The sequence below is a fragment of the Pinus tabuliformis genome, chromosome 5_1 (genome assembly GCF_031772625.1).
Source record: "Pinus tabuliformis cultivar Carrire ecotype Pingquan chromosome 5_1, CPIR1, whole genome shotgun sequence".
NCBI lineage: Eukaryota > Viridiplantae > Streptophyta > Pinopsida > Pinales > Pinaceae > Pinus > Pinus tabuliformis.
The window spans coordinates 262,514,876-262,586,964 of NC_142305.1; positions in this window are offsets into that span (position 1 = coordinate 262,514,876).

Consider the following 72,089-nt stretch of genomic DNA (forward strand, 5'->3'; position numbering starts at 1 on the left):
GGGCTACTATATTTCACAATTTTAGGACTTAAAGATTTGAAAGTACAGAGTTACAGTCATTTCAAGGTCGAGCTCCTAAAATCAAGAAAAAGCAAGATGAGGAAGTTTGATGGCAAGGATCCAGTAAATTGGATACTTCAGATGGAGCAATATTTTGATCTACATGGTGTAAAACTGTTACAAAAGGTATGTATTGCATCTTCATATTTAGAACCAGATCAATTTTTATGGTATGAAGGGCTTTGTTCTCGTAAAATACTTGTTACGTGGTAAATTTTCACGGAGGAAATGATAGCACATTATGAGGATACAAAGAGCAACACCTTCTTTAGAGCAACAACACCACAACTGGAAAGAGTAAAAGGGCTTTGTGACATAATGGAAAGCAAAATTATGGAAACTAGGAAGCATACCCCTCACAACTATAAAGATGGAAGTGTTGTTTCTCCCAGCCTTCCACAACCTACAAGGGTTACACCACAACAATTGGAAGAAAAAAAAGAAAAAGGGCTTTGTTACAATTGTGATAGCAAATGAACTAAAGGTCATAAGTGTGCTGAAAAGAAATTATTTTACATAGAATATGAAGAGGAGGAGGAAAAGGATCAAGAAACATCAAAAGAAGAGGATATATGCCAGGACACCACCCTAGAGAAAGAAGAAATGAATCAGACCATATCTTGTAAAGCATTGGCAAGAATTACCACTCCTCAAACTCTCAAGATATGAGGACATATCAAGAATAAAAAGGTGCAAGAAGTGAAATATCACATCGAGAAAGAAGAAACAAATCCAACCATATCTTGTAATTCAATGGACGAAATTACCACTCCTCAAACTATCAAGATAGAAGGACACATCAAGAAGAAAAATGTTCAAGAAGTGAAAGATCACATCGAGCATCAAGAAATGAATCCGACCATATCTTCTAAAGGACTGGAAGAAATTACCACTCTTCAGAATATAGAAGGACATATCAAGAAGAAAAAGGTTCAAGAAGAGAAATATCACATCGAGCATCAACAACAAGTTCTCCAACTTTTAAAGGATAACGCCACTTCGGTGCAAAATCAAACGAAACAACAGGTAGATCAACATCGTAGTGAAAAATGTTTTGATGTAGGTGATTGGGTATTTTTACTACTACATATCAAGCAAGCTATTTATCAGAAGGAAACGTTGGCAATACTACATACACTTAAAAAATGGCGACCTTACCGAATGGGAAAACTCTTCAAGGATGACGATGTGGAAGCATTGTTTTGTGCTATTTATATTATCCAACCATATTGGATAAACAAAGCAAGGGATGAATGGAAGAAGGACGAAGAAGTATGGCCATTTATTAAAAGTTGCAAAAGATCCCAATTCAAACAATATTGCCAGAAATTGAAGAAGAAGGAAAAATCATATTGGAACTTGGAGCAGTCATAGAAACAAGAACCCAACAACTACGAAATTGATCAATTTCAGAGTATCTCATCAAGTGGAAGAACTTACCCGCTGAAGATTCCACATGGGAGGACAAGAATTTTATACAGAAGCATCAAGAACTACTCAAGCGTTGAGGACAACGCTTTTTGAAGGAGAGGGGCATGTTAGGCCCCTATACTACTAGTGTAAACCCTTATTGTTATTAGTACAACGAACTTATTATATTGATGTACCCATGTAGTGCCCATATTGTTACTATTGTGCCACATAGAAGCCCGCTATTGTTATTGTTGTGCCCTATAATATTATTATTATGTAGGCTTTGATTGTATTGGGACCACTTAGACTCCTATATATAGAAAGGAGGTATTTTCATTTTTATCATCCAAGAATTGTTCATTTATGTAATGTAAAGGAGGTTGCCCCCTCGAAGAGGCTGAATTCTAAGGCGTGTATCTCTCTTTTCTATCTTTTTGTGAGCTGGTTTCATAACACCGCCTAAAACCACCTACTCGACCTCTGTTCAGCTCGTTTACCTTCCAACTCTTCCATTGTCCACGTAGCTCCATTTTCTTGACCTTTCGTTGCTTCCATCCTTCTATCCACCAACCAACTTCATGCACTCTTTCTCCATCTTATTTCTCTACCCCTGAGCCATCACAACTCCATCTCCATCTTACCTATCCACCCATACCACTCCATCACTTCAACATCACCCAAAACTCCCACGATAGAACATCCTGTAGAAGTTAGCAGACTTCCTCTAGAATTCCTGAGTTTCCTGTAGGATCCCCTGCAGACATCCTGTAGAAGCCTGTAAACTCGGTTGCCGAGCACCTGAACGTTATGGACTTCTGTGGACTGATGCTAGGGATCCCCTGGGACCTCTCCTAGCCCCCCTGACCTTTCCCAAGCTTTCCTTCCCTTCGCACCACCTCTGCACAGCCAAACCCTAATAAGAAACAAAATCATAATCACTCCAACCATTTAAGCAAAAATACAAAAACATGTTCTTTTCAATAGAAGTAGTTTAAGTTCATGCATTTCACATCATTAGAAGTAATGGCATCATTTCCAGACACTTGCACTCCCACCATTGCATCATAGAGGTTAAGCTAGTCAGATTAGGGTTTACTAGGGTTTCCATGTTTTGGTTGGCTTTCAGTTCATTTTTGCAAAGTAGATTAATTTCCCTTGAGATAGCCTTCGTCCATCATTTAGCAAGCTTCTTCTGAGAGCATATAGAACTTGGCTTGAGCCCTAGCGGACTTGTGCCAGCTAACCAAGTGACAACTGCGACAAGAGCTAGTACCTGTGCATACAACACCGTCGCTTCCAAGTTTGTACGAACTACCGGGTTGATAAAATTAGAGATAGGAAGCCTCAGGAGTTGTAGCATTATTGCTACAATACTGGAGCCCACCATCTTTTTGGCGCCGTTGCCGGGGAAGCGTCAGAGTATTAGTGATTGTTTCTTTTCTTCTATTTTCTTACTCTTACCTTTTGCTAAGTAGTTTACTTCATTTCCATTCTGCAAAAGTAGCATAGACATTTCCTGCTTTCATAGATTAGCATTTCCTGCTTTCATAGATTAGTATTTCCTGCTTTCATAGATTAGCATTTCCTGCTTTCATAGATTAGCATTTCCTGCTTTCATAGATTAGCATTTCCTACTTTCCTAGAATAGCCTTTCAATTCCGCAATTTCAATTCTGCAAGCGTAGATTAGCATTTCCATTCCTGCGATTTCATTTGAGCAAAGTAGACTAGTTCTTTCCTGCTTTCAATTCAATTCTGCATCTTTATTTCAGTAAGATAGTTAGTTGTAGATCAATCTGTTTCAGTTTTGCAGGTACCAAGAAAAGGAAAAAGCAATCAAAAAGAAGTTTTTTCCATTTCATGCCTCGTAGGAACCGAGATAAATCAGGCAAATTCCTACCCAACACCCCCACCACATCACTGAGTCACCCTTCTCTCTTCTTTGGTGACAGTGACCTAGAAGAACCTATAGGTGAACATCCTGAGATATACAAAGATCCTATAGAAGAAGAAGAGTTAGAGACCACTCCATCTGAAGCTATGGCTGACAATAGAGGAGAAGATGAGAGAATAGAGGGTGCCTTCCCCATCCGAGAGACCAATGGAGAGATGAAAATGAAGAACATTAGCCCCTCTGCTTTACCTCACTTCCATGGACTGACAACTGAAGATCCTGATACCTTCCTGTTTGAGTTTGCTGTCCTTTGTAGAACCTATGACTATACTGAAGATGAGCAAAAGCTGAAACTCTTCCCTTAAACTCTTAAGGATGCAGCATTACGCTGGTTCATGGGCTTACCTGGGAATAGTATCACTACTTGGGCTCAGATGCAGCAAGCTTTCAATACCAAGTACCGGGATTATTGTAGGTCCAAGGAAACCAAGGGAGAAATCTTTCGGATGACCATGGGTAATGATGAGTCCTTAGAGGATTATGAGGAGAGGTTCCAACTTAGCTATAAGCAGGCCAGGTGCACACTTGACCCTGAATCCCTCAAGTTGGTTCTGCTCCGAGGAGTCCCTGAAGACCTCTTAGATACCCTTCACATGTTAGCTGGGGGGGACATTTACCAACTGCCTTATGAGGACATCAAGACTGTGTTTAGAAACCACTCTAGGGAAGCATGGAAACGAGGTAGAGGAAACCTCCTCTCAACTGGTGTCCCTTTCTCCAAACATGAGCTTGCAAATCAATTAGAAGATCTTAAGAGTGAGGTGAGACAGACCATTGCCATGCAGCTGGACACATTCAGGATCCAGCAGAAGAAAGAAGAAGTTGAGCGAGCCTTGGCTGTCTTCTGCCCTAGGTGCACAAGGAGACACCCTAAGAACGAATGCCCATTGCATTCGGTTGAAGTGTGTTTCATTTGTGAGGAGGACCATCCCACAAATCAGTGTCCAACCTTACCTGGGTTTAAAGCCAGGTAGCAAGGGACAGAAGCCCCCACTGAACCTCTCTATTTCATCAACCAAAGGAGGCCACAAGGATCTAGACCTTATCAACAGGGAATGCAAGGGGCACCTCAAGCTTATTACAACCCCAACCAATCAACTCCTATGCCTTCCTGGGGTCCCCCTGCTCATCCTTCCTGGTCCATGCCTCCTCCATGGTCTTATCCACCTCAGTACCCTACTTAACCTACTTCTCATTCATATCATTCACATGCCCAGCCACAGCCTCAGTGGAATGCACCTCAGTCGGGGTGGAGGCCCCAATACAACACTCCTCCTGCCATTTTGCCTCCACCACCTGTTCAACCTCAGCCTTTACCTCCTGCTCCTCTAAGGCAACCTCAAATGCCTGCTCAACCGAACCCGAACCCCAACAATAGACAGGCTCAGCAGGTATACACTGGGGAAACATCATACCCTACTTATGCTGTGGAGATCCAGGAGATCAATCTTCGATCTGGAAAGACTCTTCCAGATCGCCAACCTCCTCCCCCAGAGCATGCGGAAGATAAACAGGAAAGTGAACCAAAGGCTATTCCACCCTTTCTTGAGAGACTAACATCCACCACACAACCCAACCCAGAGGAGGATGAGCTTCTGGGTGAGCTCAAGCAGTTGTGTGTGAAAATACCACTTCTCCAAGCCATCAAGGATGTGCCAATATACAACAAACTGGTTAAGGAAAAGTGCTTCAAACACCCAGGCAGGCGGAAGAAAGATGCTTCAACCATCAATGTCATAGGACAACTGTCTGACCTTATGTTAGGAAAAGTCATCTGCCCAAAGTACCTAGATCCTGGAAGTCCTGTAGTAGATGTCCACATCAATGGCACCATCATACCTCACACCTTGATTGATCTGGGGGCTGCCATTAATGTGATGACCAGGGATACCATGCTCAAACTCAATCTTCAGGGTTCCTTGAGGAAGACCTCGACAGTACTGCAACTAGCAGATCGCTCCACCGTGACTCCCGAAGGGATTGTGGAGGATGTCTTGGTCTCTATTGACTCTTGGGAATACCCTGCAGACTTCCTGGTTCTGCAACCAAAGGCAAAGCTTACTGGATATCCTCTCATTTTGGGAAGGCCTTGGTTAGCTACTGCAGATGCTTATATAAGTTGTCGTGCAGGAAACATGACCATCAAAAATGGTCCCATGTCCAAGCAGCTAGTCCTATACCCTCCTGCCCAACCCTCCTTAGAGCATGACTTACCACTCTGGTTGGAGGAAGGAGAGGAAGACGAGGTGTACTCAACACCTCTGTGCACCCTAGATACCACTAGAAGAGACCCCCCAACCGAGGATGACTTGATCGAGACCTTGATCCAGAATCCACCTTCCAGTGCACTATCCTTAGAGAAATTGGTGGAGGATGCCCAAGCTAGCACCTTAGTGGATCTTTGTGCAACCAACCCTGTTACTCCCAGAGTCAAGAATGTGGAGTTCGGCCCTGAGAGAGCGTTAAAGATCAGCTCCTCCCTATCTCCTTCCCACGAAAAGGAGCTGTGTAGCCTGTTGGCCAGCCACCTAGATGCTTTTGCTTGGAGCTATAAGGAGATGAAAGGAGTCCATCCTTCGGTCTGTACCCATCATATATACATCAAAGAGGGTTGTAAACCGGTTAGGCAACCTCAGAGGAGAATGAATCCAGCCCTTAAGGACATTGTCAAGGAAGAATTGCAAAAACTGTTGGATGCCGGATTCATTTACCCCATCTCAGATAGTGAATGGGTGTCCCCTCTGGTGTTGGTTCCCAAGAAAAATGGGAAATGGAGAATCTGTGTGGACTACCGAGAACTGAACAAAGCTACCAAGAAATACCATTTCCCTCTACCTTCCATAGATCAAGTGTTGGATGGACTGGCAGGAAAGAAGTTCTTCTCTTTCCTGGATGGGTTTAGCGGGTACAACCAGATCCAAATCAGCCCGGAAGACCAAGATAAGACCACCTTCACTTGTCCTTGGGGTACCTTTGCCTACCGAGTTCTTCCCTTTGGGCTATGCAATGCTCCTGCTACCTTCCAGAGAGCTGTCTTGAGCATCTTCTCGGAGCTGGTCCATGATGCAGTAGAAATCTATATGGATGACTTTACTCCTTATGGGGCCAACTTCCAGGAAGCATTGTCCAATCTGGGAAAAGTCCTAACCAAATGAATTGAGATGAACTTGTCCCTCAGTCCTGAAAAATGTGAATTCCTAATGACTGAAGGGACCGTGCTAGGCCATACCATTTCTTGCCAAGGGTTACAGGTGGATCCTAACAAAATTGCTCTCATCAAGAAGGTTCCACCTCCTCAAAAGGTAAGGGATGTTCGGAGTTTCTTGGGATTAGCAGGATATTACCGGAGATTCATTAAAGACTTCAGCAAGCTAGCCTCGCCATTGTTTGGCCTGTTGGCAAAAGATGTGGAGTTTAAATGGACTGATGATTGTCAGAAGAGTTTGAATGAATTAAAAGACAAGTTGGTGTCAGCCCCAATCCTGAGAGGTCCAAACTGGGCCCTACCTTTCCACATCCACACTGATGCCTCGAACAAAGCCATAGGTGCAGCTTTAGGACAAGTTGAGCAAAAACTTCCATATGTCATTTACTTTGTTAGCAAAAACTTGTCCAAAGCTGAGCTGAATTACACTGTAACCGAGAAAGAATTATTGGCTGTGGTCCATGCACTGAACAAGTTCCGACATTATATCACTGGCTATCAAACATTTGTACATACTGACCATGCTGCAATTAGATATTTAATGAATAAACCAGATGTGAATGCTCGTATTATTAGATGGTTACTTTTGTTGCAGCAGTTTGATTTGACCATTGTTGACAAACCAAGTAGAGAAAATGTTGTTGCTGACTTTTTATCTAGATTGGATTTGTCTGCAGATGAGGATGGAACAGTGGATGACTAGATGCCCGATGAACATATGTTTGCTATTTCAGTACTCTCTCCATGGTTTGCTGATATAGCAAACTACCTTGTCTCAGCACAGTTCCCTCCGCACCTATCTGCAAGAGAGAAGAGCAGAATCATCAGAAAAAGTGCCTCATTTACTTGGATCGGGGGCAATCTGTTCAAGCTTGGCCCCGATCAGATCTTAAGGCATTGTGTAATGGAGGAGGAAGTCTTTGATATCCTCCTCACCTTTCATGATGGGCCTTGTGGAGGACATTTTGTAGCAAAGAGAACTGCTTTCAAAATCCTGCAGGCAGGCTACTATTGGCCCACACTTCATCAAGATGTCAGAAGATATGTCAGCCAGTGTGACCAATGCCAAAGAATGGGGAAACCGACCCAAAGGGATGAGATGCCTCTCCAACCTCAGGTGACTCTTGAGCCATTTGAGAAGTGGGGTATGGACATTGTGGGCCCAATCAACTCTCCTTCGAGGCAAAGGTCTTACATAATTGTGTGTACTGACTACTTGACAAAGTGGGCAGAGACTAAAGCAATCAAAGCAGCAATAGAAGAAAAGGTGGCCGAGTTCCTAAGAGAAAACATCTTCTATAACTTTGGCTATCCAAGAGAGCTGGTCACCGATCAAGGGAGTCAGTTCACATCCAACCTGGTTGAAGATCTACTAGCTCATCACAAGATCAAGCATAGGACTTCCACCCCCTATCACCCTGGAGCAAATGGGCAGGTGGAAGTCACCAATCGAGCATTAGAAGGGATCTTGACTAAGGTGGTGAGCAGCAGTAGAAAAGACTGGGCAGATCACCTGGTTGAAGCCACATGGGCTTACAACACCACTTGGAAGACCAAAACCGGCTTCACACCTTATGAGCTGGTCTATGGGAAGAAAGCTTTGTTGTCCATTGAATTTGAATACAACACTTTGAGGATGGCAGCTCAGCTGGACCTAGATCTCAGCCATGCACAACAAGAGAGGTTATTGCAGCTGAATGGACTGGATGAGCACCAGATGCAGGCCCTCCTTCACTCGGAAGTGGTTCAACTTCAGAGAAAGGTGTGGCATGACCAACACCTCCATGACAAGCAATTCCAGCCGGGAGATTGGGCCTTGTTGTATGACTCCAGATATAAAGATTTCAAGGGGAAGCTGAGAACCAGATGGCTAGGGCCATATGCAGTGGAAAAATGTCATGACAATGGATCTGTTCTTATTCAGACCATTGATGAGGAAGCCATCCCCATGCTTGTCAATGGGCATCGATTGAAGATCTACAGGAAGCCTCTCTCAAGACAAGAGTTCATCAAAACTATGGAGAAGTCAGTGTTGGTCATAGAGAATGGTTCTGCCTCTGCTTTGGGCATACCCTGAAGAATCTAAAAAAAAAAAAAAAAAAAGAATACTAATAAATAATAAATATCCTTGGGTGAAAACCTTTCTGAGGCGCCCAAGGCAGGTGGTAGGGGTGAAAACCTCATTGAGGCGCCCCTATTGTCTTTCAAAAAAAAAAAAAAGGAGATAAAGATTTGAAATGATCCTTGAGTGAAAACCTCTCTGAGGCGCTCAGGGCAGATGGCAAGGGTGAAAACCTCATTGAGGCGCCCCTGTTATCTTTCAAAAAAAAAAAAAAAAAAAGAAGAAAAAAAAAGAAAAAGAAAAAGAGAAAAGAAGAAAAAACAAGGTTAGCAAGTTCATATTGTAAAATTGCATGCAGGTTGCAGGTGTCTATGGAGGAGAGGAAGCCTCTCAACTCAAAGCCAAAGGTCCTCATCATGCTGTCAAGACACCTCACCAGCACCTCCTCCAGGAATACTCATTTTCTCCAAGGTATGTGCAATTTTATTATAGCTTGAGTCTTCTACAGGAAGATGCAGATTTTCTACAGGAAGATGCAGATTTTCTACAGGAAGGTGCAGACTCTCTACAGGAAACGCAACCTTTCTACAGGAAGCTCTATATTTCTATAGGAAACTTCCTGTAGAAGCTCAGAACGGCCCAGAATCCATTTTATGAGGAGATCAAACGACTAAGGATCGGTTTGGACGCATGCAAGCTATTGTTATCTCCCTTGCACATTGTTGTCACCTCGTCCTGCCATCCTTGTCGACATGCAAACGAAGTTACCTGCACCAGCAAAGCAGATCGATGAGTTCTCAATAAAAAGCAAGTTTTAAATGAAAAAATGCTGGAGATCTCATACCATATCCATCTCAGTCATCCAGAAGCCCTGAGAGCGTGATCGGGAGGCCAGATCCTTCATCGTGCAGCATGCACCCAAGGAGGAAGAACTGTTACCAGACATCCCGCGGGAGTCCTGTAACAGTTGAGCCCGCTAGAGTGTATACTCTTCACAGCGCTGGCCATATGCAGTGAACGCGGACGCATGCAGCCAAGCATCAAATCCATCGTCGGCAGCCTGTAACCGTGAACCTCCGGGCCTGTGTAAGTTCGCCAGCAGCAGGTAGATCCACTCATCATCGTCCAAAAACCGAAACATCGTGTGCAGCCGCGCAGGTAAGTGTCTCGACCCTTCCTTCCATCAGATCGCATGAATTTTACTTTGAATTGATTGCAAAGTGTAAAGGTGAATGGGTTGAGCGGCTGTATGGCTAGTTGACTAGCCACGTTGACCGGTTAATGGTCCAATCAGATGTTTGGGTGGCGGCCGTGACAAAAGGAATGATCAGCACACACGTGAGAACAATCCCCGTCGGAAAAAACGGATTTAGCAGAAGAAACGGCGGCGGATCTGCTGAAGGGATGATGCGGTAGTAAGTGAACTTGCAGACAAATGATGGGACGACGTCATCCAACAGTCCGGCGGGGACATCTCACCTCCGCGCCATGGATTTTGCTGGTTCAAATCTAATCTGCTAGATTGACCGCATGCATTTATCATTCGCCGTTTGAACCTCGAGTGAACATTCAGATCCCTCTGCAGTTCGAAACTCCGAGCCTTTGGCTATCAGAACGGCTGAGAAGCACCACCGAGAGCGCAGACCAACTGCAGTCTTCCCCAGGAATCACGCGCTGCTTCTACAGGAAAGCTGCTCCTACAGGAACGCAGTTTCTACAGGAAGGTGGGTGCCTCACGTAAAAAGGTGTCAAATTAAAAGGTAACCCTGAACTCCTCATGCAATTGGTTTTTAAAAGGTGGCAGAATCGTCGTCCACAGTCTGGTCATAGAAAATTGGTGAAATTATTGTCTGTTATGTCTATACTGTCATTCTACAGGATGTCAGGGTAATTAAACCGTGTTAAGTTCCTCAGGGATAAGTTTTGTGGATTATGTGCATGACAGAAGCGTAATTCTACGCTCTGCCTCAGTAGACCAAATTTCTCCCACAATCACCACCTCTGGTTAAAGAAACTGTTTTATCATGCTGGGTGGGTTTATTAGATGAGAACCCACTGATTCAGCCAAGTTAAGGGAAAATCAGGAGGTGGTGGAGCTCTTCACACGAGCACAATGGATATCCTTTTGTGACAAGCTGCAGGGTTACGACGATGAAGTGGCAGAAGAATTCTTGCAGGCTCTAAGGCTGAAATCCAAGACACTGGCCACAGTAAACTTCAGGGGCCTAAGCCTCAAGCTCACCCCGCAATATATCAGTCGAATTACTGAACTCCCAATGGGTCTGCCATGGGATAAGGAAGAAAGGAAGTTGAGCCAGCAGGCCAAGAAAGAATTCTTTCCACCTGAGGAGGAATTCTCGGAGGACAAAAATGGGGTGCGAAGAACAAGTTTGTTGCCACCATGGAACGAAGTTAGCCTGCAAATCATGAAGTATATAACCTGTGAAGGCCGTTATAGCATCGTGTACGGATATCACTTTCGGTTGCTCACTGAATTGAGGCACCAGATGGATCTTCCTGTAGAAAAGAAACTGAGCATTCCTTATTTCCTGCTACAGTCTTTAATTGAGTGTGCCACAAAGCTAAAAGAAGGCATACCAGATCAGGTAGCCCACCATGGGTTGATCAAAATTCTTGTGGAGGATGCACTTCATTCATATAAGGTTCCCCTCTCATGGGAATCATTCAGGAATTTAACAAAAGATGGAGACATAAGGATGCTGACTGAAGAAAGTGGTTCCTCCAGCAGTGAGGAAAAGGAATCAGTGGCCGAGGGAAAGAGAGAAACAGGCCAGAAGACCCCGACCACAGTGCAGAAGAAAGAACAAAAGAAGAAGCATGAGAAAAAGGATGACCGAGAAAAAGGTGACACACCCATCTTGTCAGCAAGAGAGAAGAGGTTGCAGAGCAGAACGGACAAAGCTGAGATGGTCCACATCAGCCTAAGTACCTCATCAGCACCCGCAACCAAACCAAAAAGCAAAACCCAGGCAGCAAAGCAAGCCAAGGTGGCGACACCTGTGTCTACAGGAAAGCAAAAACAGGCTTCTATAGGAAGCCCGAAAACAGAGAAAGGGTCTCCTACAGGGAGCCCGAAATTGGACAAAACAGGGTGTTCTACAGGAAGCCCAGAATTGGTAAAGGAAGGGTCTTCTACAGGAGGCCCAAAAGTGGTTAAAGCAGGGTCTTCTACAGGAAGCCCGAAATCAGAAATAAAGGGGCCCTCTACAGGGAGCCCTCGGAAAGCAAAACGCAAGGAAGAGAAGGCTGGCATTCTCGAAAGGGAGGCAGCAGCTGCGCTGGCCACCCTCAGTACACCTCCAAAGCCAAAGGAGAAGAGAGAGAGGGAGAGCCCTCTACCTTTTGAAGCTAGGATAAGTAAGAGAATAAAAACGGGCAAGCCGCAACCTCCACCCAGCAGCCAAACCATCTTAGGGGGTGTTCCTACTTCACCCAGTGAGAGATCCCCCTCCAAAACATCGGCCACCCCCGAGAGGGGAAGCCCAAAAATAACCTCCTGGACACGAAGGATAGGCCAATCGGCTTCCGAAGCCCAGCTCAAGGAAATAGAAAAGAGGTAAGAAGCGCCACCCTCATCACCACCAGGAGCAGAAGAGGCAGGGCCACCAAAAACAGGAAAGGAAGAGCATGTTCCGGGCCCTAGTTCTCGGCCAAGGACAAGGAGTAGGAGCAAAGTTGCTCAAGGATGAGCAAATGTTTTAGCTGGGGGGTGATGATGAGCCCCAATTTTTGGTACAATTTGGGCTCATTGGGCCTACTTACCTTGCTCAACCATTCATCTTTTATCACTTATGCATTCATTTCTTAGTATATTTGTGTTATTTGTAGGAAGAAGGGCAGACATTATATCTATGTGGCTAATACATGATGATTTCAGGTTTTTGACATTAAAGAGAGCAAAAGACCATGCAGGAGGAGACAAGGAGACAACAAAGGTGGCATTGCAGGTTTATAGGGAGGTTGTCTACAGCCTTAAATGACTTCCCTCGTGATTTTCACCTTAACTCTGAGCTCCAACAGCTCTCCGCACCGAGCTTAAAGGCAGCCAACAGATTCTACAGGATCAGCAGTTTAACTTTCAGTTGGACAGCTAAGCTCCACGAATGGAGGAAGCCAACTTGATCTCCATTGTGTATAAATATGAAGGCCGTAGCCTTTGATGGGAGCTTTTTGAACTTTTGAATTACTATTGTAATTTCTGAGCACGAGTTACAACTCGGTGTTTGTTTTTTTGTAAGCCAGTTTCGGCATGACATTAGACTCTTGATTATGAATAAAGGTAAGCAGATTTGGATCTAATTCTGAGTTTTTAAGGGAGCTATAGCTCTCAGGTTAGGGCCCAACCTGAGAGCAATAGACCTCCTCTTCTTTGTAGTGTTATTTGCCTTTCTTTGCAGCACTTTATTTCCTTTGTTTGACATGCATTTAGAATTTACAGTCTGCTGATTTGGTTTCTTTAATGAGATTGAGTAGGATTAGCTTCTAGTTAAAACGCTTTTAGTTGCTTAGATTAGAATAGGAGGATTGTAATCCATTGGAGCTCCAAGAAAAGGTTGATAGTGCCTTCACTTCCATCTCTGTTTAGAGATTGGGGAGCAGTCTATACCAACCACCAAAAAAATTTAGTCTTTTTACTTTCATGCAAGCTGCAACACAGTCATTTTAATTATAGATCCATCCATGCACCTTGATCTTGAACCATACTTCTTCATTCCAACTCCATGCACAACTTCTCTTCACGATTTACATTGCTGTTCATTTGTTTAATAGCACAGGTAGCACAGGTTAATGAATTCTCGTTTTTGGTGCAAGACATAAGCAATTTGTTTTATTTACACTGCTCAGCATCATTCCATTTCCTTATTCTTCTTCTTAACCCCGCTTAAAGCCACCTACTCGACCTTTGTTCATCTCGTTTACCTTCCAACTCTTCCATTGTCCACGTAGCTCCATTTTCTTGACCTTTCGTTACTTCCATCCTTCTATCCACCAACCAACTTCATGCACTCTTTCTCCATCTTATTTCTCTGCCCCTGAGCTATCACAGCTCCATCTCCATCTTACCTATCCACCCATACCACTCCATCACTTCACCATCACCCAAAACTCCCACAGTAGAACATCCTGTAGAAGTTAGCAGACTTCCTGTCGAATTCCTGAGTTTCCTGTAGGATCCCCTGCAGACATCCTGTAGAAGCCTGCAAACTCGGTTTCCAAGCACCTGAACGTTATGGACTTCTGTGGACTGATGCTAGGGATCCCCTGGGACCTCTCCTAGCCCCCCTGACCTTTCCCAAGCTTTCCTTCCCTTCGCACCACCTCTGCACAGCCAAACCCTAATAAGAAACAAAATCATAATCACTCCAACCATTTAAGCAAAAATATAAAAACATGTTCTTTTCAATAGAAGTAGTTTAAGTTCATGCATTTCACATCATTAGAAGTAATGGCATCATTTCCAGACACTTGCACTCCCACCATTGCATCATAGAGGTTAAGCTAGTCAGATTAGGGTTTACTAGAGTTTCCATGTTTTGGTTGGCTTTCAGTTCATTTTTGCAAAGTAGATTAATTTCCCTTGAGATAGCCTTCGTCCATCATTTAGCAAGATTCTTCTAAGAGCATATAGAAGTTGGCTTGAGCCCTAGCGGACTTGTCCCAGCTGACCAAGTGACAGTTGCGACAAGAGCTAGTACTTGTGCATACAACATCGTCGTTTCCAAGTTTGTACGAACTACCGGGTTGATAAAATTAGAGATAGGAAGCCCCAGGAGTTGTAGCATTATTGCTACAATACTGGAGCCCACCACATAGTACCAATATTTTGCAACACCTTGTAAGGACCATAATACTTTGGTGATAATTTATTACCCTTCTTAGCTTCCTTGAGTGACATTTGTTTCTATGGTTGTATCCTTAAAATTACCTAGTCATCTAGATATAAAATTCTTTTGCTACGATGTTGATATGCTTATTGTTTCATTCTATTTTGCACCAAAGTGAGGTTATCCTTTAAGAGCTTGAGAAATTGTTGTTGAGGCTTGATGTGATCTTCCATTGTTTGAACCTTACAATGATTATCCAAGACCTTTTGGAGATCTGGAGAAATATATGATTTCAATGTTTGAACCTCTAGTGAACATAATTCTACAACTACACCCCATTATTATTTCTTTAGAAGATTTTTCATGCCATTAGAGATGATTGTATTTCCTGGTTTTCCTGCAATTCCATTTAATGCAACTACCTTTCCTTCCCAAAAAAATATCAAGAAATTTTTTTGAAAAGTAAAAGCTATCGTACCCAATGATTGTAACCATTTGACTCCTAGTACAACATCAACACCACCCATTGGAATGGAAAGTATTGCATTATTCAATACATATTCTCCCTTGGATAGCTTGATATTATGGCACTTTCCAGAGAAATTTATGGTCCCTCCATTTGCAACCATCACTTGACACTCTGGTGTTGGATATAGGAAGCAATTCAATTCCTTGGTTATATTACAATGAATAAAATTATCGGTACTACCCGAATCAATCAACGCTATTACCTTTTTCTTATTGATATGTCCTTCAACGTTGAGAATTTTAGGAGTGGTAATTCCTGTCAACGCATTAAAAGATATGGTTAGATTCATTTCTTCTTTCTCTAGGGTTTGTTCTTGGTGTAGATCTCTTCTTTTGATGTTTCTTGTTCATTTTCTTTCTCCTTTTCACAATCTATGTAAATTAATTTCTTCTCAACACACTTATGACCTCGAGTGTATTTTCTATTACAACTGTAACAAATCCATTTTGCTCTTTTTTCTTCCAATTGTTGTGGTGTCAACCTTGTAGGTTGTGGAAGTCTAGGAGTATCAACACTTCCATATTTATATTTGTGATTGGTAGGCTTCGTTGTTTCCATAATGCTTCTATAAATTTTTCTTTCCAACGTGAATGCCTTATCTAGTGAATTAGGTTCCCAAAGGTAAATGTCTTGCTGGATGCTATCCTTTAAAGTCCTTATGAAGACATTAATTAGATGCTCCTCTGGAATATCATTTACCCTTATATTCAAATTTTAGAAGTCCTCAATGTGCTCTACCATTGAACCCTTTTGTTTGAGATTTATCAATTGGCTAAAGAAAGTGTTTCTCTTTGTATCCTCATAATGTGCTATCATTTCCTCCATAAAAATTAACCAAATGACAAGTGGTTTATGAGAACAAAGCCATCGATGCCATACAAACTAATTGGGTTTTGAATATAAAGTTGCAATGCATACCTTTTATGTGTGTCACACATTATGAAGATCAAAATATTGCTCCATTTGTAGTATCCATATTACAGATTGTTGCCATTAAACTTCCCCATATTGATCTTTGGAATATGGTGGGTCTTCAATCCAAAGTTAGAGTCTATGAAATCATGATTAACATTTCTTTTGTTGTCATCATGAGTTTCATGTAATACATTTTTTCCATTAGGAAGCATTTATTGTAGAAACTTTGTCAAACCTTCCTTAAAACCTTCCACGTTTTCTTCTATACCATTCTTCAAATATTCCATGTCTAATTTTAAACTATTCTTCAAACCATCCATCTTAGCTTCCATTTCATTTTTGGTTACTCCTTGTGAGAGTGAAATTTGTTGCACTTGGTCTTGTAATTTTGATATATCATGTTACATTTCTTCCTCTTCTTCATGCATCATAGTAGGGATTTCTAGTTTCTTACTATGTGTTTCCATTTTATTGATTTGAGTCATCTTAAAATAAAAAAATCATATCTATGCTTAAATAATCCCTTTGAATAACTTCAAACTATTTTTTCAAACAAAATTTATGAATTTTTTAAAACAATACACACCTTTTTCTTGCTTTTAGGAGCTCAATATTGAAACGATTGTAACTTTGTAATTTAGATCTTGACGTTTAGAAATTTCTTCTTGTCGTAGACTTGTGATGTCTCTTTCCATCCCCACAATTCTGATTGATATTGGATTTTTCAAAAAAAAGATATGCCAATTATCCCACGATGACCTGATTATGGACTGGTTTAGTAGAGTGAAGTTGTATGAGACGCTGCGTGTTATTGTTTCCACTTGCAACCCTGAAATTTCTTCACGAAAAATAAAAATCCATTCACTTTCAGCCACATTTTATAGCATTCAAAGATGATTCCTAAAACTAAAGTTATGACGATTTCCCCTAGGTCACCTGTTTGAAACAGAATTTTGGAGCTCGCAAAAACCCTAACATCCTCAAAGCATATCTCCAAAAGTATAGTGAAGAAAGATCTGAAATTTTTACACGAGGCTCTATATGATTTTAGCTGTACATGATAAATGTTTTGGCTTTTGAGTAATCGCAGAAAAAAATTTATGATGATTTTCCCTAGCTCACTTGTTTCAGACAAAATTTTGAAGCCAACAAAAACCCTAACTTCCATAGATCATATCTCTGAAAATATAGTGAACCAAGATCTGAAAGTTTTACATGAAGAAGGAAAACCCTAGAATCCAAAGCTCTGATACCAAATTTTATTCAACCAACTCACAAAATAAAAGAAGAGATAGATCAAAAACTTCAAAATTAGCCTCTTTAAGGGGGAAACCTCCTTTACATTACACAAATGAACAATTCTTTGATGATTCAAAGGAGAAATATTTCTTTCTGTATATAGGAGTCTAAGGGGTCACAATATAATCAGAGCTAACATAACAATAATAATGTAGGGGCAGTCCAATAAAAATAGTGGGCTTCTATGGGGCACAATAATAACAATATGGGGACTACATGGGCACAACAATAGAAATAATGGGGCTACAATTACAGTAAAAATGAGGGAATACACTATTATTATAGGGACATAACAAGGATCCCTATGTTGTGGACTCATTTTATGGTCATGGATAGGGATGCCTTCAATGAGACACAAGAGAAAACCCTAAGATAACATGAGGACATAACAAAATTTAGTGTTGGAGGTAAGAAAAAAGAAGAAGAAGCAGCTGAAGAACAAGGAGAAGAAGTTTACCAAAAATAAGAAGAAAAAGAGGAAGAGGCTAAACAGAAGGAAGAAGAGATTGAAGGAGAAGTTTGGGGAAGAGGGGAAAGAAAGAAGAGGGAAACAAAAAGTACTAGAAGTGACCATTGGAGAGCCCTCTAAATCCAAGAAGAAGGGAAAACAAAGGCAGAAGGTAAGACTCTTAGAGGGAAATACAAAACAATAAGTGATTTCTACTCTGGCATTGCTTAGCACACCTATCAGTGCCAAGAGAAGGAAACCCCTCCAAGATCCTTTATACTTTAAAAGAAGAAACAACACTAAAATAAAACAAGGGAAGCCTCAACCTCCTTTAATAGTCCCACTCATAATTGGTGAATGCATTAGCCACCAAGAAGAATAATTGTGTTGGTTTGAGGGGGCTTGATCTAGGTTCAAAGTGTGCTGCATGCCAACAAAACCCTCAACCGTTGGCCCTTTCACAATCATATCGTAGTCTCACTTGAAGAAGTTATGGGAGGTTGCAAAACCATGTTTCCACAGCCATAGGGATATGTGTGCTATTGCATCAGTGTATTTACCTATATTTTCTACCTACCTACAATTTCGCATACATGAATCACTTCATGCTCATGATTAACTTTACAGGATTACTCTTATCGCATCATATAACAAAAAATAGTATAACATGTATTCTTTCATGCAATTGAGTAAAAAGCATGCATAACAATGATAGAAGCAACATAGAATGAACACAACAAGATACACAATATTTCGCCAAACTTTGTCTTATTTAATATAGATATTCAAATCATATACTTCTTCAACTTGCGGACCTAGCTGCAAGTGGTCTACGCACTCATCGGAAAACACTTCCAGGTCTCAACACACTTAGCTATAGAGCCTTACCCAAAAATACAGACTCAAACATAAAGGATTAAGTTCCTCATGATCTTATATAATTAAATAATTTTATTAAAAAGTATTACATCTCCTTATATACATTACATTATTCCAAAAACCATGGTCCAAATACCACGGATTCAACAAAACCATGACTAATACCCAAAACCCATTACAAAACAAGGGGCTCTTGACCTGCCCTAAAGCCCCTAAACACTGCATGATGAATAAACATTTTCTAGCTCTGTGCACTCCGCTCCTCAAAATGTGGACTCTTTGATCCAAATGTTGAACCAACTTCGGCTGCACCGAACAAATTGGGATGAGGAAAACGAAAAATTGAGGAGGCCACCTCCCTCAAAACCAAGGGAAAACAACCTTTGACACCCATGAGAAGGCTAACCACTAGGGTAGTCACAACCAAGCAACTCAAAGAACAAACTTACTTGCTATAGGAAAGAATAAAGATGCTACAAGAAAAGATATAGTTGCTACAGGAAGGAACAAAATTGTTATAGGCCCTTGGAAAAAGTGTTACAGGAAAGGTTACCAATGCCTCAAGAGGAGGGAAAAGGTGTATCAGGCTTCAAAGAGACTGATTGGAAACCTGATCATGGTTCCTATTACAATTTTGTTGAAGAAGAAATAATTATAGCTGAAAGTATTGTAATTCCTCCTCTATTTGAGTTAGAAAAAGAGAGGAGTCGAACTCACCAGTGGTTGCATATTGCAAAATCCAAGAAAGCAGAGAATGTGGGCTTCATGGAGGAGAATATGCAATAAATGGATAAGGAAATTACTGAATTGAGGTAAAAGGAATCATCCATGAAGGAGAATTTGTAGATAGAAAGCAAGAGGTTGAGAGAGTCTAGAGGAAAAGGAGACATAAGTTGCCACCATGGCAAGCTTGTACATGGAGGCCATCTCATGCAGACCACCATCCCAATGATATAACAGATATTTCATTAAACTTGGAAGTTTTTTATTACAAGGCCTTCAACAAAATTCATTCTTTTGTAAATCACCATATTAACTTGATTCAACATTAAAATAATTTTAGTAATCTCAAACCAAATAGAAATTGTGAATAGATCAAACATGGGGTTGTTATGTACAATAGTATCAATACACAATAGGAGTGTGAAATCAAAAATAAATTACATTTATAAACTTATATGAATACATATAACTAAATGAAATTCAATAAATAACTTCCCCTTCATGTCCAATATCTGCAGTGATTTTGTCTTCAAGTCATATTGGATTCTAATAATGAAATTATTTAAACCACAAATAAATGCTTTAAGAATTGAAAATGATAAAATGTTAACATGGATTGGAAAATCAATGTCCTATGTTGCAAAAAATTTAAATACAACCCTTTTTTACCCATCTCTTTAATGAGTTTAGACGGTCCACTTAGCACATAATTTGTTAATAAATTATTCCATGTTTTATTAAGAAGAGAATTTTGTTTTACATAGAGTTTTGTTTCAAAAAAATACAATATGAGATTAATATAGTCTTAATAAATTATGTGATAGACAAATAAAAGTCAATAAATGGATTCCTTATTAAATTAAATGAGATGAGATGATTGCATATACAAATAGTTGATTTAAGAATATATGAAAAAAAATTATGGGTTAAAAATTGAATGCCCTACAATTTAACCAGTAGTATTCACTTATGAGCCATAACCCATTACCCTAAATATCCCACTTAATACTTATTATCAGGAAATTAAAAGACTTATTTTTTCGAAAAAATGTGTCATAATATATCAATATTATAAATCACATTTATATTCTCATATTAATGGAAATAACTAAGTACAAGTCAATAATATAATTCTAGCTCAAGTGATGATTTCAGTTTATTTAAAATACAAATTTACAAATAATGACTTTAAACAGTGAAATTAGATGCCTTACAATTCAAAAAGGTCAATGACATAATTCATCCATGATTCTGTCTAATCAAACCTTGATAATCCACTTATCAATTATTATCATCATATATATGTCTTTTTAAGAAATGCAAAATTATTTAGAATACATTTTTATCTCAAAAATTACATATCACATTTATGCACTCATATTAGTGCATTTTATATGTAAACAATGAATAACTCACTTTGGACCTTGTTGATTTTCAATATAATATGATTGCAGTTACAACCATTAATTGATTCAAGCATATAAATTTATGAAAACTATCGATTGAGAGATCACATCTCTTAAGCTTCAAAAATATCAAATCATTTACTTATGACACATTTCTCATAGCCTTACTAGTGAATTATGCATTGTGAATAGTGAATAATGCACATAATGTTTATCAAGTAAATTATTATAATTTCTTTAGTAAGAGTAGCACCTTTGTTTGCAAGTATTTTATTACAAGGCCTTCAACAACATTCATTCTTTTGCAAGTCGTCATATTAACTTGATTAAACATTAAAATAATTTTAGTAATTTCAAACCAATTAGAGATCATGAATAGGTCAAACATGGGTTTGTTATGTACAATAGTATCAATACACAAAAGGAGTGTGAAATCAAACTCTTAGAAAGAATTGAATTAAGCTAAATCATATTAGTATGACAACTCTAACCCCCTTTCCCCCAACCTACGGGGGATTTGTTGATTGAATGATGGTGATGTGAAGATCTTATTGTAAATGACAACGATAAGTGTCCCTTGCATTTCTTTGAAACTAGTCTACTAAAACCTTAGTAAAATGTTCTTGTTATCAATTTCCTATGGTCCCTATGTGCCTTTATGAAGCACTAATGAGGGGGTCATCATTCATCTTCATAGCATGCAGACATCCACTATAAAAGTTATACATTGTTGATCTAGGTATTTCAATAAGGTTAGGCACCATTGATCTATCTCCACTCAAATCCAAGTACATCAAATGGGAGTTCTTAAATGGGTATTCAATTCATTCCATTATGATGGACAGTGTCACAAATTGAAGTAAACAAGAAACTTTAGTGGTGACTTCTTGTAAGTAGTGGAGGCAAGGGTTTTCAAATATTAGCACAATTGATGGTAGTGTGGATATTGATCTCTCCTTGTCCACATTGTCAAAACCAATAATAGTCTTGATGTAAATTTAGTGTCAACCAACTATATGGAAAACCATGATTGATCATTACTTTCACTAAGAAGAGAAAATGATAACCATTTTTAATGGGGAAGAAATAAGTGTGAAACATAACTCATGTATTTTAGTTGAAATTTATATAAGTCCCCGTGTTCTTTAATTATTAAGTACTTAATGTAAATACAAATAAATTATCATTAAGATATTGATTTTGAAGATTAAATATGTATTAAAAGGCATTCATCCATGACACTTGTTTTTCATGTAGTCTGAATAAACCACTTAAAGTTTATTATCAATTAATTCTAATTAGTTTTGTATAAGATATATCTTTACTTACATTAATAGATTTATTTCAAAAATAAATTCCAATTATAAACTTATTTGAATAAATATAACTAAATGAAATTCAATAAATAACTTCCGAGTCTTGTTCGATTCTATGAGATTATTTTAAGTACAAATAGTTTATTTAAGAATTGAAATCTACAAAATGTTAATATTGATGGGAAAAGCATGTCATATGGTGAAATTTTTTTAAAGGCATCCATTTATGGCCCATCTCTTGAATGATCTTAAATAGTCTACTTAATGCTCATGGTGAAGTCATTAATCCATGTTTTATTAGAAAATTCATTTTCTTTACATGGTTTTTTATTCTAGAAATAGCAATTTCACATTTATACATTCATATTAAACCACATGATAGCTAAATAAAAATCAATTAATGGTTTCTTGACTTATTGACATGATTGCATATAGGAATAATTGATTTAATAATGCATAGTTAGAAAAAGTTGTGAATTCAAAATAGAATAAACCAGTTAGAACTCATAAATAATTGATTTTAAATTATTAATTTTCTAAAATATATATATTTTGACTTACATTGAGATCTTTATTTCAAAAATAAATTCCATTTATACATACATACATACTAAATATAATTTAATACATACTCGTCTTGTTGGTTTCTATGAGATTATTTCAATTACAAATAATTTATTTAAGAATTGAAATTTACGAAATGTTAATAAAGGTGGGAAAATCGAATGCCATATGTTGCATAAAGTTTAAATGCATTTATTTATGACTTGTATATTGAAATAACTTTAAAAATCTACTTAACATTCATTACCAATTAATTATTCCATGTGTTGTTAGGAAAAACATTTCATATTACTTGAAGTTTTATTTAAAAAAAAGTGTCCCATTTACACACTTAGATATATGGATTTATATAGACCACTTAAAACTAATTATCAATTAATTATAATTTGTTTTGTAAAATATATGTATTTACTTACATTAAGAGTTACATTTAGAAAATGCATCACATTTATGAACTTCTATCAATGCATATAACAAAATAGAATTTTTCAACTCATATTGGATTCTGTGAAATTATTTAAACCACAAATAAAGTATTTAAGAAATGAAAATGAAAAAGTGCTAATATGGATGAGAAAATCAATGTCTTATGGTGCAAAAGGTTTGAATACAACAATTTTTTACCCATCTCTTTAATGAGTCTAGATGGTCCACTTAACACTGTTAATTAATTATTCAATGTTTTATTAAGAAGAGAATTTTGTTTTTCATGGAGTTTTGTTTCAAAACAATACAATATGAGATTAGCTCAATCTTAATAAATTCCGTGATAAAAAAATAAAAGTCAATAAATGGATTCCTTATTAAATTAAATGAGATGAGATGATTGCATATACAAATAGTTGATTTAAGAATATATGAAAAAAAAATATGGGTCAAAAATTGAATGCCCTACAATTTAACGAGTAGTATTCACTTATGAACCATCACCGATTAAGCCTAAATAGTACACTTAATACTTATTATCAAGAAATTAAAAGACATATTTTTCAAAAAAATACATCATAGTATGCTCATACTAATGGACATAACTAAGTACAAGTCAATAATATAATTCTAGCTCAAGTGATATGATTTCAATTTATTTAAAATACAAATTTACAAAAAAAATGACTTTAAATAATGAAATTAGATGCCTTACAGTTCAAAAAGTTCAATGACATAATTCATCCATGATAGTGTCTAATCAAACCTTGATAATCCACTTATCAATCATTATCATCATGTATATGTTTTTTAAGAAATGCAAAATTATTTAAAATATATTTTTTATCTCAAAAATTACATATCACATTTATGCACTTATATTAGTGCATTTTATATGTAAACAATGAGTAACTGACTTTGCGCCTTGTTTATTTTCAATATGATATGATTGTAGTTACAACTATTAGTTGATTTAAGCATATAAATTTATGAAAACTATCGATTGAGAAATCACATATCTTATGCTTCAAAAAGATCAAATCATTTACCTATGACACATTTATCATTAGCCTTAATAGTGAATTATGCATTATGAATAGTGAATAATGCACATAACATTTATCAAGTAAATTATTATAATCTCTTTAGTAAGAATAGAACCTTTGTTTGCAAAGGAGTTCTATTTCAAAACTTATATTTCACATTTATGTATGATTATTGATACATATAAGTAAAAATAAGTCATTAAAAATAGCATGCCTCAATGGTTCATGTAAGATAATTTGAGTGGAGAACAATTCATTTAAGAACACATGCGCGCGTGCACACACATATTAGAAAAAAAATCAATACAACAAAGTCATTGCAAAAACAAATATAAATAATAAAAAATATACATATTAATATAGTTGGCATCCCATATATTTCAAAAAATATAAAATCATACAAATTGATTCAACAAAAACTATATCCAAAATGTATTAAAAAATTGGAATGTACTTTTCAACAAATTTATAAAGGAAATTATCTCCATCAACTACAATGAAGTACATGTTCTATTGAACATTTGAATGTATTCATGTTTTTGTTTGATACAATTAAGTGTCTTAAGAAAGGGGAATAAAACTTGTAGAAGGCACATATCTTGCTCTTTTCCTGTATATGATTTTATCAAGATGTGGTTTTATCGATATCCGATGAATTAAGAAGTATGATTTTTTGTATCTATTAGCAATACATTTGATTCTTCATAACTATCTCCATATTGGGACCACACATCAATCAACTTTTTGTCATCAAATTGTCTTATTCTCCCTGCTTCCAATTTTGTTTGCAAATGACAATGAGACCTGTCCCATGCAAATTTAAATTCCTCTATATCAATATTTTATCTTTCAAGTACTTTTCGGATGTACATGTCAATGAAATTTAATGTCCATATTGTGACATCATAATTTCTTAAGCAATATTTTAATACTTCTGACTGAAAAGGCCTTAAAAAAAGGACCTATCACCAAACTGCCAATTTGGTTCTCTTTGAATATGAAAATTTTGTTCATCTTTGTGTATGATTGGAAGAATACTCCTTCCATTTCAAATATAAACAACATATTCTGACTTGTAGTAATGCCCATCTGCATCTGCATTGTAACCACATGTATGATATTAAGATATCTTCATTTCAACACTTCATTGCTTAAGGACACAAAAACCTATCATTTTAAAAATGATGTTAATATTTATTATGAATTATTTCCATTTGTATGCTAAGGTAATTTTACAATGAGTTCAGAGTATCACAAAATACAAATACAATTGCCCCATTAAAATGAACAAACAAATAATATGTTTACTTTATACATGCAACCTAATACCTTTATTTAATTTGTACGGAATAAAAGTCTTATAAGAATGCATTAACCCACCATTTAAATCAATGATTTTAAGACTTATAATGATTTATTTAATTGCAATTGAAAAATATAATTACAATGGTCTAGTGCAAGTAAAAAAACTAATTATATATTATTTTTCACATACAATATAATACAATTTTTAAATTTCAAACCTAATTAATTATACGTAAATTTATAAAGTTTCTACCTTAGTTTCTTTTGGTGCTTCTTTTAGTACAAATCGTATGTTCATTGTTGGTGCTACATACAACTTAGTATAGTTTTTCAACTTATATGGAATAAAAAATGTTATAAGAATGCAATGGGTCATCCTTCACATTACTAATTTATAAGAGGTGTAACAATAACTTAAACCACATTTAAAGCAAATAATTGTAACGATCTAATTAAAACAAATAGACCAGTTATCTATTAATTTTACATACAATGTAATCCATTGTATATATATATATATATATATATATATATATATATATATATATATATATATATATATATATATATATATATATATATATATCATGGGAAATTTTGATAAGAAAACATTAAATGACCATTCATCTCATCAAAAATAAAGAAAATTAAAATATTTTATTTTTGGTAATGAAAAACCAAATCAACAATTCTTTTATTAGTGTTGTGAAATAAAAGTAATAATTCATGATGTCATACATATAATTGCATGAAATAGACATCGGTAACCTTAAGGTACTTCTAAATGTAATTGAACATCCTTCGAAATAGCTCGCACATCCATAGCCTTGTTGAGTTTATGCAATATTCTCCATAGCTCATTGATCAACCACTTATCCCCTTGATTTGCTCCAATGAATGGAGGTGCAAGAATCACATTTTCTTATGGATTCTCTTTCACTCTCTCAATTAAACAATCAACTATAATAGTATTGGTTGTGTCATATTCGGTATGCATTTCCCACACTTTTTTCAATGATTTAGTGTGTATAAATTTTGTTGGATTGTCAATGACCTTATGTCCCTTTTGTGGTTTACTGTCTAAAGTAGTCCACTTAAACAAAAGTTTATCTTGTAATGTTTCTGAAACCAACTTTTTTAGAAATCTTGTTGTGCTTTGTTTCAAAGATGTTGTCCAAATTGCAATGTCAAGAGATTAATTTTTGAAACACATTTCAAAAAATGATTTTGCATGTGGATGAATCCAAAATAATTTTTTCTCTATTGTGTAATCAACATCAGCTCCCATTTTCTCAATATTCCCTTTGTTTGTTGCTTCATCATCGATGCTATGATAAAAAATGTCCTTTAGTTAAAAAATAACTAGTTTCTTTTCAGTTATTTTGGCTGCAACACAATGGAAAATAATATAGTCAAACAATTTTATTCATGTTACAAAAATTACTAAAACAATTGTTGAAACGATACACTTATCTTGAGAGGTTTTCACACTATTTATAGATGAAACAATAATTTCTTTTATCATATTGATAGAACCTGGAGTAAACATATTAAACGTTCATTTAAATACCAATTGTACTTCCTATTAAACCTTCAATCAAATACCAATACCAAGAAAAACATTAGTAATGCAACCTTTAAAAAGAAAAACACACACACACACCTTTAACATTATTTTGATTGTTAATTTTATCTTTTTTATTTGTTCCTATAATAAAAATATACAACATTATGGTAGTTACAAGAATTAGAGTTTGAAGAATAATAAGATAAACAACAAGACAAGTTACAAGTATCTGATATGACATTATCTTCATATTTGTAACATTGCACTTCATCATCATCTTTGTTACCTTTAGTTGTCTCCAAATTAAACATATAAAATATTTTGAATTCTTAAAATGAATAGAATCATTAAATAATAAGGAAAACAGGTGGACAAATTATAAGTACACGATGTTATATTTTGTTCTTGATTAAAGTTTTGTTTAACTTTCATTTGATCAATGTCTTGTTTCTCCTTGCTTGTTGCTATAATAAACATAAGAAAATGTTATAAATTGTGACAATGAATAAAATTCATTAAACAACTATACAAAAAAAGAATCACTATAATCATCCATAATAATATTTTGGTCTTGATTGTAGTTTTGTGGGACAGTCCCCTGGTCATTATATTCATTCTCTTTATTTCCAACTACAATCAACATATGAAATGATATGGATCCCGATAATAAAAATAATAATTCAGAATAATAATAAAATTAAAAAAAGAAGAAGAAAAAAGATAGAGTTATGTTGATTAATACCTATTTCTATCTCCATTGTTCCATGGTCACTGTCTTGATTAATTCCATTCAACTCATAATTCCTTGTAATAGTCATCCAAAAATGTTATGAATATGGAAATTAAATAAATTGAAAAATTTTCAAGAGCAAAAACAAAAAAAATTATGTACCTGGTATGATAACTTCTTCCTCTCCTCCTTCTCCTCCTATTTCCATCTCTATACCTTTCTCAACATCATGAGCACTATGTTGATTATTTTTTTGCTTCCCACTTTCATCATTCTTTGTTTTAGAATATCCATCATTAATTATTTTAGTAAACACTTTGACAATTAAGAAATATGAACAAAATATTATCCAAAGTATTATAAGAAAAAAAATGAATTGTAGTACCTGAATTTTCTAAGAAGTTAATGGATCCTAGATTTGATAGTTGAAAATATTTGTAATTATTTAGCATGATTGTCCTTTGTGTCTCTGTTTGCACAACACATGAAATTCTTCTTCCATATGTACAACAGGCCTTGATTAAATTTGTCCTTGCATAAAGACAAATAACCACTTTTGCATCACTACATTGTTGGTGTTTTTCGAATAAATCCATCTAGAAGTCATAATCTCTCTCATTTTCATCGAAGGTGTCTTCAAATGTGTGAGATTATTTGATAGCATCCAAAATTTTTAGTTATGAAGTATAGAAATGTATAGTAATAACTATATCATAGCTATAATTTTTTTGGGACTTATATTCATAAATGCCACTAGTCATTTTATAGTTGAACTTGGAGTTCTTTATGGAAATTTCCAAAGATTTGTGTACATCATTACAAAACCAAAGTTCTACTAAGATAACTGTAGTAAATTCATTCAACTCATTTTTTTAGATAAGAAATCGAAAAAATTCAATATAATATCCCTTGTGGAATTGTTCTTTTTTCAAAGCTAGTGTATCCAAAACAACAAGGTCAGTATGTAAAACTGGTTGCAACTTACATGGAAAAGAGTGCAAAAGTGTTGACATAAGATCGGGGCCCCCAAAATGACAACCAAATTCAAAATTGTTGTTAACCTATTGAACACTTGTTGATCCATTTATTATTTTGTTAAGGACTTCACATGCTTGCTGAGAAAGGGACTCTATCTTTGTATTACATGTTCCTTTGAGATAAGTAGACCCCTCCACCGTGTTGCAAAAATTGGTAAATATGATATCATTAATTTCATAATGCTTAAGAATGTTGAATGTGGTAAGAGTCATCTCATTCAAGTTCTGATCATGACTTTGACAATATGTAACCATTGCATCCAATATTTTTCTGTTGGTTTTCAATTTAGAACAATAATCTTTTAATTTTGTGGAATTTGATGGATGATTAAGTGGAATAGAAAACCAAATGGTTCCATCCAATAGCTTATCTACTACTGAAGCAATTTCCTCCATGGTTAATCCTTGAAGGGGCCGAAGAGTAGCTACTGTCAAACTATGTAGACTATTTCTCTTGTAGTTCTCAAAATCGGGTTGGCTTGGAGAACACTTTAATGTGCCTAGTTGGTAACAGTTAAAAAAGTGTCCCATTTATCCCAAATAGGTTCCTCAATATATAAGATAATATTTTTATCAAGAAAATTTGTAATTGGACAGTTGAAGAATGAGCACAACATTTCATCATCAACCTAATAAAATAATAAATATAAACTAATAAGAATTCAGTGTAAAAATGAAACTAAATAAGGTGTTATAAACTAATGAGAATTCATTATAAATACGAGAAAATATGACTTATATTATCAACTTTAGTCATTTATCTACAATAAAAATAGATACAATAATAAAAAGTTAAATGTAAAAATAATTAAAATTACATACCTTGTCTTCAGCCATCTTAGAACATCCAATCCTTCTTTTCTTTAATTTGTCATTGGCAATTAAGAAATGCCTTGCCGAGCACACACAATCAATAAATAGATTTTTGAGGAATACCTTATTTGCAAAATTTAATTGACAACAAATGTGGATCACCTCAGTGGGTTCAACTGATAGATGCAAGAATCGAGCATTACGTTTTTTATATATTTTTTTTTCTTCTGTAGATACATTATATTTATGATTTGTTAAAGTTTGTTTCGTTTCTTAAATGGTGTGTTGACCATCAACTATCCAAAAATTTATATCCTTGGAATTTAGATCTTTCTCATTTATAATATTGATAGAGTTTACCAATGGATCTGACTCATTGATGTCAAATGGAATCAAAAGAGCATCGGGTAATGAGGTTTGAAAGTTTTCTAGGAATGATTTCACTAATACTTGAACATTTAAATCATCTCGTGATCTTAATTTGAACACTTTGGGGGCTTCTATACATCTTTCAACAACCACTTTTCTACTAAAGGAGTTTGAAAATAGATATCAATGCTTGAAGGCTTCATGAATCTCATCACATTGATTTGCAAGCTTTGTTGTCTCATACTCAACTTTCCTAGTTTTTTTAAATTCTGTAGTAGGCTTGAAATGACTTTCTGTTATGTTCTCCTCGAAATCAGATAAATATACTCTTCTCAAAGCAAGTGATTGAGAATCAAGTTTATCATCTGGTATTTTATCAAAAAAATTACCTTTTTGTTGTAAATGAAGAAGTACAGATGATGTTTTTTTACTTCTTACATAGCGATATCTTAGAATGGTGGTGATGCTTTTTAAAAGATCTGTGCAACTATTTAGTCCAAATTTAGATAAGCTCTCATAGTTATCCAACTTGAACATTGAATTATTTATCGTATTTGTTGAATCAGTACTTGAACCTTCAATCAAATCTGGTCTAAAATTTGTATACTCCACTTGACATGAAATTAATTTTACCTCATTTTATTTAATCATTTCCACTTGAAAGTCAATGTCATTTTCATTGCAAGCATAGCAATTAATTATTATTCTTAATATCTCTAGTTCTTTTTCATCTATTGATCCAGATAGATACATATTAGGAAACATATTCAGGGGAGCTTCTGTTTGGATGTACCAATCTTGCACAAACTCATATTTATTAGATGTATTGTATTTTTTAATCATTTCAAAAGTAGAAGTAGAAGGTGTTATTGACACTGCCATTTGAGTTGAATAACGTTTCTTTTTCTTAAGTGATAGTTGTAACATTTCATTTGCTTTAGGGCCAACCAATTTTGCAAATAACAACAAAAGAATATTTGCATGAATCAAAATGAAAATATAATTTCAAATATTGTCACATAATGTTCTTTCAAATATTGAAAAAACACCTAATATAACCAGTTCTAAGAGAGTGTACATAAAATATAAAACCACCATACTAGTTGAAGGAGGCATCATTTGTATATCACTTATTTTTTTGTTTCTTATTCACTACTTTACTTCGAATTTCAGGCACACCAGATTCCACAGTTTCTAGAAAAGAAAAATTGTGGAATACATGAAATACCAAATATTATTAAACAACCTTATAATACATGATTTCATTTACATGCACATTAATAAATCAGTACATATTTTAATGCAAGTTTACTATATGACACCAAAAGTTGTCACCTAGGTAAAATTGCTAGGAAAACAAACCACCTAATCCAACCATTTCTAAAAAAGTACAAAAAATATAAAACCACCATACCAGTTGAAGGAGGCATCATTTGTATATCACTTGTTTTTCTTTTTCTCTTCACTACTTTGAATTTCAAGCACACCAATTTCCATAGTTTCTAGAAAAAAGAATATGGAAGACATGAAATACCAAATATTATTAAACAACCTTAAAATACATGATTTCCATTTACATGTACAATAATAAATAAGTACATATGTTATGCAAGTTTGCTATATGACACCAAAAGTTATCACCTAGCTAAAATTGCTAGAAAAATAATACGCATGTTAGTATGGGTTGTCCTCATTAAAACACCATCTAAGGCTATTTCCATGGTTTTTATTAATCAACAACTAGTTATTAACATAATGTCTAACGATTGTAACAAAGTATAAACTAATTTAAAAATTTTCATACCATTTAAATAATTTGGTGTTGTGTTTCTTGAACTTCCTTTTTCCTTGGATGCTTCCTTTGAATTCTCACTAGCTTCATAGTCCATGGTTTCTGAAAATAAAGTAAAAATTTATTATCACAATTTCGAATTATTGAAGAAAATATGAATTTATAAATACTATAACTATTCGCATCATTATATGTGTAGCAAAATGAACAAGAACAATAAAAAGTGTAGAACTCACAATAATAACTAATCAAGTGTAGAACATGTGTTAAATTTCCTCTTAGCACAAACTCAAGCTCCTAGAAATATTGTAGAGTGAGAAATCTAGCAAGTGCTAGATTTATGTCTACCATAAATACAAGCATGTTTCCAAAAACAACATTGTAGAGTATAAGAATTCTATATTATGTTAAATTTTCTTCCAACACAAACACAAGCACATTTCAATTTGAAAGAAATCTAACACATGTTATATTTCCTTCGAGAATACGCACAAGAACATAACAACATTGTAGGACTAAATAAGTCTAATGTGTGCTAGATTAACAACATTGCAATGTAAAATAAAATCTAACATGTGTTAATTTCCTTTTAGTGCAAACTCAAGCACATAGAAACACTGTAAAGTGAGAAATCTAGTAAGTGCTAGATTTATGTCTACCACATGTATAAGAACATTACCAACAACAACATTGTAGAGTATAAGAAATCTAGCTTGTGTTAAATTTTCTTCCAATACAAACACACGCACATTTAAATTTGAAGGAAATCTAACACATGTTATATTTCCTTCTAGCACAAACACAAGAACATAGCAACATTGTGGGACTAAATAAGTCTAATGTGTGCTAGATTAACAACATTGCAATGTAAAAGAAAATCTAACATGTGTTAGATTTCTTTTTCTCAAAAAATCAAGCACATAGAAATATTGTAGAGTGAGAAATCTATCAAGTGCTAGATTTATGTCTACCACAAATATAACCACATTGCCAACAACAACATTGTAGAGTATAAGAATTCTAGATTGTGTGAAATTCTATTCCAACACAAAGACAAGCACATTTGAATTTGAAAGAAATCTAACACATGTTATATTTCCTTTGAGCACAAACACAAGAACATAACAACATTGTAGGACTAAATAACTCTAATGTGTGCTAGATTAACAACATTGCAATGTAAAATAAAATCTAACATGTGTTAGATTTCTTTTTAGCGCAAACATGAGCACATAGAAACATTGAAGAGTGAGAAATCCAGCAAGTGCTAGATTTATGTCTACCACAAATACAAGCATGTTTCCAACAACAACATTGTAGAGTATAAGAAATCTAGCTTGTGTTAAATTTTCTTCCAACACAAACACAAGTTTAAATCTGAAAGAAATCCAACAAATGCTATATCTCCTTCTAACACAAACATAAGAACATAGCAACGTTTTAGACTAAATAAGTCTAATGTGTGCTAGATTAACAACATTGCAATGGTAAAGAAAATTTAACATGTGTTAGATTTCCTTTTAGCACAAACTCAAGCACATAGAAACAATGTAGATTGAGAAATATAGCAAGTGCTAGATTTATGTCTACCACAAATACAAACACATTTCCAACACTAGCATTGTAGAGTATAAGAAATCTAGCTTGTGTAAAATTTTATTCCAACACAAACACAAGAAGATTTAAATTGAAAATAAATCTAACACATGCTATATTTCCTTCTAGCACAAACACAAGAACATAACGACATTGTAGGACTAAATAAGTCTAATGTGTGTTAGATTAACAACATTGCAATGTAAAAGAAAATCTAACATGTGTTAGATTTAATTTTAGCACAAATTCAAGCACATAGAAACATTGTAGAGGGTGAAATCTAGCAAGTGCTAAATTTATGTCTACCACAAATACAAGCACATTGCCAACAACAACATTGTAGAGTATAAGAAATGTGTCTTGTGTTAAATTTTATTCAACACAAACACAAGCAAATTTAAATTTAAAACAAATCTAACACATGTTATATTTCCTTCGAGCACAAACCCAAGAACATAACAACATTGTAGGACTAAATAAGTCTAATGTGTGCTAGATTAACAACATTGCAATGTAAAAGAAAATCTAACATGTGTTAGATTTCCTTTTAGCACAAACTCAAGCACATAGAAACATTGTAGGTTGAGAAATATAGCAAGTGCTAGATTTATGTCTACCACAAATAGAAGCACATTTCCAACAACAACATTGTAGAGTATAAGAAATCTGGCTTGTGTTAAATTTTCTTCCAACACAAACACAAGCACATTTAAATTTGAAAGAAATCTAACACATGTCATATTTCCTTCTAGCACAAACACAAGAACATAACAACATTTTAGGACTAAATAGGTCTAATTTGTTCTAGATTAACAACATTGCAATGTAAAAGAAAATCTAACATGTGTTAGATTTGCTTTTCGTGCAAACTCAAGCACATAGCAACATTGTAGATTGAGAAATCTAGCAAATGCTAGATTTATGTCTTCCACAAATAGAAGCATGTTGCCAACAACAACATTGTAGAGTATAAGAAATCTAGCTTGTGTTAAATTTTCTTCCAACAAAAACACAAGAAAATTTAAATTTGAAAGAAATCTAACACATGCTATATTTCCTTCTATCACAAACACACGTACATAACAATATTGTAGGACTAAAAAAGTCCAATGTGTGCTAGATTAAAAACATTGCAATGTAAAAGAAAATCTAACATGTGTTAGAGTTGATTTTACCGCAAACTCAAGCACATAGAAACATTGTAGAGTGAGAAATCTAGCAAGTGCTAGATTTATGTCTACCACAAATACAAGCACGTTGCCAACAACAACATTGTAGATTATAAGAATTATAGACTGTGTCAAATTTTATTTCAACACAAACAAGCACATTTTAATTTGAAGGAAATCTGACACATGTTATACTACCTTCGAGAACAAACACAAGAACATAACAACATTGTAGGACTAAATAAGTGTAATGTGTGCTAAATTAACAACATTGCAATGTAAAATAAAATCTAACATTTGTTAGATTTCCTTTTAGCGCAAACTTGAGCACATAGAAACATTTTAGATTGAGAAATCTAGCAAGTGCTAGATTTATGTCTATCACAAATACAAGCACATTGGCAACAACAACATTGTAGAGTATAAGAAATCTAGCTTGTGTTAATTTTTCTTCCAACACAAACACAAGCACATCTAAATTTGAAAGAAATCTAACACATGCTATATTTCCTTCTAGCACAAACATAAGAACATAACATAATTTTAGGACTAAATAAGTCTAATGTGTGCTAGATTAACAACATTGCAATGTAAAAGAAAACCTAACATGTGTTAGATTTCCTTTTAGCGCAAACTCAAGCACATAGAAACATTGTAGAGTGAGAAATCTAGCAAGTTGTGATGGATTTCTCACACAAAACAATCTCATACTCATATCCATATCCCTCCATTTACTCCTCCCCATCTAGGAGATGCATATACATGTTTATAAACCACATCAAGTAAATTGTCTCTCTCACTCGTGTGAAATCTTCGATCTTTGTAAGATTTCCCAAACTCTGCAAATAGAACAAACTCTAACATTATCATCAAGAAATTAAATCCCCCTCTATGCTCACTAAATCTAGAGTTAAGATGGATCTAAATGAAAATAATGCACCTTAGAAATTTGATCCCTTTGTAGGCTCAAAACAGTTGAGAAGATTTTAATTTGAGGGCTTAGATGATTCTTATCAATAATTTAGATAAAGAGTCTTACTTTTTAGTTAACAATTTTTTTTTTCCTGAAAATTTGAATCATGGTTAGACAAAAATTGTAGTATAAGAAATTTAATTCACATTCAACACTTTTTTAACTCCATGTAAACATAAGCAAATTCTCAATCATGATTCTAATTCTCATTCAAGAGATTATTTAACTCTAAGCAAATATAGTAAAAATTACATAGCTACACCAAATTTCATTTTAAAATATGTTGTCTATCTTATTTTTTCACCCATTTAAAATAAAAAATAAAAAATAAAATAAAATATAAAATAAATAAATAAAATAAAATAAAATGAAAAACTCTTATATCTTAATAAAACATGCTTGTGGGTGCAATTCAATTAGCAGTTGTCAAGTTATGAAGTATTATGTAAACTATGAGATTCAAGAATCAAAACCCATTTGGGTTAGACCATAAACCATAAAAAACCAACCATTTTAAGGGTTGGTATGGCTGAGATCAAGGGCAATACCTTAGTAATTTTTATAGTTTAAGGAACCATGGGTTTCAATTTCTTAGACCATACTCTAATCCCTTAAGTAATGGACATATTAACACACACACAATATTCTATCTATGTGTGGTTCCTAGCATGTCATATGTGTGTGTGGTTGCTATATAATATTATATGTGTGTGTGCGGTTCCTAGCATGTCTATTACTTAAGGGATTAGTTTGTAGTCTAAGAAATTGTGACCCATGGGTATATAAGTAATGCCCCTGATGTAGATGATACCAACCCTTAACAAGGTTGATATTTTTTATGGTTTCTCCTCTCAACTACCACAAATTTCAAACCTTGACCACCTTACAAAACCAAACCCTCAAAATATAAAACATTAAAAAAATTACTTAAAAGAAAAACTAACTTTAACCCACTTTTATACACGACCCATAAATAATAAAATATAACAAATATTTATTTATAATAACTTTTCATTTTAAAACTATTTTTTTAATAAAACATTAATTTTCTTATACCTTTTATTAATGAATATTATATCTTTAAAATATTTTTTCTCAAGTATAACAATATTCAATTCCCCTTCATTACAATTCTAAAATTTTTCTAATTTTAACCATTTATCTCTATTAATCTTATGGTAAAGAATTGGCCATAAAAAAATGTAGTTAGGCATTAAAAATATATATAATTAGGCTATTTTCAAATTTTTATTTTGGATTATTTCTATATACTATGAGTGGGAATCTTATTAGAATTTTATGAAATGATCAACCATTGAAATAGTCCTAGAAAACTGGAAATTACTCTAGGCATAAAGCTTGAAAGGCTTGGAGTAAGAAGATAGCCACATATGTTGGTCAGACAACCCTCAAAAGGTGAGTAGTGGGCGTAGTAGAAAATGATGTATGACTAGAGATACACAAGGTTGCATACACAAGAGGTACTATGTATGGTTGCAATATTAGGAATTACTTTTAGGCATGTGTGATCCTCGAAGCATGGGACCATGCAACTCGTCATTTGATGTTACATGATGGACCTATACACCTAAAACTTATGGGTTGAACCTTAATAATAGTGTAATTCACATGAAAATTAACATGGTTAGTTATATGTGTGCATTTTGACCTCTCCGTGTATATGTTACATAGAATCAGAATTTTCTATTTTATAAATATAATAAAATAAATATTATAATTTTTTAATAAAATTTGTAATTTATTTTGGTATCTAGAGAAATTAGAGAAATTTGTAATGGGTTAATCTCATACTTATGTGATACATATAGGATCTCATATTCATGTGACATAGATAGGATTGATTTAAATCATTATCATTATAAATTCTAGTGACGTATGTATTTTTTTTTAGCACATAAAAGTAAATTAGAGAGATTTGAAGACTAGACCTCATACCTGTGTGACCTGGATAGGATCGATTCCAATCGCTATCATTATAAACTCTAGTCATGTATGTATGTCTTTTTAGCAAATAAATGTAAATTAGAGAGATTTGAACACTAGATTTCGTCGTACATAATACATCATTCACATAACCATTTCCTCTTGAATGTCAAGAGGCTTATAAGCATGGAAGTTTGAGGGTAGAGATTCTACTCGCAGTCATGCTTGAGAGCTCCCTAAAGTGCCACGACCACCATTTCCATGTTGGAAAGAGCTCGCTAATGAGTCATGGTTGTTGGAGATAGCAAGATGTCACAAAGTCTAACACAGGGATGGGAGGGAAGCTATATGAGACAGTTATGAAAAGATAGGTCGCGATAACTTTCTAAGCAAGTTGCACGAAGGACGAGCATGTGACTAAGCCTTTTCCATCAGAAAAAGTCGTTAAGGGAGGGGGGGAACCAATGAAGTAGACAAAAGGAAACCCGCCCAAGAAACCAGATACGAATGTCAGTGCATGGTGGGCAAGGGAAGCAATAGGAGTAGGTGTCAAAGTGTTAACTAAATCTTGATCTACTGGCCAAGGATGAAGAGCGTATTGGAGTGAACCTAATTCATGTAGATGAGCAGAAAAAAAAATCATGCCAAAGGGCGTCTTCTACACTCCTTGGGAGGCGTGGTCCCATAAATTCACTATGATGTGGTAGCATGAATAAGAGGAAGGCGGTGAGAGGGCACATCAAATCCAATAGGATCCATTTAATTCTCATTATAACACCCCATCAGGTTTCAAAATTCCTAGGTGGTGATTTCTTGGCATTCTTTAAGGGGGTGTATTTTTATGAATAATATTTAATATAGTGGGAGGTATAAATTTGGAAAGGTTCATCCATATTATAAATATTAAATGCATTATAATGTAATTTTACCATTTAAATTTAAAATTTTGAAATTCCTCCATCAATTCAAGTGATTTCTTTCTAAGCCGAGAATGAAAATAGAACACTGCAGTTCTGGTTTTGTAAGTCCCATAGAAATCAAGGTATCAGATGAATCTTCTTTGGAGAGGGGATTGTTTATTACATAGGATTGCATGGTAGGAGATCTGGTTCTGTTCTGTAATCCTATTGTGGACACCATGAAAGAAGGAGAGGCTCTAGACCATATTAGTTTAGGGATGCATCGATTGATGGCCTTTCTGACATTGAAGTGCAAGAATTACATCATAAACTCTTCATTGAGGCTAAAAGATCACCAATTTTACAAAAATGAATATGGGCTCTTTTTTATCATTCTAGGTCGGCCCCTATACATTTGTATTTGCCTGAGAAATACCAAGAAAGGAAATTACAACAAGGTGCCACTGAATTACAGGAGGAAGGGCCCAATTGGGATCTCCAGTTAGCTGATTCTGTGAGATTATATGCTACAGGTGTGCAGTATCCAAACCAAAATGAACCTTCAGAGGCCAAGATTTTATGTGGAGTATACCTACTTCTAGGGTTTATTAATTATTCTTGCATTCCATCTGCATTGAGATTCTACATTGGGAATTACAATAGCTTGTTTATGTTATTATTTACACAAACCCAAAGAATCAGATTTATCCCCCTCCCAGCCCCCTAAGAAGAAGAAGAAACAAGAAACTTGAATTACCTCCTACCAACTCAAACTATTAGTTGCTTCTAGTCTCCTTTATTATTAAATGTGTTTTGTATTTTAATATATTGCATAGATACAAACTTTTGAGAGCAATTACTTCTCGAGATTTCATGTTTTTCATGATCTACTAGTATCACTCTAGCAGTTGGGTGTTCATAAACGTATGTTGTGGAAATGTATTATGATCATATTCACTTTAGAAGTTGAATTCATGGTTGTTAGCCATGTTTTACATTTTCTAATGACTAGAGCTTCTTCCCTGGTCATCTCAATTTCAGCATTGTGATTTGATGCCAGCCTTGATCACAATTCGTTGAAAACTGCATTTTGGGTCTGAGTCAGCCTTTCTTATCTTGGATAACGTGTCTTTGTTATGTAAATATTTATGCTTTTCTAGATGTGCTCTGCTACCTCTTCTTACTTCATGATGTCAATTTAATATTGATTGAGGTTTTGGGGTTGCAACACTTAAATCATTGTTAACTTCTCCCTCAAACAATGGTATTTTCATCCATTTGTAATCCATTTTTCCCATGTTTCTAAAAATTCCTTTTCTTTGGTGACCATCGTGTATGGCTATATAATTCTTTCTAATATTTACATGTCAATCTCATTTGATTTTTTGGTCTAATATATAAATCATGAAGTCAAATCTATATAGGTAAATGTCTGTTATAGTGATAATCTCATCTAGTGTTTTAAATCACATTTATTCAGAATAAGATAGGACAAGGTGAAGCAATTAACTTATCAGACATCAGCATAAACCTTTTGGACCATGCATTTCCAATATGTATATCATGATTGTAAGTACTCACTTGATCCAGAAGGTGATATGGAAGATCTCTCATTCTATCCTCAATAATACCAGAATGTCCATGCACATGAATATTCAACAGCAACCCTAGAGCATTCAAGTAAACCTGAGAACCCAAAAGACAACAAATTGCAAATGAAAATCAAGAGCAAGTAATCTTAAGAATATCTTAGACTAGGTCACTCTCCCAATTTAGGAAAAATTGATAAAGGTTATATTAACCATGACATGTGAAGGATCAACATTCTCTCTTTGCAAAGAAGCGAAAATATGAGATTCATTTATATGGAGAACTTTACTCAAATGTGCATGGCCTTCCAAGTAACATAACACTAGATGCCACGAATTGTGAGTATACCTGGCACCCTAAAATATGTCAGTGCATGATTGAACCCACTTTGCAAAATACCTACCATATGTAATGTATGGATCACTGAATGGTGATAGAAGATGGAAAAGAATACCTCACATGAATGAACGACAAGCATTCCATGAATCCAAACATGTTTTCATAAATTGGACTGCCTCCTTAAAGTGACATTCATGATGAAACACATGACGTAGCTGTACCAAAAACTAATGGAGAATAAAGACATGTTGTAAAATGATTAACACAAATAAAGTAGGTGCCCCCAACCAAAACAAAATACTATTTTTCAAATGCAATGCAAAAAATAAGCCATCAATCTTGGATAAAAATTTAAAATACAACATGCTAAGTGTCTCTTGTGTTGTGGCACACACCGCATGCTGAGACCATGGGTCATCACTTTTGATTGTCAAGCCTTTCCTTGAAGCCAATTTTGCATCCCCCATTTTCCCAACCTCCAGTAAAGACAATGAAAGCATTCCATATATATAGTTTTCAGCTTGATTTGCTGGCAAAACCTGCCTTGATAAGTCAGAATCTATGAATAGGAAATCTCAAACTCTTCTAAACATATAATTTTTAGATTGAAAGGTAGAGTGTAAGAGAAATGTCCTGACTCTTGTTATAGGCTAACTTCTATTGGTTATTCAATTCTTTTCTGGCATGCATAGTAGATAAGAAAACCTAGAAGGAAATGAAAGAATATCTTTTGTAACTGATCACCAAAGCAATTTTCAATTCCATAGAAAACCTCGTATGAGAAAATTGAAGCATCATGCATCTTTTATGAGATACACCATATGTTTTTTGAAATACTATTCAATTAGATTAGTAATAGATATAATAGGTCTCTAAAACTTAGATACCACGTCAAGGTCTTCAGAATGTGTATTAGACATATACCTGACAGAAAGGGGAAGCAATACCTGCTCTACAAGCTGAAGAGAAAGATCAGGTCGCCAATGTAAAATCAAAGCACCTGGGCTCTTTTCAGTGACACCAAATGCTTTGGGAAGTCCTTCAGGAGCTGCAAAGCAAAATAAGTTGCTATTTCAGAAACTGCCACTCCTTACAAACAGATTAGAAAAACCCCATTTTATACAAAATTCATACTTCTTGCTAGCTAGTTGTTAATCATAAAAATATAGCAAAACTAATGAAGGAGAAAAGATGAAAATGTGTGACAAAGTACTATATCGAATGCAGTATGGTTGTATCCAAAAAATAATCTATCATTGCAACTACCCAAGGAACTGAAAATAACAACGGAAATATGATAGGAGTGAAACTCAAAAGATAGAAAAAAGAAAAGAACAAAACTAGTGGAGGCACCTGCACACCCAATGGGTGGATTGTACCTGCAAATCAAGATTAATGGACAAAACTTCTCCAAAGGAACTTTTTTATTGTATTTCTGAAATGATAAATGTTACAAATGAAAGGGAACTCTTTATACCAAGTGAGGTGGAAACCCTAAACTTAAAATCTCTAGTTATTAATAAAAGTGATAAGACCCTTATTACACAACAATGGAATTTTACAGATATCAAAATATGGTATGATAAAGACCTAAGACAAGAAAATTATTACAACATTATGAGCTTATAGAAAAAATAGCTGATTTATATTATGTAATTTCTAAAATCTTATGTGGTGAGGTACACAACTGCCCTCCCTTTAAAAAGTTTTATCCCTATCTCTAATCAAATTAGTAGGGTTGTTGAGGTCCATGAAACCTACTCTGATTGGAACACACAATATGAGGGCCCACTGTTGCCCAAATCCCCATTCTTTAAGCCTAGATACCTCCTTGATGGCTATGAGAAGATTCCTTTAGAATACCTCACCCAATCAATAAGATCAATGCCTTAAATTGGATCTCTGGGTGAAACAGAGGAGTTAACTATTTGTTGTCCTACTGGCTGATTATGTATGAATTAAGGTGGGTAATTAATAATAGATTATGATGGTCACCTTTTTATAGGACTTATGTAAATTAATACATGTAATAAGCAGTGCCTTTTTAGGTAGGCATATAAGGTGTCAAGTTTGGAAGTTGAAAGGTTAGTTTTATGAAGTTGCAATTGAATACAATATTGACATCTAAAAACATATGTAACCATACAAGGGTGGATGAACCTCCCAAATAATAAAGTTTATATTATTATCAATCTTGCAAAGTGAATATATTGCAAACACTCCAAAAATAAACTTATCTAAAATATAGAGGAAGATATTGGAAATCATTGGAAAATATCATCACACATAAACTTGGACTGAAAGCTCAGAAAATATTGGAAACATTGGCACCCTGAAAAAAACAAGAAAAATTGGAAATATTAGAAGAATTTGTAGAATTTTTCAACAATGATTATTATCATCTCTCTTTCTCTTTGTTTTACGTGTACATTATCTAAAATTTGAAGTTTTAAGCAAATGATTTGCATACATAATTTTGCTGATACAATGTCCAATAGCAAAAATTAGAAGGGAATCCTTTGTAGGAAACTACGAGTGTAGTTTTGTCTTGCACACAACTACTAACATTCCACACCTTATCTTCTCTTTTCATAAGTACAATACTAAACTTGTGCTAATTTGCAGGTCATACAATGTCATGTTCCAATTATACATGATCAAGTGTTCAATGTATATCATTAATAAGACAAACAAAAGTCTCATGGACAATTAAAAATGTTAAGATTTTTGGTTTTGGTTGTGTATGTTAGTGATGGTCTTGTGGATAGAAATATGCTTATTCTTAGCCAGTGGGTCATTTTCTAGATCAGCTGTAGTTTCTGTCTGAATTTGAAATTCTTTGCACATATTTAGGATGGTGTATTTTACGATTACTTCTAGCTTTGTTCTAAATTTTTAATTACTGTATTTAAAATCTGAGCTATGCACAATCCATTAAGGATAAGTGGGGTAGAGCTATTTTACTTTTTGGTAAATTGCGACTTTCATTCTTTACAATTTTGTATTAAATGCTAGATATGATATTTTAACTCTCACATAAAATATATTAATATTGACCATTTTTCACACAGGTTTTCATCTTCTTGACATTTTAATTTATTGCATTATGGGACATGTTTCTTCTCACTCCATGTTCAACCAATTGTGTATATTTCTTAACACCTTTTTGATTAGAAGTTGGTAATTTTTCCGGTCATTATGGCACCAAGAATGGCTCCTAGATCTTTTGGCAGTATGGGCACTTACATTTACTAATAAGTTTTCCATGTTCATGATTGCAATGAGGGATATGAAAGTTGGTGATGAGATCACTTTTCCTTACATCTCTGCAATCCACCCCTTTTCAGAAAGGAAGTAGATGTTCAAAGAACGGGGCATTCATGGCTGCTACTGTAGCAGATGCAAATTTGAAAACAACAATGGTACCCAAGATACCATATTCTGTGTTAATAGCTCTGAGAGATTTTGAAATATTGAAGACGATGAAAATGGAGTGGTATATCACCTTGCACCTGCACAAGCTTTTGAGTGTTTCACATCCAAATGAGTACGAGCCCATTCGCCAAGAACATGGGTCAATTTTCGATGTGCCAAGTTACTATGTGGACAATGGTAGGAGACTGGAGGTGTTGCAGGCAATACAAGCTACAGTGCCCAGCCATCCATAATTTATTCAAATGTTGGTGAAGGAAGCAGAATTAATTTTCGTTTCTAACGAGTCATTGGAGAGCTTAGGGTTCATTGAAAGAATTTTGAATATGGAAAGGAACATATTCTATTTAGTTTATGGAAATCAGCTAGAAGTTGGACTAGTTTCTGGTTCTGACCAATTTTCTATTAGTAGACATGTTTATACGTAGATATGCTATTTTTAGTAGTTGTGCAACTCTCCTCCTATTTTTAGGTGGAGATTCTGTTGTTAGATACTACTCTATTTGGATACATGAGAGTGCACGAAAACATCCTTGCCCCTGCCTCTTATTAATAGTAAAAGACTGTTATCAATTTCAACCTTGCCACATATTTCTATTTATCACTGAGCAGATACCACAACTATTAAACATAGACTTCTATTGTTAAATGAATTTGAAATGTGCAAGAATAATAATATCAATCACTGATATGGCCAAATCATGATGGCCAAACCATGTCATCAAACTAGCAAAATGAGAAATAGATGCTAAAAAGTAATCAAAAACACACAAATGATCCATCGTACTCTTAAGCACTAACATTATCACAAATGTAGTTTGAATTCAGAAAGCAACTTAACAACTTTTCATTACAGTGTCCCTCTAGAGAAGAAAAACACTACATAAAACAACTCTTACAAATACAAAATGACTGGTTCACATGAAACTTGGATACAAACCAGGGAAAAGAGTACAATGACAAGAATAATCATAATAATGTGAAAGAATGTGAAGAATGAACACTTATCACTCTTAACACCCTTTAACTCCCACCTCATTGACTATAACTCCAGGTTTCCTAACCTTAGACTATCATATTTATCCCACAAAGTCTTTGTAAGGATATCTGCAATCTACAGAAAAATAGGACAATATGGCAGCCTGGCTTCCTTACTTATCACCTAATCCTTGATATAGTGAAAAGGTACCTCAATGTGTACTGTGTGTGGTTACTAGTAAAAGCGTAGGTCAATGAGGTTCTCAATGAGATATCGAAATCTAATAGAAAATATAGCAAAGAACGTATGGATATACATGCACATCAGGTTGCTTCTCCTTCTTGCTGGAATCCTAATGACCAACAACCTTGTTTTCATTTCCTCAGCGACATGGACAAGGAATTCACCAAAGGCAGTGGTGCCCAAGTTCTAGTTTTGCTAATATTGTTCAAATGTTAAGATTCTTGCTTTGTCATGTTCAACAATGATGTGCTCACTAGCTTGAACGATGCATTTGAAACAAACATGGATTTGTCCTACTAATATGTGACTCCACTCACAAAACACATTATTCTTACTATTTAGTGCTCACTGTCTTGAACGATGCATTTGAAACAAACATGGATTTGGCCTACTAATCTGTGACTCCACTCACATAACATAACCATCATCACTTTTAAATTCAATGAATGCATAGAATTTGAAGTTGAAAATAACTTTTCAATGCATCTATACACATGCAGATTCATCATGATATTTTATGCTCTTCAAGACAATATATTTATTTCACACAAATTTCTATTTTTAGAAAACACATGCATGCAAATTTGTGGGAAATATCTGTTTTATCTTCGAAGACACTGCTTTTCTAAATTTAGAAGTTCATATTTTTAGCAGGTGTAGCATGCATGCAAGTGTACAAATTCCATTTCAAGAGGATGAAGCTGTTTTTCTAGTTCTGAGAAATTTTCTATTTGTAGACATATCTATAGGTAGATGTGCTATTTTTAGTAGCTGTGCAGGTTTCCTCCTATTTTTAGGTGTGCATTCTGTTGTTAGATATTGCTCTATTTTGTCCATATAAATAAAAAAATGACATATTTTTTTTCTTTTGAAATTTAGATTAATTTCAAAGAAGAAAGATATGCTTGATGTTTGCATGCAACATGTCTATTTGAGCATAGGGTTTCATTTATGATTTAATCAATTTCCTTTTCCAAACCCCATGTTCACATGTATAAGAGAAAGAATTTTAACTTTAAATTGTTTTGGTAGTAATAAAAATAATTGGGCAAGTATTTAACTATAAATTGGAGGACATAGCTATTTTCAAGGATAATTTTAGGGCGAATGTTCGCCCTTTGGCGAAATTAAGGGGTTTTAAATTTTTAGTGGGCGAATATTTTGTATCATAGTACATTTTTACAAATCACCTCAAATAGCCCACTTTGTTTTAAGGGAGAGGGTAAAAAAGGTAAATTTAGCCCTTGAAATTAGGACTTACAACCTTCCATTCGCCCATTTTCAAGAATAGGTTTTATTTAAGTGAATCCATTCACCCATTTTCAAGAATAGGTTTTATTTAAGTGAATCCTATGGGCTAAATACCATATTTATAAAAGGGGTATGGTAAATTAATAAAAATATAAATAAATGAGAGGTATGGTAAATAAATAAAACATTTTTTATATTTACTCCATAAGTCACCTTATATACATGTAAGGGTGTAAACAAATAAAAATATAAGTAAAGTGGAGGTATGGTAAATAAATAAAATGTCTTTTTATACTTACTCAAAAGGTATGGTAAATAAATAAAAATATAAATAAACTAGACATATTGTAAATAAATAAAACCTCTTTTTATATTTAGTCCATAACCCTCGTTCTATTTACGAAGTCTCAAGAAAGAGGTTTTATTTAAGTAAATCCTATGGGCGAAATACCATATTTGTAAAAGAGGTATGGTAAATTAATAAAAATATAAATAAACGAGAGGTATGGTAAACAAATAAAACATTTTTTTATATTTACTCCATAAGTCACCTTATATTTAAGAACACTTAAAAAATGGGTTATATTTAGGTGAAACCTATGGCCAAAATACTATGGGACAAATACCATGGACTAGATTGTTATTAATACCATGCAAAAAACCATTATTAACCCTAATATTAGAATTAATAAAAATAAAAATGGCACATGGTATTGACCCATGGTATTCACCAAAATGGCACATGGTATTGACCCATGGTATTCAACGGGAATGTAGCCTATTTAAATGGGGGAATTAAACCATCATGTAGCCTATGCTAAGATTCACTAGGACTTTACAAAGTTTGATTATTTAGTGAAAGACTCGCCAAGATCTTACAAGATTTTATAATTGAGTAAAATATTCGCCATGCGGTGAGAGATTCGCCAAAAAATTATATATACATATTATATTATTGATAAAATCGCCTTCCATTTTTCCTATATACCATGGACATTCACCCATTTATTATATTTATAAATTTAGGGGGGTTCTTAAAATTTTCCCTACTATTATTTCTTTCAATATGGAGTGAGTTACCATATCTCATCAATGACGGTGTATCTCTTTGACCTATTTGTCAATGATTTTATTTTAACCAATCCACCAAGTAAAGTGGATCCAGATATACACTCCAAGAGGATCCAACTTCCAACTTTTACTTTGACTATTTGTTAAATTAAGCTGAAACATAAAGTAGTTCCAAGAAAAATTAGCAAAATCAAAACAATCATTGAGCACCTTGTTCACATTCATTTAGTATGACTCTATTCCTACCCATAACTCTGTCAAGTTTAAATTTTATCAATTGGTAAAAGATTACAAAATAAGCTCTCAAAACTGCGCAGTTCTACAGACCATCCAAATACTAACAAAAGGCCACTGGCTAAATAGAGAGTCAAACAAAAAAACCACAAGTAAAACATTAACCTCTGAGGGTCTCAGTATGCTTTTTTCAGATGAAGGGTCTCAGTGGCCTTACTCTATATGCTATTTTGTGTAGATGCATTCCTGTCTATATCATAGGCCATCTTTGTAAATACTTGAAATCTGTAGGTAGATAGGCAATGGATTACACACATCAAACAAATATGGAGATCAATTAGGAGCATCCCAGAAGCAGGGTGATATTCAAGTAAGCATCTAATACCCACTTGGTGGACCTTTCTTTCACTCCTATATTTTATGTCATTGTTGTCATTTATTGATCCCACAACTCAATATATCAATCGGTAAACATCGTGCTTGTAGTAGTATCCATTTAGGGTTTGTAAGTGAGGATGAGGATGGAAACATGGATGACTGGGAGTTTGTAGCTGATGCCCTAAATATTTTTTAGTACTCGTTGAAATTGTCACGAGAAAAATTGAGGGAGGAAATACCCACAGTTTCTCAGTTTCAAACCAAAATTTGTTATTCAATGAAAGCAGAAAAAAAGGACATTCTAAAACCACAGTACAAAATCAAGCCCATAATGATTCCAAATCCTATCTCATTGCACAGTCTCTCTAAACTGCATAGCTTTCCAGCACAATCCGAGAGGCTCTATACATGGGTATAACCTAAAAGGACTGAACAAAGCGATCAAACCAACCTATATCAACTAAGAAAATTGAAAATACTTACAACCCAGGATAGACAAATTCTATATAAAAGTATTTTTCATTAACAAAAAAAGAGAGTATATTAAAGAGACATGGCAGAAATTGTTTAAAAAAAGTGCACAAAGGTAATCAAAATTACAATCAAAAATAGGAAAAAACATGTATTTTTCATGAACTCTCACTTCCAAAAGGGAAAATCTAAACCAGTAAAAATCTGAACCAAAAAATTGTGCTGCTTGTAAATTTATGTAAATATCGTGCTTGTGAATTTGTAAACTTCCATACCTTATTGCTTTTAAGGATTAGCTGGGTGAATTAATGGAAGTAAATTTACCAGCTCAGAACTGCCATATTTTTTTTAGTACGAAAAAAGATTGATTATATTAAAATTAGATAATCAAATAATGCCCAATACATCATTATAGACTGAGATGAGAGAATTTCCTTGACAGTACAGACTGTAAGGGAACATAGTAGTACAAAAAATGTCTGAAAGCCTATTATACCAAAAGGTACCATAGAATGAAAGATGTATATGAGCTGTAAACTAGAGGAAAAATAGTGCTTTTACCAGATAGATTGCCTAGATAGGTAAAAACCCCATTTGGGGGTGTCATCTGCCAGCTGGGAGAAAGTATGCAATATGAGCAAGAAAAAATAGTTGCATGGAACATACCTAGGAAATTGATATGAAACAGTAAAATTATGTGCTAGGTAGAGAAAAATCCTGAATCAAGTACGTCTCAGCTTCTATTTTTATGTCCATTTTCCATTTGCCCATTTGAGTTAGGAGCCCTTTCTTCGACAAGTCATCTGCTTGAGTATTTTGAGATTTGTTGACATGATGTATAGTATAATCCTTCCTCCTCCTCCAGAGAGAGTCAATTCTGTTCATCCATCCAGAAATTTGATGATTTTTTATATGACTCTTTGCTGTGACATGATCTATTATGATTTTAGAGTCACCATAGATCTGCAGGGACCGAATATTTAGGAATAAGCTGAAGTAAAGAAGCCCTGATAGAGCCATTGCCTCGGCTTTGTTGTTAGTTCCTTTTCCCCCATTCTAGTGGATTGCAAACTGTTGATCTTCTTCCATGGCTATGAAGACCCCACAAGCACATATACTATTTTGTGCCGCCCCATCAAAAAAGGCTCTTGGAAAGTTCATGTGACTTGTTGTTTTCTCCTTTGATTTTTCCTTTTTATGCTGTGAAGTCTTGGGAGGAATATAGTTGTAAAGAGTGATAATGTTCTCAAAAACAAGCCTAAAAGCTTCCTTTCCGTTTTGGAACAAAGTGTTATTCCTCCATTTCCAGATTGACCAAAAAACTAGTTGTGGAATATGTCTCCAGATTGCTTTTTGATTACTCCACCAATCAAATTCTTCTTTTAGCGAAGAATGCGGAACAAAATTAAAACCAAAAAAGGAAGCAAGGTTCCTCCAAAGATGAAGGGTGTGAATACATTGTAGGAACATATGGAAGTTATTCTCCCTCTGCTTTGCATATTAAACATATTCTAAGACTAGACCAGTTCCTCTTTTGCAAGTTTTCCCATGTAAGATTTTTGTTATGGAAAACTAACCAGGAAAATATGAGGATTTTATGAGGGCTCCCAGACTTCCATAATGATAAAGGAAAAGTGTTAAGTGATTGAGAAGAGTGAAACCTGATAAGGGTTGAGTAGATATCTTTTACATTAGCTTTTTCCTTTACACTATTCCCTTTCCAAATGAGAACATCCTGAGCTTCAGTTCGACATATGCCCCTGTTCCTTATAAACCACTGAATTTGAGTCCACTGTTGTGCTAAAAAACTTTTTAATCCCAAAGCCGAAGCATTTTTCCAAATGTGGAAAGGGCCCTACCCTTCTGCAATGACCTAATTCCAGGTAAAAATCCCTTTTCGATGGAGGAAATCTATTAATTTCCATGGTATATTAATATCATCTCCCCCTCCTGATATAGGTTCAAGACCTATGATTACCTTATTACCTATTTGAAAGCTCCAGGCAATCTTTTGGAGGAAAAATGATTCAATTTTATGAAAACTCATCTAGATGGTTGAGCCTTGAGGAGACCCTATCGTCCCCTTCCTATAACAAAAAGAAATATCTCTGCTAGCCATATACTTCTTCCTAATGGATATACTGCATTTGTTATCCCCAAAAATGCCTCTCCATAGAGACTTGCATAGCAAGGCCATCCCACATGTCCGAAGATCCATAATTCCCCATCCCCCATGCTTCTTAGGAAGGGGAAGGTCTGATAGTTTTGACAAATGATATTTACTTTTCTCCTTATTTCCTCCACAAATAAACTTTGTTGTCATTCTATTTAGCAAATGAATGACACTCACCAAAATGTAAAAATGATGAGCCCAATACACTGACAGTTGAGCGAACACTGATTGTGCTAAAACTGCTCTTCCTGCCATAGAGAGACACTTGTATTCCCATATAGTTATCCTTTTGAAGTATCGGTCCGAAATCCGTAGTCAGATTTTGAATAACCTGTAGGTTTTAGATGAAAACCCAGATATTTCATGCCTTCATTGATGGACTTTGCTTCAATCATGTACAGTTGAACCAAATACTCTATAAATTCCATATTAACTTCCCCATGATAGAAGGAGGATTTTCTATCATTTATAAGAAGGCTTGAAGCACTTTGGAAATTTTCCAAAATTTCATGTACGCAGTTCCAAGTGAGCTGACAGAGCATTCCAAAAATCAAGATGTCATCCAAAAATAAGTTATGAGAGATGAAATTTCCCCTGCCGATCATCAGAGGGTGACATCTTTTTTCCAATACAACTCTTTTGATATGAAAGCTTAAGGAATCCATAGCTAAAATAAACAGAAGAGGGGATAGAGAACACCCTTGTCTCAGACCCCTAGTAGCTGAGAAAAATGTAGATGGCAGACCATTGATGATGATAGCACAATTAACTTTTTCAACATAGGCCATTATCTATTTTTTACAATGATAATTTAGGCTAATTTTTATAAGAGGACATCTTGAAAAACCCCACTCAAGGTAGTCATAGGCCTCCTTGAGGTCAATTTTTAGAATGGCCACCTCAATTTTTTTTGTATGCAGAGAGTGCAAGCTTTCCTGTGTGTTTGCTACCACCTCCAAGATATTCCTTCCCTGACGAAACCCATGTTGTTCCCGAGTCAAGAAATTGGATAGAGTACACTAAATTTTTCTTGCTATGATTTTGGATATGATTTTATAAATGATATGACATAGAGATATAGGTCTATAATCCAAGAAAGAGGAGACTTCCTTCTTTTTAGGAATGAGGGCTATGTAAGTAGACGAGATGTGCTAATGAATTTTTCCCATGGTCCTTGATTCCTCTACCATACCCAATAGTTCATTATTCATCGAACCAAAGAAATGAATGAAAAACTCAATCGTCCGTCCATCAAGACTTGGACTATTGTCTTTTTTAAAGGACTTCATTACCATCAGGAGTTCCTCCTCGGTGACAGGTTGGAAGAGATGATCATTTTGTTCCTCATCAAACATAGATGGGAATAAATCAATTCCCTAGAGAATATTCTTTATCCCACAGTCCCCATTTCTTTTGTATGATTTAAAAAAAAAAAAAAATGCCTATTTGAGATGTCTTCCTAAGAGTGAAGTAGATTACCCTCCTCATCTTTTATCTCCCAAATAGCATTTCTTTCACTCCTGGAGTTTGCAAATCTATGAAAAAATTTGGTGTTCCTATCAACCTCTTTTAACCAAATTTCTCGACTTTTCAATCTCCAGGTAGCTTCTTCTATGGCAAGTAGACTGTATTTTTTCCTTTCTAGCTCCTTTATAGGACAACACAATTCTAGAGAAATGATACTATCATTCAATCTCACAGCTATCCTGTCCAACTCCTTTTGAATGTCATCAAGAGCTTTCCTGTTCAAGAGTCTCTTTCTGGATTACGAGACTTTTACAAACTTCCTGAGAGATACAAGCCTACCCAAGAAATACTTGGAGGGAGAAGATTGGTCCAGAGGAGAAAAACTATGCCAAGATTTCTGAATAAGATCATTAAATTCTTGATCCTCCAGCCAAACTCTATTAAATTTGAAAGGAAAGCCTTTCCTGAATCCCTGATTTCTCCATTAAAGGGAGATAGGTATGTTGTCAGAGATGAAGCACTTTATAATATTCGAGAATGGTAAACTCAGTCAATCTAATAAACTGTCATGAATTAGAATCTGATCCAATCTTTTTGCAATATATGTAGCATCAGTTCTACCGTTGTCCCATGTAGGGTCCAACTGGGAGGGATAGACATCAACAAAATTATGCTTGAGCATAACATCTTTTATGGATCCAGCCAAGGGATCATTCTTCCTGCCTCTGCCCCATACCTCATCTAAACTCAAATTGCAATTCAGATCACCAGCAATCATCATTAAATCAATTTCCAATAATTCTAATGCTAGGAGGCGGTTCCAGAAGGAAACGTTATCCTTATATGTGGCATAGACATTTACAATATGGAAGGAGCCAAAAAAACCCTAAAAAATTGCAAGAATCAGGATGCCGACAAAACATCTGAATGCCCTTGCCTTTACCAAAACTAGATCCCACACAACAACTAAACCCCCTGATTGGCCATTTTCCTCAGTAGCAGCAATGTTCCATAAAGGAAACATGCACCTAAAATATGATATGGTTTCAGGAACACCATGCACTGTCTCCTGAATGAGGAGAATCTTGGACTAAGATGAAGAAAACAGATTCTTTAGGGCCAAGAATTTATGGTCCGCCCCTAGACCTATAATATTCATAGAAAGGATGTGAGTCATGTAGGTTTGTCACTGGGATGGCTTGCTTTAAGAGGCCCATTTACACCAAGGTCAATAATAAGAATGTCTTTGAGGGAGAGATCTCAGAGCTCAATCCGAGAATTATCCTTCCTACCTCAGAAATGCCTACTACCTCTATTTTTTTTCTTCTAACGGTAATGTTCCCTGCCAAAGTAGGGCTAATAAGAGGGGAAGAAGGCTTATCAAGTTTTTTAATAGTGAGAGGATGCAATTCAAGTGATTTTTTCCTCAAAAGTAAGCCGAGATTGCTTCCAACAGAGCTTATAGGGGATGAGACTAGAGAATTTTGAGGTCTGACAGTGATGTAAGGTGCTTTCCCTTTAGCTACAAATGGAATTTTTTTAGGAGATGGGGAGGATGAGGGGATGTAAGTGATGTGAGAAGTAGATGGAATATCAAGAAAAGGGGGAGGAATAGGTAAGGAGGAATGAATTTCTTTATCAGCAAATGGCTCAAGGGGATATGGATTGTAATGTAGAAGTACCTCTCTCCCAGATGGAGTAACAGACCTACGGATTTTTTCAGATGAGAAAAAATTCTTCAAATATTGATTGCTAGGAGAGGATTGATTCAAAACAAAATTCACATGAGGAGAGATAGATTTTCAGGGAAAAAGCAGAGGGACAAACCTTCATAGGTAAGCTTCTAGACAATTTGGGATATGAACGATGAGGCGAGGATAAAATAGACATACCTAAAGGAGTGGACTTCCAAATTTGCTGAGTCCTTATGCCCACATACCCTCTCTACTCTTTGTTTGAGAGTTTTGTGAAAAAATTATCATGCTAATTTTTCTCTTTGGTTCTACCACCCGGATGACGAGGACAATTGTTTTTTAAGTGCCCAGTTCTGTGGAAAGCAGAGCATTGAAATCTAGTCTCTGTTGAATATTTAAATCTCCCCAGAAAAGATCAATATGTTCATGAAATTATCCTCTATATTCCTTTTCAATTAGAATCCATGCCACTCTTTTGTCCTTTGCCCCGAGACACTTAGGGTCCACAAAAACAAATTTCCCTATAGCATTTCCTATGTCTGTCAATGTCTCCTTCATCCATAATTCTATGAGTAGACCAGACAAATTTACCGAAATAAGATTGTTTGAAGGAGTATTCAGGAGAGGGTTATATCCTATATACCATTTATGAAGGGTTAAGAAGATTTTTCTGTGAACCCATGGAAGAGTCTGAATAACTTCCAAGTCTTCAACACTTAACAAGTGAAAGCTATACCAATCCTTCATGAATTTGACTATCGTGGGAATGTATCCTAGTAAGGAATTCCATTTAGTGCCAAGCCAATTTCTCATCTGAACATCATCCATTTCTGAAAAATACCAATGACCTACAAGTGTTCGACTTTGAAGACTGACAACTCGGTATGAGAGAAAAACATTGTCAAGGTTGATAGTCGAGGGTGGCGGGATAGTTTTAATGGGACGCTGGTTATGTTTACATCGCAAGAATTCATTTCCACACCTTTTTGCATGCGTCACATTAATTCATGTCCACCACCTTTCTGTTCATGTGCCGACAAGGTAGTAGGAGGAATTAATAACTCCGCCAAAGTGGACTTCCAGTCACATGGAGGATTGGATCCCCTGTGGATCGATTCCACTTGAATGGTGGCCCGCACCATAGCGGACGTGGCAGACACATCTGATAAAATATCCATGAGACCGATTAAGACAAAAGGAAACGTTAGCCGTGCTGACAGGTGATGAAAGCAAGATCAAAGAGCAGATTACAAGGAGGCGTCTGGCTTTAAATGGAAATAGACAGATCCAAGTACATTCCAGATAAGGGAGGGTATGGTCAAGTTATGCAAAAAAAATTACCATCACCTGAATACTGACAATATCTAAGAACCGAAGAGACTGTACTCAGCCTTTCCAGAAAAAGACCAGATAAAGTGTACTTTAGCTGACATAATTTAAAAAGATAATGACGTAAGCATCAGAAAAAGATAAGATGTAGGTTGATATGAAGAAAACAATGGCGTATTATTGACAGTTCCAAGAAATATCGATCTTTAGCCTACGTCATAGGTCCCTCCCGATCCCGGAAAACTAAAGTTTGGAAATTTCCAACCCCGAGAAAACCGGAGTGGAGAAAACAGAGGGCTCGGCCATCAGATGACTTAGACGCTAAGGATGATTAAAACCTTTGAAAAGAGAGGAGGACTAAAAATTCAGGAATAAATTGAGAAAATTATGCAGCAATAGTAACATCCATTGCATTTGCACCACCAATTCCCAATTTTGAATCTAAAATCTACACAAGGTCTGGATATAACACAGAATTTTGATATCTTAAAGATAGAATTCAAAAATGATGCTTGCTTGATAAATAAAGCTTTTATATCCTCTAAGAGGTTGTTAACACAACTCAAAGACATATACAGGTCCCTAAACTTCCACTCAGATATGGAAAAGCAACAACAAGCAAGAAACAGAGACAAATTTTTGCTTTATTTTAAAATTTTGAAACTACTTTGGATTTCACTAAAATGGGAGTAGATCGTGCTTATCTCTAAACCATGAAGAAACCACAAGAATAACAAGCCACCCCAAGAACCCTTTGTCAAATACTGACTCTTACCGTCAAAACAGACCGATAAGGTATGGAAAGAAACTGGTTGACAGTGGTTGAAAATGATATAAGCAAGATTAAAACGCAAAAGCTGATGAAGAAACATCAGAAGTCCCAGAGATGGGGGAAAATCATTCTGGTTCTGAAGATGGACTCGGAAGAGAAGACCCTCAACAGATACACAGAGGTGCACTGGCAGGAGAGACGAAAAAAATTTGAAGCCAAAATTTGAAGCCAAAATTTGAAGCCAAAATTTTGATTTATGAGATAAAACACAACTATATGCGATCAGGGACAAAGGACCGATAGGAGCTTGCCTTGGGTTGGTTCATGACCCGACACATCTCATACGAAGGGACCAGGAAGCTGCATGAAAGAACCAGCTATTTCATTCATGGCCCAGGAACCATCCCCAAAACTGTAGCTACGTGGCTGAAAAATACATTCCCACGTGATCCATTAAAAGTGCCAGCTGTCTCAGTCCATTGGATCCTTTCTTGGCTCGGCTCTCCAAATTAAGTTCAACCATCAGAACAACCATATTTATTAATCCATTAGAGCACAAACTATCCGATGAGATCAGATCAGATATCAGTTGGTGGAGTGGGAATCAACACTTAGTTTACTAACTACTTTCACCTACTTCAATAGCCTATATTTACTAACAAAATCGTGCATGTAGATAGATATCGTGATTGTGAATTGGTCACATGATATGAATGAAAAATCTCAAATTTTAAAAAATCATGTATATTTTTTATATATGCAAAAAATGGTATTTGGATTGGAAGCTTAAGTAAAAGTTCAATAGGCATGTAATGAAAAAATCTATTTATTTATTTATTAATTTATTTATTTATTTTATTTATTTATGTTAAATAATAAATTTAGTAATTATTAAAAGAAAAAAAAATAGATTTTTCCTTATTTCAAATAAGGAATTAGTTCAAATACAAATTTAGTAATTATTAAAAAAATTAAAAGTAGAGATTTTTTTTTTATTCAAATAAGGAATTTAGGAATTTGTTAATTATTTTTTATCTCTATTTTTCTAGCAATATATACTTGTCTCATATAAAACCTCAAGCAATAAGTTTGGTAACACCCTTGAAATAATATTTACTCTCATTTATTAAATATTTTGTATTTCCACTTTTCAACTTCAGTGACAAAGAAATAATAAATTTAGTTAACAATGAGTAAAATCCATCAAAAGTGTTGCCTAAAGTCATAGTTATTTGATCTATTATAGATGATGAAACTATTTGTGAAATTAAAGATTTCAATATGTGACATAGTAATCAAGATCATTTATAGGAATTCTTACCTGTAACTATTCATGTGATACATAACTTTGGTTCCATTACAAGATATATTAAATAATCAGGCCATGTTCATTTTAGCAATGATATAAACAATAAGATGGGATCCTAGTTTCTTCTTGACAAATTCTCATTTTGTATAGTCTAAGAAAAGGTGTTTTGTTTGACCTTTGTACTATTTAAGTTTATATTGTAACTTCTCTCTTATACATATTTATTTGCTTCTTATCAAGCACGTGGCAGTCCTTTGCCCACATGTCACCATTATAAAATGGAATATCAACTTCCATGATAGCTTACCTACTCAGCTAATTTTGCTATTATATCCACTATCGACCACTTGGGAAATATCACATTAGTTTAAAACTTGCTTACTCGATCTTCACATAACCAAACAATGGGTCATCAATTAACACAGTTACCTTTCCATCATATACCTTATCCATCTACCAGATCACTAAGCCCCTATCCCCCTAGGACACTTAATTCTCTATACATACTTATTGTCTCAATACTCAACACCTAACATATAGATGAGCTTGTAGATTGAAGCCCTAATGTCTCAATACTCGATACCTTGAAATCCCAATGGCCGGGCTATCAAGCGATCAGGCCCTCGAAAGAGGCTAAATAGTGTCATTGATATTAATTAGCTGATATATTAACATCCAAAAGCCCAACATCCACGTCCTCACTATATGGTTACCACCTAGACATCACCTCGGTGCCTAGTCAACCTTCCATTGCCATGTCAACATGCCACATCACTTACCACATTGGTATGCCACGTCATCTAGACCCACATTGGTGCCACATCATAATGAGACGTTAGCATGTCAAATCAACTGCAACACAATTGACATGTGGTATCCCCAGATCCACGTCCACTCACCACATCATTACACTATCGATACCAAGGTTTTTTGTTGGTGACTAGTGTCCTACTTACTAATCTCTACTACTCAATATTGTTAAATTTGAATAGGTTGATGTACCAACAACTAATACATTGCATTAGTGTTGGTTGACTTCTAGGTGTTCTTAATATAGTTAACCCGACATTTGACCTCTCGATGGACTATAGTCCCCAACCGTCAAGCGAGAGTCCTTGAACCCTATATCTCCATTAAATAATGGATAATGTAGGGTGATATGCTAATATCGAGGACATGTTTGACATGGCATCTAGGTTAGTTGGGGATTTTTGCACAATTAGGTGATGGGGAACACTATTTTCCATCATTATAAACCATACGTATATAGATGGTGTACGGGTGTTAATGTGAGGATAATTTTTCCCCACAAGGATGGCTTTGTTTGGTTCCTTGGACATCATATAAGGAGAAACACCATTATCATCCTAGGCCTAGTACCGGTGGTTTTTAAGGCTTAGTAATAATACAGACTATGCACATGGTACAAAACCACCTCCTAATGCCTCTAAGGTGAACAGTTGGCCTAGCGGTGCTCATGATCTAAGGGGTGGTTCTTAGGCCCTTGAACATTTTTCAAGGATGAAAACTAGTCCCTGAGGGCCCAAAAGAGGTGTAAGATAATGTCCATGGTCAATGTATAAGCTCCCAAGCCACTTCAATACAACACCTAGAAAGAAAATATTTTCCCCACGTATGTTGTATGGCCAATGTTTATTTCCATTTAGTGGTTAATTCCTATTGAAAAGTGTTTGAAATTTTTCATGCTATATGTTGATGCCTATTGCTACACTTTTTATAATTCAATCTCTATTCTTTTAGCAATATATACTTGTCTCATATACAACCTCAAGCAATATGCTTGGTAACACCCTTCAAATATTATTTAATCATTTATTAAATATTTTGTATTTCCACTTTTCAGATTTAGTCACAAAGAAATAATAAATCTAGTTAACAATGAGTAAAATCCATCAAAAGTGTTTCCATAACAACAAATGGTTGTACAAGATTTTCCACATCCTCCTATGGGTAAGGCGGGGAAATGGTAATATGGTCCAAATAACAATGCGTAGGTCCTCATGTTAATTCTCACATTTATTTTACCACGAGAGAAAAATCATATGACCCTCCTGAGTAAAGTTCTACTTCTAAGGACTTGACCACCCCTTTTGCTTCAACTAGATCTCTCACATCAAATAAGCCTATGGAACTGCTATATCACCCACCTAACGGTGTAGTCCAAAAGTTAAGAAACAATCCCAATGTGCGGGCCTCCCAACATTATAGTGTTATTGAAGAGTTAGTCGAAGCATCATGTGTCATGTATTCCTTAGAGGATTTTCAGTCTCACCTCATGTAGCGCAAATCCTTATTGAGTACTGTTGGAGGGGTAGATCCCTTGGAATATGACTAGGATAATTTTACCACATGGGTTGTCAATCTACCTATTGAACATGACTCCCTAATGACAATTTTCCTTCTGAAAAATTCAGCATGGAGGTCATGGATTCACCTATTGACAATCCTAGGTAGATTATGCGTCTTGATACCTCTAGTCTCCCCAAATGGGAAAAAGTAGAGATTGGTAAACTAAATCTTGAATTAAACTATGGGGCATTTTCTTAGCCATCCTTGGAAGTGTCACCCTTGGACCAAGTAAAGTTTTTGGTTTCTAATGTTGAACTTTCCAATGAATTGTCCAACACACATCCATCATTCAATGAGTTTCTTGTCACCCCTTTATGTCTTCATAGTCCTTGTCATGGAGCCACAGTAGCTCACAAGATCACTCACCTTTTATGTCCTTTGGTTATTCCTAATAACACTATGATTCTAGGTTTTCCTTGTGATCATCAATATTTAGGAGTCTCATAGTTAAAATTTGTATGGCATGGCCCCATCATGGCACACCATATTGTACCTCAACTCCTCCATGAGTTCATGTACGAAAATCCTTTTCTTGTGTCCAAAATAGGCACACATTGACATGATTGTTTTGATTGAGTTGTGATTGTACCTTGTACATAGATTTGTGTGTGTTGTTTTGTATCCTTTTGGTTTGATGTGTGATGTGAGAACTTTTCTACTATATAATTTTTGAGAAAAATACCAAAAAGTTCTAGGGAATGAAATATTCTAGAAAAAAAATATGGATGTTGGTTAGAAATGACTAATCTGATGCTTTGAACACCAAACAATACACTAAGTATGGATGTTGGTTAGAAAAGACTAATCTGACGGTCTCAAAGGCAAACACTACACTAAGAATGAATGGAGGAGGCATATTCCTAGTGTTGAACCAATGTTCGTGCTCCAACAAGCTCAAAATGAAGGGCCCAATATATGCAAAAGGGTAAAAAACATAATGATGACTACAAATAAATACAAGGAAGGAAATTGGTTGATAACACTTCATATTATTTTCTTATGCCATACATAATACACTAAGCTTATATTTAAATTTTAAATTAATATTAAGTATAAAATTTATTAAATTGCATAATAATTGATAAATTTAAAATTTGTCTTCTCAATTAATATATGTGATGAGTCTCGCATAAGGTTTTTCTAATCACTCCTAGGCACATAAAGGCTATATTGAACCTAATTTTGTTCACTTAATAATACTATCCTAGCTTAATGAGTTCTTAGGAGAGTCCAAGATATTTTTCATACTTTATGTGCCTAACATGGCTGTGTAATATTTGAGTGGATTCTACACAAATTTAAAGGAGAATCGTCTAGAGATATTTGTGGGGCCTACTACCTTCTACAAAATAAACCCAACACGACTTCCTACGGATAGTAAATCCTCCTTACTATTGCTACGTGGTGATCCAGGAAAGAAGATCTAGGTTTTTATTGATTTTTGGAGGGAAAGCAGTCCTCCACTCAAGGAGTTTTCCTCCTATCCACTTGTACAAACAATAAACTTGAGTAGCATAATAGGATTAGAAGAAAATCATAGGAAAGCATGTGAATAATACGAGAGGTTTAGATTCTAAGCATTTTTTCTAACTTTGTCATGTACAAACAACACTTTTGCTAATCGAACTGATATTTGATTTCATCTCTTAGTTTAGATTTCTTCTAAGGCTTTTAAGTTTCCTTGTGTTAAGGCCCAACCTAGGTGGTCGATATCCCTCTTGTATCATTTCTTTTCACACATTTGTTTATGTCTACAAAATATTTATGAACATTAGTTTCATGAATGTTTATTTAGATAGTTTATCAGCAATTTTTTCTTGCAGATTATGTTAACATTTGTTGATGATAGTTGTAGCACTGTTACACTAGTTATATAGAATTTTTACTTTGAATTTAGTTTATTTCCATTACTATCTTTAATTTTTGTTCATTATGTATTATTCAGTGTTTCTTACACTCTACTCTATTTTGCAACTACAAGAAACAATACAACCTTGCATTTTGTTAGATTAACCCTACCACAAGTTGTTTTCATGCATTGGGTAGGTGCACTTTTCAATATTCCAACTTCTCCTTAGCATCATTGCCATCCAATATCACGTTTAGCATATTCAACTTCACATTACATTGTTTCTTGTAGAAAAATAAGGACACTTGTAACAGTTTGCAACCCAACGTCTAAGCTTGCCCAAATTCACAAGAAACACATGATTTTCCTTAATGCTCTATACATACTTACTGTCGTGATACTCGACACCTAACATACAGACGAGCTTGTAGATTGAAGCCCTAATTTCTCAATACCCAATATCTTGAAAGGCCAATGGTCAAGCTATCAAGCCATCGGGCCCTCAGGAACAAGCTAAAGAGTGTCATTGATACTAATTAGTTTATATCTTAACATCCAAAAGCCCAACATCCACGTCATCACTATATGGTTACCACCTATACATCACCTCGGTGCCAAGTCAACCTTCCATTTCCATGTCAACATGCCACATCACTTGCCACATTGGTATGCCATGTCATCTAGACCCACATTGGTGCCACATCATAATGAGATGTTAGCATGTCAAATCAACTGCCACACAATTGACATGCGGTATCCCCAGGTCCACATCCACTCACCACATCATTACTCTATCGTTATCAAGGTTTCTTGTTGGTGACTAGTGTCCTACTTACTAATGTCTACTACCCAATATTATGACATTTTGATAGGTCGATGTATGAACAACTAATACCTTGCATTAGTGTTGGTTGAGCTTGAGGTGTCCTTAATACAGTTAGCCCGACATTTGACCTCTTGATGGACTATAGTCCCCAACAATCAAGTGAGAGTGCTTGAACCCTCTATCTCCATGAACTAATGGATAATGTAGGATAATATGTTAATATCAAGGACATCTAACCTAGACTAGGTTAGTTGGGGTTTTTTGCACAGTTAGGTGATGAGGAGCACTATTTGCCATCATTATAAATCATAGGTATATAAATGTTGGATGGGTGTTAATGTGAGGATTTTCCCAACAAGGATGACTTTTGTTGGGGCCTTGGACATCATCTAAAGAAGAAACACCATTATCATCCCAGGGCCTACGAATGGCTTTTAAGGTTTATGATTAATATAAACTATGCACATTGTACAAAACCACTTACTGGTGCCTCTAAGGTGAATAGTTTATAGGATGCGAATGTGTGTTTATATAATTTATAGGATGCACATGTTAGTTAATATTATATGGTTTGTATTAATAAAATAAATGTGCAAATTAATAGAACTGCTGGCAAATGAACATTTAAAAAATTATTATGATGAAGACTTTTCAAAAAAAATTGTGAGAAAATTTAAAATTTTATGGGAAAATTTAAAATTTTGTGGGAAAATTTAAAATTTCGCTTATCTCCTTGGCTCGAAGTCCCACCGCCTGAACATTCTCTTCCAACAATTGATTAAGGTGTCACTGTCAGGGTTCACACCTAGGAGGAAAGATAATTTTCTGAACCAGCTGGCTTATATTATTATATGATATTTGCCAAGTTGGGATCTAAATATTTTGTATTCAATGATTTAGGAAACTTTTGAGCAGACAGATCAGTGTGCTTTGAGGAGCAATAGCCAAGACAAGTTTATCAACTCTGCATTTACTGCTATTTTTTTTGGAAGGCTGATCTTCCATAGTTTTTGTGTAAAACAGGTATGAGTTTTAGCTTTTTGTTTGTTTTCTTAAAAAATAGCTCTTTGAAGATAGGGTGTAGAAACTGTAGGAAACATTTTCATGTATTTTAGCTTCTGGATCCTCTCGAGTGCCATTCTTGCCTCCTATGTAGCCTTCTCTATATCCACCTCATGCACCTCCTTAGTTGTTCCTGGGGTCACCTCCTCAACTCGAAAATAATTTCTTTTGAATCATTTTTTGATTGTATGGAGGGTGCAATAGTTGTTCCTGTGGTTTTCGATTGTATGGAGGGCACAAAATTTGTTCCTGGGGTCACCTCATCAACTCAAAAATAATTTCTTTTGAATCATTTTTCCATTGTATGGAGGGCACAACAGTTTTCATTAGTATTAATATTTGGAGGTCATTCTCTGTCGAGGCATACCATCCCACTTTCTTTGGTTATCAAAGAGTTTTCCCTGATCAGTTCCTACCCTACAATCATCTTTGACATTGCTTGCATGCCAATCATAACTGAAAATGGGCGGATGAATTTAAAGGCACCTCCAATTCCCCTGAATTACTTTTGCTGTTTGCACATGAAATCGAAGGTTTGAGGAGATGATTAATCAGGACGGGGCACATGTACCCCTAGTGCCAATTCTGGTGGAGATTAAGGGGGGGACCCTCCACTCTATGTTTTTTGTAAAGTTATGATTATGCTTAGGGCATATCTTATGAATCATTAGGGGAGATGGATCCTTTGGGTAATAAACCTCGACAAATTAGATCTCTTTTGCGGAGAGTAGAGTGAAGGTTAGCCATTTCGTCTGTGGACATGGAAGATTTTCGATCGTGTTATCACTCAGGTTGTCCCTCAGGTTGGAGTAAAGGGATACGACCGAGTTAACCACAGACCAACTTTGGACTGCAGATTCTAGCCCACCTGCAGTCAAAGAGGGCTCTCTCTTTATGGTTTAGCTTTGTTGAGGGGGATTTTAGACTAGTTATTTAGCTCAGGGTGTTTGTTTGTGTTTTGGTAGGAAGATTGATGTTTTTAGGTAAAGAGGTATGTATGGTGTGAAAGTTTCAAACCATTGGGCATGGAGTCAAGGAGTAGGACTGCTGGTGCGTTTTCTTGGTCACAAGAGGAATAAGGAGCAAGGTAGCTGCACGTGGAGCAATTTTTCAGGTTTAAAGGATGGAAAGAATGCCAAGGAAAGAGAGGCATTTAAGAATCTCTCATTCAGCTTAGCAGAGAAAAGGGGAATGAGTTATATCTAGGGGTAGTAAAGAATCCCTAGATAACTGTCAAACACATGTGAATTAGAGTAAATATGAGCCACAGGGAATTCATATTCATGTCTAGTTCAGTTTCAGATGAAGAAACATAAAGAAACAACAAAAATTGAGCCTAGAGTGCAGTTAAACAAGTTCTAAGCCAATCTTTCTTTCTGCTATTTAGATGGTGAAACAATGAAAACAGAGGTAGGAAGCACTTATTGAGTCATGTTACAACACAGGAATTCCACATTCACTTCCTTAGATCATTAGACACAGAGCAGACAGTCATTCCTCCAATCTCTTCAGCAATCTTTGATCAAGTGAAACATATCAGGTATACAGTGTGAGTCTCCAGTGAAAATTATCAATCGACCAACCCTTAAAACAATATAGAGGGTGGTATATATAGAAAAAATTCTCCAAAATTGTTTATTACAGCTTTGACCTAAACAGGTATGAAAGTAAAAGATTACTTTAACCTAAACCTATCAGGAATAAATGCAAGAAAATATCTATGGGTTGTACTGAGGGTAGCAGTATCAAAACTCAATTAATGCATTGTCCTCGATGGCTTGGTGTAGTGCTTCTGCAATAACTGCGCATGGACTTCTGCTCCATTGTAGTTCGGTGGATTTAAGTGCTTTAACTATCATTTGAGAGCTGGGCTAGGCTTACACCATCTGATTTGACTTTGCTGGAGGCCATTCAATGTTGACCTGCTTTGGGAACTGAAGATTTCCATTAAAAATTTAATTGATACTCTTTGCCGCTTCATCTTTCCTCTGATACTCTTTGGCAAATGAATCGGGCCGGTTCTCTCCTTTGCTGTGGGTCAAATCAAAATTTAATGGCCGTTGTTCGGCCCTCTTTTTTCTTTAGAACTGTCTTTTGATCCTTTCTGCATGCATCGCGAAGAAAAACGGGTCATTCGACGCCTTTTGGGTTTTTGGGGGCTGCACAATGAGGGGCTTTCCACTTAGGCCCATTTCCCGTAGCCATGCGCGATTAGTGCTAGGCGCTAATCACGCATGATAAACTGCCTCATAATTTGAATTCGGGCTTCCTAAGCACGATTTTCGCCTCTTGCGCCAAAAACTGATGATGACGTCAGCATGATGTCAGCGGGTGGGACCATGGTATGACAGATGATGTGGCAGGATGACATCAGCAGGGTGACGTAAACATGTACGGTGGATGACATGGCAGGGAGACAATGGCAGTGACGTGGCAAGGGTGACTCGGCGGGAGGCCGACGTGTGCAGATGATGTGGTAGTGTCCTGGTGCAGTCGTCAGGGGGAGGGACAGAAGGTGATTTGTGGTTTTCATCACATCACCTTCTGTACGAGGGCAGTAACTGTCAGAGCAGCTCCAATGCAATCACAGGCGGACACGCGTCCTTCTGTACAACGGAAAAACTGCCAAGCCATCGGGCGCTAAAGGTCGGGCGACGAGACGGCTCCGAAATCACCGAGAGCCGTCGGATCTGGGAGTGGCGGATCGGAGGGTTGACGGGAGACGGAGCTTGCGGCAGGTTTATACGGGGGATCTGCGCAAATATTCGGATCTTCATAAACACCACGGGGAGGGTTAAACTTTGGTTTTGTGGGTTTTATGGGTTTGTACAAGTGGGGAGAACCAAACTTAATGTTTTATTAAAACCTTTAAACACTATCTTTGTGCAAATGATTGAGGAGGGGTAGAGTTACTGGGTTTTGAGGACAACAAGGTGGGTAAAGGTTCTTGGTCTAACGAGAGGTTTAGACCAATCCCAGTTTCATGACACGGATGGGTTCATAATAGTCCCAGGTGGACTACTATGTCCCAGGACTGAAGAAAAAACATAGTTATAGTGCTACAAGGTGGGATATGTACATAGGGGAGTTATTAACATAGATCTAGTAGGGAAAGGGGAAAATAGATGGGGATTTACATAATAGAGTCAGTAGTTAATATGAAGATGATGAGAAAGCACTAAGGTAAGGAACCTTAGGTTATTTTGGGGGAATAGAACTTTGTAACAGAAGAATGGAAATCCTTGAGTGAGGGAGATCTTCACCAAGGCCAATATTATGGAACATGATGAGACTGAGAGGCTCAATCAGATCTTGACCTCTTTGGGAAAATTAGTGAGTGATTTGGGGAATAAGGAGAAAGGGAAGTTAGTTATGTCTAGTTTGAGTTCCTCCAGATGAAAAACTGCATCATGACTGTGATCTGAAAAGATATAACACTTAGAAACAAAAAATTGATCATGAATCATCATTCTACAAACTCAAAAACTATCTACCCAGCCTACTTTCCTAACATTTTTTCTTCTCTTTGGTTTGGGTGCACTTAGACTTGCAGACCCAGCTTTACAATTTTTTCTTTTGATTGCCTTCCTATCTAAATCTACACTTATTTCTACCAAGGGCCCAGATTAAGCAGTTGGGCTCCTTTGATTCTCTACCTATCTACAAATCTGCCAAGATTAAGCTGTTTCGACAGATATCATTCTCTATATTATAAAACAAGAAATTGAAACCTAGGGAGACCAAGGTTAAGTTGTTTGGCCCTCCCTTTTATAGAACATTCTTTTTAAAATGGTTAAGTCATCAAAATTGGAATGCAGCAGTGGCATTTGGACTAGCACACTTCATGGCTTCTTCTTTGGTCTCTTATGGAAATATGGAACATTACAGCATGCAAAGTATGACATATTTGGCATGTAAAATGTCAATCATCAAAAATGAACACCTGTCGCAACAGGAGGCTAACAGATCGCACACACAGACATTTGAATTGTAGAGACGGAAGTAGAAGAGACAGGAACCATTGCAGAACGAGGAAAGTAGAAAAGACGCCCAACAAGTGATATCATAGGAGAGCGAGGATAGTAGAAGAGACAGGGACCACAACAGCTTCCTCCCACTCCAGTGAGAATCATTACATCCCGTCGTATGCACTACGAGATTCCCAATCATTGCAGATTTCGTCATAACCTATCATCTCAGGGTTAAAATTATATTAAAACACCCACGACTATTGACCTTCCAAAAAATCATAAAATTTTTGTTCTTGTCACTTTTGTACTTGCTAAGACAGCGATGAAGGAAAAAATATTGGTTGTGGCTGAGCAGTATACGGATATTTACACCGCAACCAAAACTGGGTGAATCTAGCTGATCTTGCATTGCAAGACCTTGATAGGGGTATACCGATAATAGGGGTATACCGATTTTATCAATATGATACATATGTTTGTATTTTTTTTATTGTCTTAATCATATGACGAAAACCAGAGTACAAGAATATGTGTTTCAATGCTTCACAACTGTTAAGTTCTTGGGGGTTGGTTGCGACTTAGAGAACTAGGAATATTTTGATAAGAGTATATATATTCTTTCCAATCCATGTACTTGCCTTGCAGGACCATGAGAGGGGTATATAGAATCTTCTCAATGGAAAACATTTGCCATTTGTGTGGTTGTTTATGATCTTGCCATTTATTCACATATTTTTGTAATATGTGAAAAGTTGCAACCTCATTAAATGACACTTACACAACTAGAATAAACCAGTGCTACCTCCAGAGAGATAAAATCAGGTGCATTCATTTGATTCCTCAGTGCTCAAGATACTGGCCCATTGTATACACATAATCGAAGGGAAATACTTCACTTTGACAAGTGAAATAGCCAGTAAACTCAAGGTAGCAATATCAAGATGATTCTATATGTGCTACATTATTAGATTGACTTGGTAAACTGATATCCTGTTGCCTGTCCAAATTGTTGGGGCTACCTTCAGATTCCTTCTTTTTGATTGTACAGACTTTAAACACATACCCAACCCATTTCCTTGTAAGCATTACTAAGCATAGGATGATAATATGGGGCATTTTCTTGGATCAGATTCTAGCTTAGTTATTTCCTCTTCTTTTGGGCATATGTAAAGTTAAGTGCGTTTTAATGGAATGTGATTGCTTGTTTCTATGTTAAGCTATCTGCAAATTTCCTTGCTGAAAATTTCACATCAATGTAAGAGAAGTCCTTATAATCAAATGGGTATTTATCCCAAGAGTTTATTCTTGTGCATTCTCACACTTTCAAGGCTTGAATATGTGCCATAAATCATAGACAAGTACCCATACTGGAAGAAAACTCAAAGTTAGAACCTCTTTGACAGCGTATAGGTCCTGATCATAAGACAGTTGTAGAGACTTCTCCCTTCAACGTGGTTGATCTTCAAGACTATGGCTAAGATGTGCTAGGTCTCCTTACTTGAACAACACCTAAAACACATCCTTTAGGATTATGTATTGAGTCTCTTTCTTATTATGGATTAGGGGTTCATTTATGCTCCCTTTGACTACATTTTAGCTGTGAATAGAAGACTATAGCTAGGGCTCTTTTGGAGCTTCCTTTGACAGTGTATCGAAGCCTCCTTGCTGTGATGAAGAGCCTTCTTTTGGGACATCGAAGGATCCTCTCTTCACTGTGATTTAATCCCTTTAGGACAACATATAAGGCTTGCGGCTAGGGCACGTTGTATAGCAACTAGGGCTCCTCCAAGGTTGTGGATATGACTCTTCCTTTAGGATTAAGTTTAGGGCATCATTAGCCCTCCCTTGATAGCGGATTAGTGCACAACTGAACAAGAACTTCAACTCCTAATTTGGACTGCGGTTAGGGCATCATATGTCTATTAGGGCATTGTATACAATACTTCTTGACTGCGGCCAGACTATCTCATTTCCACTTGTGTCTAGGGCTTCATCATCTAGATCTCTCTAGCTAGCAAAACCCTAAACAAGTGGAGAGAGATCAAGAGTTAAGTGTGTGTACAAAATGACTTGAAAACCTCTTCTATTTATAATAAAACATTGAGTATAGATGGGGGTAATTTGGTTGCTGGAATTCCTTGACGAATTGTTACATAACATAAATAAATTCATATCTCCATGAATACATGTTGGAATCAGATGATATTTAGATCAATCCTACATCTCTTGACGAGACTTTCCTGTTTTGCCACTGCTACACTATGTCATGGTTGTCCCATTGTGCCATTGCTGCACTATGTCATGGTTGTCTCATTGTGCCACTGCTGTACAATGTCATGGTTGTTTTGTTGTGCTTTAGCATACCATAACAACACCATGAATTTGTTGCACTAAATACTAGCTGTCCCATGTCCTACCATTGTACCATTTCTCTCCCATTGTGCACTATATGCCATTGACCATTTTTGTCTCATTATTGTACCATATGCTGCACCATACTGCACCAAGTTGCCTTTGTTGTCCCATTGCTATATCACTTCAACACCATGTTGCATTGTTGTCCCACTGCTGCACCATACATCTTGTTGTCCATTCTATTGCACCATTGTAGCACCATACATCTTGTTGTCCATACTACTGCACCATTGTTGCACCATACATCTTGCTATCATTGATAGTACTACTATGGTCCCTAACCCCATTTCCCTGCTCATTAATTAGATGAGAGGTACTTCCAATGAGTCTGAGACTGCATGGGTAGGATGCCTCGATAAGGCAACTGATCATCTATCCCACAGGAGATCTAATCATCCTGGCTCACAGGAGAATGAATCATCCTATCCCAAAGTCACCTCAGAGTATCATAGGGGAAGGCTAAGCTATTCACCCTATACACAACGCACCATTAGGGGAGGGTGAGTTTCCCTATTCTCGTGTGTTGCTCCAGTAAGTACCCCAAGCCCCCCAAGTCTCTCAGAACTCAATGCATGGAACATGCAGGACCCTTATACGAAGGTCTTGTATCATTTTTTACATCTTCATATTTCCAAATTTCCAATTTGAACCATAAAATTTTCTACTATATAGACACTTAAAACATGCTTCTAACAAAGTGAAAAAAATGCAATTAATATCTTAGAGAAATGAACACAAAGCTTTTATAAATGTATATAGATGTTAGTATGCAAGTACATGTTTGTATCTACAATATTGGTGACAATACCCATGTCTCATAATGTTCGAACTCATCAATAAATGTATACCTTCAATTCGCTAAAAGTGTTTTTCACTAATTTGAAAATTTTAGCCACTTGGAGAAAAATCCATGTAGGGTTATGAAAATGCATGTTGAGGCTAAGATAAAGACCCAATAAATGAGCAAGAAGTAGGAAATGATAGATCATGATGTGGAACACCTTCCCATGAGGTTATATGTCATGATTGAACCCTAAACGTCTCTCTAATAAAAGAGAAAGAGAAAACAATGTGACAAGTGTAAAATAACACTAACAAATTGCAAAAAATAAACCTTGTGCATGGTTTTTGACTTGGCTAGGGAGAGTTGCTCCTGCTATTACATTTGATTATTATCGCCCATGATGCTAACCTATTTAAGCCTCTCATGCATCTTTTGCAAAAATTAGATTTCTAGTTTTTTATATTCGGTTATCACAACATAATTTTCTTGGACCTAATACATCATCATCTCTCCAAAGATTTTGAATGTTTAAAAAAAAATTCCCTTCTAATACATGCCCCATGTTAACTTTCTCAAAGCTATCTTTGATTTTTCCTCAAACCTATAATTTTGTTAAAAAATCTCTACATAATTGTTTCCATAATTTTTCATATACAATAATCTTTACCAATAATATTATGATTTTTATTATACTTGTAATAATAGCAAGCTATAATATTTTATGATAATACCACATTTACAACCTATATAGTATGGGTGGTTATTGAAAATCGTGTTGGAGACTCTGATGACCCTGTTGATTTTCACCATTTTTACATTTTGGCTTTTTATGCAATTTTCACAAGCTTCCCATCATTTTTTAAAATTATAATACATAAATAAAAAAACATAAATTTTATTTTCAATAATATAAGATACCCTAAATGAAGCCAAAAGTATGAATTTACAGCTTTTCAATAATATAAGATACCCTAAATGAAGCCAAAAGTATGAATTTACAGCTTTTGCCGAAATTCACCTTTTTCCATACAGCTGAGTTTTGTGTACCTCAACGTCACACTCACTGCTAAGTACATATTATGGTAGAGGTTCATCTATTTTAAGACTTCTGCTTAAGAACTTCGAATTATACTTCCAACTCCTTTCTTTCAATAATATTTTTTTTTTCATAAAAATTTAAACAAACAGACAATGCCTTCATCCTTACGAATGAAATTTACAATGTAATGGGATGCAATTAATGACCAGTTGACCAGAGAATGCAATCCCAGCTCTCAACGTGTAAGAACTATATAAAGCTAGTGTTATGATGCTACTTGTGTTCATGCCATCCCCAGTAACTGCTGCAAATTTATCATCCCCTACGAAAATTTTCTTTTTGTCTTGAATGGAAACACACTGGAGGAAGCTGATCGATTCCCACCATCCATTGAGGGCAAGGAGTTAAAAGTAGGGACTTGGAGGCTTTACTGTAATTATGAAAGGCAGTAAAATTCTGATATAATTGGAACACTGTCCAACTGGGTCATTGAGATTCAAAGAATGTATGCTTGGAGAATGGTATTTCGTGCAGACAACACATTAGAAGAGTGGTGGTCAATGCCATAATCTTCTTCAATTATAGGGTTCGAAGATACCCTTTTCTCCATCTCTTGATAACGTCTCTTTATTTGCATTTTGAATCTTTCATATAACATTTGATAGAAATAATTTCATCACAGTGTGCACAGCTTAAAGCACTACTGGAATGTTAGTGACCTCACCTTTATTTCACGATACAGCTCTACTCCAAAGGA